The sequence below is a fragment of the Dipteris shenzhenensis genome, chromosome 29 (genome assembly GCF_047967505.1).
Source record: "Dipteris shenzhenensis isolate YYH24624 ecotype China chromosome 29, Dip_SZ_1.0, whole genome shotgun sequence".
Lineage (NCBI taxonomy): Eukaryota > Viridiplantae > Streptophyta > Polypodiopsida > Gleicheniales > Dipteridaceae > Dipteris > Dipteris shenzhenensis.
The window spans coordinates 39,291,237-39,363,325 of NC_141624.1; the positions used below are offsets into that span (position 1 = coordinate 39,291,237).

At 42.3% G+C, this 72,089-nt stretch overlaps 1 protein-coding gene and 1 pseudogene across 1 annotated transcript; both read left to right on the top strand.

Moving 5' to 3' along the window:
* Positions 1 to 7,116: 7,116 nt before the first annotated feature.
* On the top strand, positions 7,117 to 46,017 carry LOC147882818 (Rrp15p protein). The gene is made up of 8 exons (XM_087401151.1): positions 7,117 to 7,700; positions 9,769 to 9,870; positions 27,520 to 27,601; positions 27,743 to 27,762; positions 27,909 to 27,969; positions 28,210 to 28,322; positions 45,508 to 45,603; positions 45,693 to 46,017. The coding sequence occupies exons 1-8, from the start codon at positions 7,305 to 7,307 to the stop codon at positions 45,750 to 45,752; spliced, it is 930 nt and encodes a 309-aa protein (XP_087257277.1). The 5' UTR covers positions 7,117 to 7,304; the 3' UTR covers positions 45,753 to 46,017.
* Positions 46,018 to 65,159: 19,142 nt separating this feature from the next.
* Positions 65,160 to 66,509, top strand: LOC147882819 (uncharacterized; annotated as a pseudogene).
* The last annotated feature ends 5,580 nt before the right edge of the window (positions 66,510 to 72,089 follow it).

Here is a 72,089-nt window from a genome sequence, read left to right on the forward strand (position 1 = left end):
TTGCATGATTGTGTGAGGTCGATTTCGGAAGTATGGCATGTTGATTTCGAAAGTATGGCACGTTAAATTGCCAAGTTGTGGAGGTGGGGAGCCTATCCATTTCATCTTTGACAGATGTGCTAGTGTGGAAATGACTTTTTTTTAAAGGTTTTCCAAGGTATATTTTTTCTTTGTTGTGTACCCTTGAGAGCAATGTGTATATGATTCCATGTTGTGGTAGATCAGTGGGATCAAAGGATAGAGTTTCTAGTGTTTATCCCTGTGCACAATAGAACACTTTTGCTAATGCTAGTTGTATTGGGTATTGTGGTTGTGTGAATGTATAGTTGCTTTTTTTTCCTATTTGTATGTTTTGGTAGTTGAAAGTATTGTTGTCAAAGATTTATGGATGTGGCCTACTGTATCCACACAATTGTGGGTGATTCAGATTGTATTGTGGCTTTGAATTGTCCAAGGGATTCATTGACGAGTCAATCAGATATGTTGTAGGTTTTTACACATAACTCAATGACCATGTTTTCTTAAAAATCTATTTCTTTATGAAGTCTAGTAGCCTTGCTAGGGTCATTTAAAAATGACAAGGTGTTGGGGCAGTTTTTGTGCCATTTCTTTTGTGGCATGGAAATGTAAGTCTCTCCCTTTGTTTGTAGAAATGCATGCTCGTTATTTGCACGAGTTGGCTTGTTCATGCAAAATAAGTGAGGAAACGTTAGGTCTAGTGGTGTAGGTTGACATGTGGAAGTGATAGTCTTGATGTCTTTTTATTCTTTTGTGTTTGTTTGAAATTTGTCTAGGATACTGGTGAATGATAGGTCATCTTGTCACATGGTCATGGTATGTTGGTAGCATTTTATTTGTTCATTCCAAAAGTTTGCTTTTAATGGATTATGATGTTGGGAGACCCATTTGTCTCATATAGGGGTGATTGATATAAGTCTCTAGTTATTATGACATCGAGCTGCATATGGGAAGTTATGAAATATTTTTTTCCCAACTAGCAACACTTTGTATAGGATGATTATGTGAAGATCCATGTATTAATTCATGAAATTTCTTACTATATATTGGTATGGCTAATGTGGACTGGAGAGTTTGCCATCAATGTTATATGCAGCTTTGCTTCTATATGCTATTTTCAATATTCTTGTTTCCAATGGATTTCAATTGAGGCCTTGTTATACGCATGTAACCATTATTGGATTATAGTTTGTAGAAATGTAGTTTTGCCAATTTTAGCTCCTCTTGTGAGGAATAGGTAGATTGGGTCTTTGGGATTTTTTTTTTTCCATATTGTGTCATCAAATATATGTCTTTGTTCTTTTTTTAGCATTCATATTTGGGAATGGCTCGTGATGCTAGATCAACAAATGTGACTCTAATTTCAGAGAACCCATGATAGTTGAGAGCATCTAGATTCAAGATTTAGAGAATGCACAGTATGTACTTGGTAGATCAATCTTGCGGTCAGGATATCCATTGAGTATTGTCAATAACAGTGATATGAGGGTTGCATGGACTTGCATTGTTAACTATGGATCGGGGCTTCGAGCCCCCTTCATATTACACATTGTGTATAGCACTGTTAGACAGGGCATATGCAAAAGAGAAAGATCACATATACCGCAACATTTTCGAGCAACTGCATAACACCAGATACACAATTGTCTGAGACGAGTGGACAAGCATAAAATGCCATGCTTTATTGAATTTATGGTTATATTGCCGCACGTGTAGGCCTTCCACACGTCAATTAATGCCTCACATGTAAAGAAGTCCGGGACATATATAGCTGGTATATCATCCAAGATTATAAGAGAGGTAGGCCCTGAAAAGGTTCTGCAGGTTGTCATGGATAATGCCAAGAATTGTAAAAAGGTGGGTAGAATATTGCAAAGGGAGTATACCAATCTATATGCATCTACATGTTGTACGCATGCCCTAAATCTTGCATTGAAAGATTAGTATAAACAAGTGCCATGGTTAAAAGAAATTGTTTGTGAGGCTCAAGACATCTTGAGTTAGTGTAATTGAAGCAACCTCTCGAAGCAGTCTTTATGTCTTGTTATGGTTCTACCATGCTGCAATTGCTAGCAACCATGAGATTTGCCGTGTACTTCTACACTTTACAATCCTTGCTGAATAATAGGAGTTTTCTGAGACATTTCATTGTTGCGATGCATTTGAATGATGGATGTTAGAGTTGACCGATAGGGCAACAAAGGAGAAAATGCATGACCTGAAAGAAACATTGGGATCCCCTATATTATGGAAATGGTTTGAGGATGCTACTAATGTTATGAAACCTATATTATATGAGCTTAGGGATTTGGACTCAAAGGCTCCAACAATCAGAAAAGCATGGATGCACTTTTGGAGTGTTGAGCAAGCTCTTATTGCAAGGAATCCCCCTACTCGCCTAGGCCAAGAGAATGAGAGAAGACCATTTAATGCTACAAAATGCAAGGAATTGTGGCAATTGTTTAGGCCTCGATTAAATGCTAGGAGTCATGTTCAAGTTCAAGTTAGTAGCTATGCGCTAGACGACAGAAGCGCTACTCGTCGCAAATCTAGTTGGCGGCACCTGTCTTGCAAGCAGCATAATTTGAACGTGGGTCGTTGTCCTGGTGCGTTACCACTTGGGTTGTCGCTGCAATCTCCCTAGAATTAGTGTGCAACTACATCGGGCCCAACTTGGGCTGTTGTAGTGACCTCCCCAGAATTAGTATGCAAGTGCACCTGGGCCCACGAAAAACAATTTAAGCCTCTTAAGCCAACTTTTTACGTGTCATGAATCTAAGCCCTTGATTTGGTTTCATCTTATGCCCTTGATTTCGTTTGATGTAAAAGCTAAGCTTTTGACTAAAGCACTAAAAGTATTTAGGTGCTGCTCACAATCCCTTGCATACTACTGGGTACCTTTTAGACCTTGAGTTGTGGAACATGAAGCCCAAAGAGATCCCAAATCTTATGCATGATTTTCATAAGGTGGTGCTACCATATTATCCCCAAAACCATGAGTTTGCAAAGTGTTGTAACAACTTAGCCAGGTATCGATGCAAGGAGGGGTTGTTTGCATCGAGCGATGTTCAAGCATTGGCAGAGACTACATCTGCTTGAAAAATAGTGGATGAGGAATGGTGACATGTGTGAGCTTCTACACCGGATTGCAATGAGGGTTCTTTCTTAAACATGCTCAAACTCGGGCTCAGAAAGAAACTGGATTCATTATAAGTACATTCATAGTACTTTACGAAATAGACTTCTAGAGGATTAGGCTGAGAAGCTAGTGTACATATATGCCAATAATAAAATGATGGAAACATTTAGAGATGTGGGAGATATGAGGAGAAAGTTCCAAAATGGGTGTAAAATATCCCACCTGATGCTATCCAACTTGAAGTAGTCCCATCGTTGCAGATTCTATAAACCCAAGAAGAGGATGAGGAAGGGATTGATAGTGTGGCATTTAAGGAGGATAGTGATGAGGAGGATGAATCAGTTGAAGATGACAGAAATAATATACGCCTTCCACAAGGGTCTGAAGATGAGGACATTGATGATGAACATGATGAGGATAGTGACTCGTGAATTGTCACAATGATGGCAATGACGATGATAGTGGGTTTTGAATGTCTTGTTGTATTCTGAATGTGTTCTTGTTTTTTTATTGTAGGTTGTAGGTTTAGGGTGGGTTAAGAATTTTGCACTATATGGTATTGTCTTGTCGTGCATTGTAAATGTCTTGTATTTAGGGTTTGGGCTTTTGAAGATTTGATTCTTTCGTGTTGCCATCGCATAGGCCTCTGGGTGGTAATGCCAATTACGGTGCTCTGGACCACATTCATGCCAATTGGCATACCACTCACCATCATATCCAATAGAAGCCTACGTGATGACATGCGGAAGAAGCACATGTAAAGTGATATTTCTTGCCTTTGGTAACATTCTTTTTGGCTCACTTTCGAGATTAGTTTTAATTGTGACTCTCCAAGAAATTTGCACTATATGGTATTGTCTCGTCGCATGCCGATGGGTGTTAGTGTGGTATTGTCTTGTTGTGCATTGTAAATGTCTTGTGTTTATGGTTTGGGCTTTGAAGATTTGACTTTTCCTTGTCGCCATCGCATAGGCCTCTAGATGGTAATGCCAATTGCGGTGCTCTTGACCAAGTTTGTTTGCTTAATAGCAAGCCAACTGGCATACCACTCACCATCATATGCAATAAAAGCCTATAAGATGACGCGAGGAAGAAGCGTATGCAAAGTGATATTTTTTGCCTTTGGTAACATTCTTTTGGGCTCACTTTTGAGATTAGTTTTAATCGCGCAAGAGAGAGAGAGCGTGTGTGTGTGTGTGTGTGTGTGTGAGAGAGAGAGAGAGAGAGAGAGAGAGAGAGAGAGAGAGAGAGAGAGAGAGAGAGAGAGAGAGAGAGAGAGAGAGAGAGAGAGAGAGAGAGAGAGAGAGAGCTTGTTATGAAAGTGCATATCATATCCATGACTGGGTTAGCTCTTTAATTTTTATGAAAAATGTTTTATTCTTTAGTCTTAAATATATATTTCAATGGCAAATTAAAAAAAAAATTTCATTTAGGTTTTAACATTTTAAAGCAAGACGTATGGGCAATGTTTACCCCCTCCAATAACACATTTGATGGAGTGAACTTTTACTGTTGACTAGTTTTGATGAAGATATGTCACAAGTTATTGAGCACATATTGTTTTAGGATTGCTAGTTTGCCAATTTGGATGGAATGCACATGTAAGAATTTCCTTTGTTCAATAAACTTTAATTTGCAAATGCTAAATGCTTTTCCATCGAGTTACACATTTTGATTTAGAATTGCAACCTACTTTATTCTATAAATTTTAATTACTTTATTACTGTATTCATTCACAATTGCAACCATATAAACTTGAAAGAACATATAACTTGAAACAAAGTAATATATTTCCATCATAGAGAATGTATACATTGTAAAGAGGTAAAACTCATGGTCTTGGATATAGCTATGCTAAGTCCAACAACATGTACAATGCCATTGATAGTTGGGCTTTCCAAAGTGGACAAACACATCTAGTTGGCAAGTAATCTACTAGATAATAAATATGAAATTTATAGCTGCAAGGTACAACATAAAAGCTGGTTGAGTTATCAAACAAACACTGGCATAATGAGCACAAATAATTCTCTGGGCTATTAGAGGGAAGAGGTTGCCTGACATATGGTTGAGAAGATGGATGCTGACAAAATAGCTAACCACGCCTCCACGCTCGCATCTCCGATAAAAGCTACAAGTGCATTGTGGGCCTCTTGTTGTAACCGTGTGTTGAGGTCCTCTAGACTCTTTAGTTGGGCACATAGAGCTATAGTCTCATTCTGCAACTCTAGCTCGGTTTGCAGTCTTTCGATTTTGAGGCGTTGGACTTGCTCGAACTGGGCTACGTTCTCTTCATGGAGCTGTGCACTTGTTGCTCCAGTGGCCCAAATGCACCTCCAATGCCTTGGACGACTGGGTGATCATCACTTCAGTACGAGCACACGTACGCTTGTCCTTATGAGATGAGAAGTCCACCAGGATACTCTTTATGAAGTGTGCATACAAGAATTTTGCAAAGTACATTGCCACTTCATTATGATGTGGTGCCTTCCCATATACCTCGATATATATCTGCCTCACATTTTGCCGAATCCATTTGTCTTGGCAATTTGTTATCTTCAATATCTTGTGTTGGTCCCAAAGCTTGGGTTGGGGTGCTTCCACCTCCCTCTGTTGTTCTTCTATGTCTCCTCACTTGGATGCCTAAGGCTTCCTCTTCATTAGCCTCTAAGGGCCAAATTGCCAAAAGCTCTTGTTCAAGACAAGCTTGTTTACTTCTTTCCATTGCATGCCTGCAAAACCAACGCCCATGGTATTGGTTGCTAGTTTGTATGTGATAATTATTGACAAAAGACCTAAGAAACGATACATTAAGTGTGTAAAAATTAAAATATTAAACATACAGACCTCCAAGTTGAGCGTACACAGATATACATGTAATAGTGTCTGGCACATGCTTGGGCGCTGCGCTGGCAACCCTACGTAGCTGCTCGAACTGCAAGTGTTGATGCTTGGCAAGTCGAGCCTCCTCTTGCATCAATGGACGCTTGCTTGCTCTTCTAGAACCTTCTGGTTCCCTAGGCAGAGGAGGAGTAGGAGCACGTAAGGTTTCGCAAACGAACCACTCTCACTCAGTTAAAAATAATACTTACGTACGTCTTAACTACTACAATCAATTCATGAAGCGAAAAACAAAGCTTGCTCCGACACAAAACATACACCTTGAGAAACATAGACAGAAGCGATGAACGAAACACCTTACTTGGTGGAGGCCCAAAAATTAGACTGGCGCAATCTGTTTATGATGAAGCCATCCGTAAGAAAACGTGATGGTTGTACCAACAATGCCACAACACGAACCTAAAATCGAAATAGCAACATTGGCAACAAAAGCAACCCATCGCATGAGGGCAAACAAAACAACTTAAGGCAAACAAGCTATTAGAGGTGGCACCAAGTGAAAGCGCTACAAATGAACACATTACCCTTCACCAGACAAAACATGCATGGACATGAGTAGTACAACACACAACAAGCATGACCATCGAATAGTTATAGCAATAAAGTCATCACTTAAATGCAAAAGATAAAAAAAATAGAGACAAGACAACTAATCTAAGTCGAACAAACACTTACAACCAAACAAAACAACAATGAAAACAGCTGGGCGAGGCAGAAAGCAACCAGAAAAAAATCATGAATCCCAAAGCCTAGGGCAAATGACAAAATAAGAATGGAATGATTGTCCCCACCTCCTAAACACATGAAAGGATGCCATGTGTGTGGTAACCCATTCGTGTTTGCACATGGTGGGATGAATAATACATGATGGATCACATTTACAACAGGGCTCGTTTCGAAAACGTAAAGTACCGAGGTCGACTGAGATTAAATCTGAGCCATTCAATGACGACATTTTAATGTCATCTCCTCTTCTTAACGTGTCCACAATTAAGCTAACTATTCACCTCCCTCCTCTTAACTTGCCCACAATGAACTAACTCATAAACCCAAGTTGGTTTCTTCGGTCGGAAAGTCTTCAGAATCCGGCTCACGACCTCCGACCACTCGCCATATTCAGAGGACTTTCCTAATCTTCCTTCAGCCCCCGTCTTCCCAACTTCTTCACACAAGGTCCCAATGACATACTTTTTGTAGTATTTTGACGGGGGAAGACGACCAATGACACACTCTTTGTAGTATTTTGATGGGCACAGAGAGGATTTCACAACTCACCATGCGTCGCTTCAAACGAAAGATAAGCGTGGCCCGTTCCGAGGAACAGCGCACGGAGACAGAACCCATTGAAACTCGTGATCATGGAGACTACGGAGCGAGCATTCTGGCTTCAGAAATAACTCGCGACGAGAGGCGTGCTAAACGCGGCAAAAGAAGGAGAGTTTTCGATGGAGACGACGGAAAAGGAAATCAAACAGCAAGGGATAGCGGTGAAAATGGAATGGAATCAGATGATGTGGAGGAAGACGCTATTGACAGCGGTGAGCTGAAGAAAAATGGACCTGCCGGATCAACAGCTTTTGGTAGAGCTTTTCAGAAGATTATGAAGAAAAAGCTGCCGTCCTCCAATCTAAACGACGCAATGGTGAAGCGTTGATCTTCTTCCAAAACCTTAAATGCCCCATCTTATTTGACTTTTCATTTATGTTTCTCTTCTCTAGGTATCATTTAGAGGTGGTTTATTGTGTTTGAACTCCCGGGTAACTTTTAAGAGGGGAGAGTAATTATGGACCTTTAGGTCATTGGGCGTATGGAAGTGTAGGTCATTGGGCAATCTTTTCGTCACAAATATTAGCCCATGCTACTATTTTCAAGACTTCACTAGGGCTAAGTACATTTAAAGTTCATATACAGTTTTTCTATAAGCTAAAATTTGAGAATTCTAACCTTATAGGTACCTGGCTTTAGATGACTTATGCCTATGCTGATCGATTTGAGTACTTGGACGCAAAATTGAGGAAGTTATGTTAATTTTTGGGCGATTTATCAAATTTGAAGTTCTACATATTAGCCTTAAGATTGAAGAAGCTTCTAGATTCGACATTGGGCGAATATTTGCCCTTAAAATTTACCTTAAAGACACTATTCCTAGGAGGTTTGGTGATTCTGATGTGTCTACCGCCTCAAGACGTAGGTAACGTAGAGTTGACGGCTGGAGGTTTCAGTTCTAGAGAGCTTAGTGGCCGCTCCCTAATTATTCACTTCCCCGTATGACGGGAATGGCGTGGCTTTATTTTGCTTGGATTGGTCCTCGGTAGCCACTGATTTGGTGTTTTGGTATCATTACTCTCATTCTGCCCAAAAAATAATTAGCATCTTTACCTTTACTGAATGAGTGATTTGCATTGCCAAAGAGAATTTGCATGTAACTAAAGTTGAGATTGAATTTGGGAGCTGATGTCAGCGAGCAATGCGAATGGGTGCACATAAGAGAGAGGGCGGGGCAGGAAGGCATCGTCAGGATACAAAAAGCCATAATCCTTAAAAACACGACTTTGATTTTAATTTAAAAGGACCCCAAAAATTGTCAATAACCTCCCCAAAAATGAAGAATAAACTCAATAACCTCTCTCTCTTTCTCTCACATGGTTAGTAATGGGGGTGCCTATTATTTACTTAATATAAAGTTTCCTTAATTGGCCAAGGTTTTCCCCATTTGTAATTAGATCTTTTGGGTGTGTTGAAGGTGATGTTTTTTCGTAGATCAACTATACAAAGGGATGTGAAATATCCTGCTAAAGAGGTGGAGCAATGCCCCTTCAAGGGCATGCTTGCTTGCAAACTGTGATAATAAAGTTCTGTCCTGTCCTGGTTTCTTAGAAGCTCAACTATAATCATAGAAGGTCTGCCAACAGTTTTTCCATATTAATCTTTAGAAAAAGTGTCGCACAGGAAAAACCCTTTTAATCATAGAGGTCTGCCAACAGTTGTTCCATATTAATATTTGGAAACAGTGTCACACAGAAAAAGTCCTTTTAATAGAAAGAGACACGTGATCAAGAGCCTTTTGCGTATTTTAAGTGCAAGTTAAGCAGCGTCTGTCTGAAGATGTTTCTTACACATGGAAGTTAAGTAAAGAGGCTTACTAGTTCTTGTCTATGAAGTGTCGACACGGCTCTTTGATAGTAGGATGGTCTATTCTGATGGTCTGGGTTCATGGAAACTGTATAAATAGTGTGCACCTACTGATCAAAGAGAGTCTCTTCTCTTAGCGTTGCAGTTTCAAGGGGTGTGCTAAGACAACATAGTACCCTCTGATCAGTTTATATGGAGAGGCAGAAAGGATTTTATTTTCATGAGAGAGTGTCTGGTTGAACAGAATCGACAAGAGCTCTTCTCCACCCTTGGGAGGCGGCTTCTAGTCCCAGACTTAGATATGAATTCAGATGGGCTCATAATATATAACTTTTGCCGTCTGCAGGCAATGAGGGATAGTTGACTTATCTTCAGTACTTTTTTCAAACGCTTTATCTTTTGTGCCCAATAGAGGTGGTTATATTCCCAGTGTGTAATAATGCTTCATTCTTTTGGTGTGGGGTAGGATGGGTTGGAAGAATTTTTTGTGCTATTGGGGTGTATATGGTTGTGATAGGCAATATTTTAGCTGGATTTCCTTTCAGAAATTTATAGCTAAAGTGATTCCTTGGGTGCAGGGTCCAGTGCTGTGTGCTCACAAACAACTCATCACAATGAAATTGGAGGAGGCTGCCACTATTCAAAAGGCCAAGACTGAAAGCAAGAAAGAAAAACAAGCTGTGAGCCACTCATTATTCACTTTTGGATTGACTGCTACTTTTGTTCAGGAAAAAAATTGAGGACTTTTTTTCTTTAAAAATTCTGGTATTTCCTTGAGTGAATATGAAAAAGATCTAAATATAATTTGATTGACAGATTTCAAATTTTTTGTAGATACATAAATTACCATATGTTTATGTATGTGGTGTAGGTATATGCTAAGTATGTCTCTTATTTTATCCTCTTATATTGATATATATATGTTAATGTTTAATGTAAATTTCCTAGTCAAAGTTTTGTGGCCGATTGTGAGTGATGGAGATGGTGGAGCAATAAAAAACATACAGCTCTGTTGAAATGAAGTTGCAAGAATGAGACTACAAAGGACTGTCAACATGACAATACCCTAAAACTCTAGGTTAACCCAGACGGGGGTTAAAACTCACACGAACCTAAACTCAACCACTAACTGTGATTAGGGGGAAAACCTTAGAAGGAAAAAGTGCCCCTAACCCTCCTAACTTATTTATAGATTGGCCAGTGCCTTAAATATTACAATATTTCCAATACTCCCTTGCAGTGACAATGTCCTGGTGTACAAGGGGTGATCTTAATCACAAATGGGAGTAACCCAAGGCTTTGTTGAGAGCTTCAAAGCTTTCTCTGGATAGAGCCTTGGTGAAAGATAAGCAACATTCTGATATGTAGGACAGTAAGTTAATCTCTCTCGAATATAATGATAATGTATCTCTATGTGTTTCATGCATGCATGAAACATAGGAGTCCATGCCAATGCAATATTACTTCGACTGGAAGTGAATGGTAGTAGATGGCTGCAAACCACCATGAAGATATGCCATCAATCTTCTGAGCGATACATATTGAATTAGGCTGCCTTGTACTCAGCTTCACAAAATGATGTTGCCATAGTGGATTGTTTCTTGCTTAACCAAGAAATGCATGAACTGCCAATAAAGAAACCGTTTCTAGTGGTGGAATGTCTGGTATCATCCCCAATTTGAATCACTGAAAGCATACGAGTCACCCCTGCCCAGCATAGAACAGACCAAGAGATTGAGCTTCACAAAATGATGTTGCCACAGTGGATTGCTTTATGGTTCATCGTTAAGGGTTGTGGTTAGATTGGGGAAAAAGGGAAGGAGAGAGAGAGAGAGAGAGAGAAAGGGTGAATTCGCAGGAAGCAAGGTGGAGTGGAAGAGAGGCCGGGAGAAAGATCATCTGTAAGGGAAAGAGTTTTAGTGTAGATCGTTAGTTGTAGGAGTTGGCATAGGGAAGAAGTAGGAGTGAGATCGAGAAGGGAAGCTGAGAGCAAGGATGGGATGGAAGGCCGCGTGCATCCTTCAGGATGAGTATTAGGGAGCGGGTGTTGATGGCGGAAGTGATGATGGTGGTGCACAGTAGATGACACTCTCGAGGGACTGGTTTGGACACGAATCAGGCTGGGAAAGCTATGTCCAAATTGGGCTTGGAAAGCTAAAAAAAAGCAAAAGGCCTACCTAAAGTAGGGGTCTGCTTTTTTGACGTGCAGCCTACTATAAGCCTGGATTATGGTGCTCTTTTTTCAGGCGGCCATCTCTCACGCTCCAGCTCGCAGTCCATGAGTGCGCGCAGCTAACTATCCCCCTGCCATCTCCAGTCACAAACCGTTAGCTTGGGCTGGTTCATCGCAATTCTCAGTTCGGAACAGCTCCCCCTCTCATCGCCTTCCAGTTCGCCAACTTGCTGCCCCTCTGCTTCATCGTTCTCCCTCTTGACGAAATCTCGTGGCAGCTCGTTGCTTGCAGCCTGCTTTGGGATTCCGTCTTCACTGCTGTCCACTCCTTTCCTCACGATTCTCTTTCCCTTCCCTTTGGCCTTCAGAGCTCCTTCACTCCACATTCTTCATGGCCGATTCAGTAGACCCCGGGCCCGCTATGGGTGATCAAGATATGAACTACCATGCGGAGGATGACCAGGGTCTCTACGATGATTTGATTACAAAGACAGCCTTAGTGAATTCACCACGGCTCTTGATGAAAAGTTTGAGCAGGTTAACACGAATCAAACGGGGTTGACACAGCAACTCCAAGGGATTCAGACTACACTCACACTTTTGACTAGCACTGCTCAGGCGCTCACGCACGTGGATGCCATGGCTTCAGTGTTAGGTCCGAACATCACTCCAGATCCTTTTCCCAGAGATTAGAAGTCTCGTACCAAGGAGGTTGTTGACACTTGGTTGCACAAGTGGCAAGTACACTTCCAGTTTCACCCTTACCCGGATGACAAGAAGATATAGCTTGCAGTAGGGTTTATGTCAGGAAAGGCTTTATTATGGTGGAAGGAACTCCGACCCAAGCCTACAACATGGATAGAATTCGAAGGGGTCTTCAGGAAAGAGTTTCTGAAGGAGGAAGATTACAATATCGTAGGCAAGCTCAAAGCCCTCGATATGTCCAAGCTGAATCTAACTTTTGAGGTTTATCTTCAGAGGTTTCGGGATTTGCAAACCAAGGCTACAAAGATGGATTCAGTGACCTTGTTAGGTTTCTTTGTGGATGGTTTGCTTGATTCGTACAAGTTACAGATCAAGAACAACAAGTGTACCACTTTGCAAGAGGCCATGAATTACGCGTGCATCTATGATGATACCATGGCCAGTGCAAAGGGAACCACCATTGCCGACACGGGTGGGAAGAACAAGAGGAAGTTCTTCCAGTCTACCACTGGTACTGGGGAGTCGAAGTGTATAGACAACGCCTCCAAGAAACATTCTACTCAGGCGAAGAATGGTCATGCCCGTTTCTTTCGTACCTTGAAGCTAAAGAAAGAACGTTGCTTCATATGCGAGGAGCAGGGCCTACATCAGCCCAAGTAAATCACCTTGGGGAGCACCTGTTCTCTTAAAAAAGAAGAAAGATAATTCGCGGAGAATGTGTATAGATTATAAACAATTGAATAAAGTGACAATTAAGAATCGATACCCTCTTCCTCGTTCCGATGATTTCATGACTGTTTGGCCGGAGCGAAGTATTTCACTAAGATTGATTTGCGTACGGGTTATCACCAAATCCGTATCTATGCTAGACACATAGATCGAACCGCATTCCGAACTAGGTGTGGCCATTACGAGTTTCTCGTATTACCTTTTGGTTTGACCAATGCTCCTGTCACCTTCTAGCAAATGATGAACGATTTGTTCTGAGATTTTCTGGGCAAATTCGTTGTCGTGTTCTTAGATGACATCTTGGTATATAGCCGAACGCTAGAGGATCACATAGGATACCTCTGGATTGTCTTAGTTATTCTAAGACAGCATAAGCTCTATGCAAAGATGAGTAAATGTGACTTCTTTATGAAGGAGATCATTTACTTAGGACACAAGATTTCTTCAGAAGGTATTAGCATTGATCTGGATCGTATCGAGAAGGTTTTGGAATGGCCTATACCTTAGACTGTGAAACAACTTCGTTCTTTCCTAGGATTCACGGTATTTCTACGAAAGTTTGTGCGTGATTATTCACATATCACGGCTCCCCTGACAAACATATTGAAAGATCGTGGACGCAGGTCTACCCAGCCGATCTCTTGGAATGATGCATTGAACAAGGCTTCTGAAACCTTGAAGTTAACTATCAAAGAAGCACCCGTTCTTGCATTACCTGATCCTACCCGGCCTTATGTTTTAGAGGCCGATGCGAGTGATTTTGCGATTGGGGCAGCTTTATTCCAAGAGGGCAGACCTGTAGCTTTTGAGAGTAAGAAGCTAGATGACACCCAATATTGTTGGTCCACACTCTTTATGCAGTTGTGTATGCTCTAAAAGTTTGGAGACACTACTTGTATGGTTCGAAGTTTCTTGTATTGAGCGATCACCAGTCAATCAAGTATGTGTGTGATGGGTCTGAATTGAGGGGATGGAAGGCTAGATGGGTAGAGTTAATGCAAGATTTTGATTTTGAAATACGTTATCGAAAGGGTTCGTTGAATAGTGTGGCGGATGCCTTAAGTCGAGTCAAGATTGTAAATGCTATGCCATATACGGAAATATACTCAGACCTATTTCAATCCTTGAGAGGGCTTTGCGCAATTGATAGTCACTTCAATTCTCATTGGCAGAAAGTCCAGGATGGGAGCTCCATGGTTGAGCGGGACTCAGGGATTGTGCCATCTACGGTACAGGCGGCGGGAGGTCAGTGGATGATTAGGAACGGCTTGCTGTTCCGGAATGGAAAGATATGTGTGCCGGATGTTTTGGATCTTCGATCCAAGATTCTGTGGGAGTGTCATGATGCTGCTAGTGCTAGACATCTAGATATGCATCGGACTCTGTCTCTTGTAAAGCATACCTTTTATTGGCCTAAGATGCGTGCATTTATTAAAAACTATGTGGTAGATTGCCGGGTTTGTCAGGTTACTAAGGCAGAACGCCTTAGAAGGGCGGGTTTATTACAGCCATTGCAAATCCCAGGTCATAAGTGGGAAAGTATCTCCATGGATTTTATTACCGGTTTGCCTAGAACGTGCAAGGGTCATGACTCCATTTGGGTCATAGTGGACCGTCTAACAAAAATGGCTAGATTCTTACCTACTAGAACAACCATCTCAGTTGTTCAGCTGGCTCACGAGTTTGTGGACCACTTGTTTAAGCTGTATGATTTGTCCTCTAACATAGTCAGCGACAGGGACTCGAAGTTTACAAGTAACTTTTGGACACTTGTTTTTGAGAAGTTAGAAACTACTCTAAGTACTAGCTCCTCAGATCATGCGCAATCTGATGGCTGTACAGAGAAGGTCAACCAATTGGTTGAAGATATGCTTCAGGGATATGTTTCTAAGAGAGAGTCTTCATGGGAAGATTATCTACCTATGATAGAATTTGCTTATAACAGTGCAAAGCATTCGAGTACTGGTTACAATCCTTTTATGCTTATGTACGGGTTTCAACCTAAGTCACCAGTTATGGTTGGGTTAAAGGGAATCCAAAATGACGCTTCAAAGACATTCTTGCAAAACATGCAAGAAATGTTGCAGTTTGCCAAAAAGTCTTTTAGAAGTGCCCAAGATTGGGATTGATTTTATGCTAATAGACATCGTTCACCTAGAGAGTTCTCTGAAGGAACGATGGTATATTTGTGTATTCCCAAGGAATCAAAGAGCCTAAGTATTGGCTTAGTTCCGAAGTTATCCCCCAAATAGTGTCGTCCGTTCAAGGTTATTAAAAGAATTGGACCAGTTGCATATAGACTAGAATTGCCTCCTGATGTTAAAGTACATCCAGTATTTCATGTTAGCAGACTGAAAGAGTTATTGGGTGTGGATGATCAACTTGTTTCTCCTCAAGAAATAATAGAAGTTACAGATTTAACTTTTATTCCACACGAGCCTGAGAGTATTCTTAAATTTCGTGAAAGGCAGATTTGTAATCGAACTATCACGGAATACAAGATCAAGTGGAAGGATCGTGTTGAGGAGGATGCAACATGGGGGACATTAGAGAACCTTTAGAGGACATTCCTGGGTTTTTTAGCGAACTCATGAGTGAGTTCTTAGAGGAGGGGAAGTATGTCATGTGCACGGATTGGTATCCGACGTGTACTGGGTACACAAGACTAGCTCAGGTAGCCTGGGGAGGCTTAGAGCTAGGTAGGCTTGATTCTCGGGTTGAGTGGCAAGGGTATGAACCAGTTAGAGGTCTTCGCTATTTTTGGCACATGGGGCCCGAGTCTATATAAGGGGCCTAGAGGTTCAGTTCTCAGAGAGCTGATGGAAGCAAGTCTTGTTCCCAGGGGCTAGGTTTGATGTTGGATTGAGTCGCGGACGTGGCTCGAAGGGGACATCTCCTGATTCGGGATCGCATTCCGTAAATGTCATGGTTGGGTGGTGAGCAGCCTGCTGAGTTTCTTCACGTTTGGTGTGTTCTTGTGTTTGCTTGCAGGTCAAAGGTTTCAAGAGTGCTAGGGTCGTGTCAGCCTGCCATCTTGGAGGGGCTGGTTGGGCTGGTTAGAGCCAGCCAACCAAGCCTTATATAGGCAAACAGAAGGGGCTGGGACCCTGCCTTGAAAGGAGGGCTAAAGCCCTTGGAGTGTGGGCCAAAGGCTCTGGAAAAGAGAGCCCCAAAAGGGGCATTATGTGGCAGACAAGTCGGCTAGGGAGCGGCTGACTGAGTTAGCTATTTTGCCCCTCCCCTGGTCGGTTTTTGCAGCAGGCCTTGGGCCTATAAAAGGAGAGGCCCTGGGCCTCATTCATCATCCCAACTGCTTCTCATACTAGATATGGCCACTACGAGTTTCTTGTATGGCCTTTTGGCTTGACCAATGCTCCTGCTACCTTCCAGCAAATGATAAACGATTTGATCAGAGATTATTTGGGCAAATTCGTAGTTGTGTTCTTAGATGACATCTTGATATATAGCCAATCACCAGAGGCTCACATTGGACACCTTCGGATTGTCTTAATTCTTTTAAGACAGCACAAGCTATATGCCAAGATAAGTAATTGTGACTTCTTTATGAAGGAGATCATTTACTTAGGACACAAGATCTCTTCCGAAAGTATCAACATTGATCTAGATTGTATCCAAAAGGTTTTGGAATGGCCCATCCCTCAGACAGTGAAACAACTATGTTCTTTCCTAGAATTTATGGTCTTTCTATGGATTTTAGTGCGTGATTATTCTAACATCACAGCACCCTTAACCAACATGTTGAAAGGTCGCGGACGCAAGTCTACCTAGCCGATCTCTTGGAATTATGCATTAAACATGGCTTTTGAGACCTTGAAGCAAACTATCAAGGAAGCCCCTGTTCTTGCATTGCCCGATCCCACTCGGGAAGACCTGTAGCTTTTGAAAGTAAAAAGCTGGATGACACTCAATATCGTTGGCCCACACTAGAAAAAGAACTGTATGCAGTAGTGTATGCTCTAAAGCTTTGGAGACACTACTTGAATGGTTCAAAGTTTCTTGTATTGATAGATCATCAGTCAATCAAGTATGTGTATGACGGGTTAGAATTGCGAGGAAGAAAGGCTAGACGGGTAGAGTTAATGCAAGATTTTGAATTTGAAATACGTTATCGAAAGGGTTCCTTGAATAGTGTGGCAGATGCCTTAAGTCAAGTCAAGTTTGTAAATGCTATGTCATTTACGGAAATATCCTCAGACCTATTCTAATCCTTGAGAGGGCTTTGCGCAACTGATAGTTATTTTAGTTTTTGTTGGTAGAAGGTCCAGGATGGGAGCTCCATGGTTGACCAGGACTCAGGGATTGTGCCACCTGCGATATAGGTGGCGGGAGGTCAGTGGATGATTAGGAATGGCTTGCTGTTCCGGACTGGAAAGATATGTGTGCCAGATGTTTCGGATCTCCTATCCAAGATTCTCTGGGAGTGTCATGATGCTCCTAGTGCTGGACATCCAGGCATACATCGGACTGTTAGATATCAACCAACAGAGGGTACGCACAGCGGAAGACTGATAGAATAGAAGGCTGCATCCAGCTGGAGTGGAGAAGCACCAAACTCGGCCTGAATGATGTGATGTGGTACAGACGGTTTCCCCCAAGTCATCCGTGAGAGCATGAGGATCTGCAGGCGCTCCACCCGTGTCCACTCTATCTCTGACATGTCAGGCCCCCAACAAGGGTTGCCATACATACCGGCTGGTCGGACGAAGGAGTCGAAGAGAAGAGCCTTGGTCCGAGGGTCTTGGAAGTGGGAGTGGAAGCATTGTCTCTCTAGCCGAGCCAGTGAGGCGTATCCCTTACTCAGTCTGGCCTGCATCGCTGGTCTCATCGTGAAGATCGGGCCGGAGAAGATGACCCCCAAGTAAGTGTATGAGGATACGATCTCAACTGGTGACCCAGCGAAAGTGAATTGCTTCCGTTGCATGTTTGCTCGAGAGGTGTTAAAGATCATGACCTTGATCTTGCCAAGGTTGACCTCCAAATCATGGGATAAATAAGAAGCCTGCAGTGCATCCAGGTGTCGCTAGAGCCCCTCGGGTGTGGACGACAAGAGTGCCACGTCATCTGCATAAAGAAGAATCCTGATGATGATCCCGGCAAGTGAGCAACCGGTCCCTCCGAACACCCTCATGAAAGTCTCAAGCTCATCGATGTAGAGGCTAAATAGGGTTGGTGATAAAGCTCATCGATGTAGAGGCTAAATAGGGTTGGTGATAAGGGACAACCTTGTTTGACCCCTATGGTACTCAAGATCTCATCTGTCCAACCTGCGTCTGTCTGAACTCGGCCTGAGACTTTCTCATAAAGTGCCGTGACTACCCAAAGGATCTCTTGATCAAATCCTAGTGTCTACAGGCGTTGGTGAGACGAGCTCTGTAGGCCATCCTCTGGTGGTTCTAGTGATGCCCTATAGGCCATGGTATGTGCCTTGTAGGCATAAATAAAGACACTTATAGTGTTAGTGTCTTTTAGGCCACATAGGACACTTAGTCCTAGGTGTAGGTACTTGTACCTTGTATTCTTTAGTGTTGGATAATCCAAGTTTGACGTGACGGGTGTTCTTCTACGACCTTTTGCTATCTACACTCTTTCCTCTTTCGTACGCTCCATCAGTGGTATCAGAGCGAGATTTGCTTCCTGCGTCTCTTTTTTTCATACTGTCCGTACAAATGTACGGACTTCCGCACAGATACGTACGGATCACCGTACGTTTCCTCTGTTTGCTGTCCAAGGCTTCCTGAGCTGTTTTGTCGCCACCAAGCGTCTCTTTGCTGTTCCCAGACTGAGGCGACTCCTTGTAGGCTCCAGCTGCAGCATTTTCGAGGTTCTACATAGTACCATGGCCATCAGTTGTCACTTTTGTACTTCCCTTCAGTAGACGCCTAGTTCAAGCGACGCTTTAGTGGATCCAGGTGCCCAGCTTCCGTGAACCTTCAGTGACCTCTTCATAGTCGTCTGCAGGAGTCGTTCTGCTATCGCGACCTGTTCAGATCCCCACACGAGACACCTGCAGTTACGCACTTATTTCGAGGTGCCTAAGGGCAGTTCCAGTTACGCTCCAGTCGTTTTTGCATTTCAATCTGCTGCATCAGCTTCGTGGCCCGTTATACCCTATCTACTGAGGTCTTTTCAGTCTCAGCTTTATGCTCAGGGGACCAGAAGCTAATACACAAGCAATATTTGCAGTCTTTTACTGTTTTTGGACAGTATTTGACTGTCAAACCCTAATTTCCAACAAGAAAATTTAGGGCTTTTGACATCTGGACCTTCAACCTGTCAATACAATATTTTGGACAAGGTTGACAACTGAAATCTTTCCAAAATTTGAAGTTTTCAGTTAATTTCAGGTTCAGGACTGTCACATTGTGCCACGTCATCACTCAGGTCAACAAAATTTGGGGCTTTTGTGTTGGGAGCTAAATTTCAGCTGGTGTTTGGGACAGTAAATCATACTTTTTCAGTTTAAATCCTTGAGGCTATACATTGGGTCAGATTATCAGACATTGAGTCACTTTTGCAGGACATTGAGTCAGATTATCCTTCATTGGGTCACATTTGCAAAAATTTCAGCAAAATTTGGGGCTTTTCTGCATTTGCCCTCTTTTTGGCCTATTTGCCCTCATTAAATTTGGGGCTTTTGCCAGATTTGCTGTTTTTGCAGTGAACATTGCTTGTCATAGTCACATTTGGGTCAGATCTGCATTTACCCTTTGATTTGGGTCAGAAATTTGCAGATATTTGCTGTCTTTTTGGACAGTCAGCTTTTTGCAGTGATAGCCTTGAGGGTTTTGGGTTTTCAGGTCCTTTTCAGGGTATCACATTTGCTATGGCTGGGAACAATCAAGATTTATTTGGAGTTCTTCGTGAAGATGATAAGTTGGATGCACCAACTATCCGATGTGGTCTTATCTCATGAAACATATTCTTGTTGCAAAGCATTTGTGGAATATTGTTTCTGGGGCTGATTTGAGGCCAGCCAATGCTACAGTGGTTGCCTCTACTGCTGGTCCTTCTGCAGGGGGTACTTCTCCTGATGCCTCTTCCTCTAGCACTCCTGCTGCTGCTCTTCCAACTCAAGAACAATAAAGATGGGATGCAAGAGATGCAAATGCACATTCATGCATTGCTTTATCATGCAAGAGAATCATTATTCCACATATCCTGTCTTGCAGGACAGCTAAGGATGCTTGGGATAAATTGGCTTCTCTCTATCAGATTCGCAATGAAGCTCGTGCTGCATATTTGAGAAGGCAATTACAGGGAGTCAGTATGAATGAAGGTGAGTCTATGGATGCATACCTGACAAAGGCCAAGGACCTCATGGAACAGCTTGCCAACATTGATGAGGTGGTGCCAAATTCACAGCTTGTTAGTACCACATTGAATGGATTGCCAGATACATATCAAGGGTTTGCTACAACCCTTCGATTAGTGGCCATGGGTAATCCAGACCACTATTCTTTTGATCAGCTAGTTACTTTGCTTTTGCAAGAAGAGCAAAGTAGAGCTAATAGACAAGCCATTATTCCTGATCATGCATTTGCTTCACAGCAGACAGGAAGAGGCAAGGATTCCAAGCCTATGGGCAAGCCAAAATCTGCGCATAGCAGCTGCAATTCCTCCCATGCATCTAAAAATACAGCAGATAAGGCAAAGAAGAAAAGATGCAACTATTGTCGCAAGCCTGGACATGACATTTCAGAATGCAAGAAGCGCATTGCTTCAGAGAAAAAGAAAGGAGGATTGACAGTTAATGCCACATGCTATTGAATCCCATGAGCCAGAAGATGCTTCACAGCACATGCTCTTCAGGATGATTGGGCATGGGCTGTCCATTGCTCATTTGATCCATCCAAAACTGATGCATTCTTTAGTGCTAATGATGCTCAGTCCTGGTACTTTGATAGTGGTGCTTCCAAGCATGTCACATCTTGCAGACAGTTGTTTCATTCTTTAGCTGATGCACCTCGAGGGGGGGCTGTTACATGTGCTAATAATGCTTCATATGCTGTAAAAGGAGTTGGAGATGTGCAGCTCACATCCATTTCAAGCCATCTTGTCACTCTGGCAAATGTTCTTTTTGTGCCTGGCATTGAAGTCAACTTAATTTCATTTTCAGCAATTGCTACTTCAGGTTTCAGAGTGATTTTTGATGGCTACAGATGCCTAGTTTATGATCTTCGTGATGACAATGCCATAGTTCTCACTGGCACTTTACAAAAAGGGCTTTATCACCTTGATCATCATTCATCTGCACTTTCTATTGAAGCATTAGCTATTTCAAATTCACAGCTTGCTGAAACTCATCTTTGGCATGAGAGAATGGGATGATGTATCTCAGACTCACACATTTTCCAAACATGTGTGTGAGGGTTGTCTTTTGGGTACGATGCATCGATTTCCTTTTCAAAAGAATTGTCCAAAACTCTCATAAAGGAAATTGCAGCTAGTACACAGTGATGTCTGTGGCCCAATGAGGCATTGGGGGGTATAAGTATTTCATGACTCTCATTGATGATTTCACAAGATATTGCTGGGTATATCCTTTAAAGGCCAAATCTAAAGTTTTCTTATGCTTTCAGAGATGGCTGAATATGGTTGAGAATGAATCAGGATGCAAGCTTGTCACCCTCAACATAGATAGGGGGGGAGAGTATATGTCAAAGGAGTTTGATGCATTTTTGTCTTCATGGGCATTATTCACTCATGCACTACTCCTTACACTCCTCAGCAGAATCCTGTTTCTGAAAGGAAAAACTGGTCCACAATGGAGATGGCCAGATGCATGCTTAAGGCCAAGTCTTTGCCCAATAAATTTTGGCTTGATGCAGTAATGTGTGCCAACTATGTGCTGAATAGATCACCTACACGGGTATTGAAGACTATTACACCTTATGAAGCATGGAAAGGCAGGAAGCCTTCACTTTCACACATGAGAGTGTTTGGGTCTCTTGCATATGTTCATGTACCATCTCAGCTGAGACATAAGCTTGATGACAAGGCAATCAAATGCATATTTATTGGTTACAGCCAGGAGAGCAGAGGGTATCGGTTATATCAACCAAATATTGGGAAGATTATTGTCAGTAGAGATGTAATCTTTGCTGAACATTCAGCTTCTCCTCTTGTGGACTGCAAAGCAAAGCCAGATGTTGACATGTTTGATGCCTTTGAATCTTGGTTACCTCTGCCATCATCAGAAGAGGATTTTGATCTGCAACATGAGCCTCCTGCAGGCCCTCCACTAAGCAATAATCAGCCACAACCTCATGCTGATTTGCAGGTTTCTCTTCCGGCACAAAATGATCCCACTACTCATGATGCAGTCATTGAAGAAAGAGCTGTCAATAGACAGCAAAGGCAAGTTCCCAGATGGCTTCTTGATACATTGAGGGACAGCAAACAAGATCAGCCTTTTGCTGCCCGGACAAGATCAGGGAATAGACAGCATGGTCACTTTCTTGAGTTTGCACTCCTTGCTACAGCTTGCAATGAAGAGCCTCTGTGCCATAAAGATGCTTTTGAGAGCAAAGAGTGGATGGATGCAATGAGAGCTGAGTTACAATCTATTGCCAAAAATGACACATGGGAATTAGTGGATCTCCCTCCCGGCAAGCATGCCATTGGAATGTGGTGGGTCTACAAATTAAAAAGGAAATCTGATGGCAACATAGATCGATACAAAGCTCGTCTTGTTGCAAAAGGGTATGCCCAACAACAAGGCATTGACTTTGAGGAGACATTTGCTCCCACATCCAGGTTTACTACCGTTAGATGTGTCATTGCCATTGCAGCCCATCATCATTGGCAAGTGCACCAACTTGACATCAAGACTGCTTTTCTTCAAGGGGATCTGCAGGAAGAAGTCTATGTCACACAACCTCCTGGCTTTGAGGTTGTTAATTCTGAAAATAAGGTATGCCGGCTTAGAAAAGCCCTTTATGGTTTGAAGTAGGCACCCAGGGCATGGTATGCCAAAATTCATGCACACTTACTATCCCCTGGTTTTCAGAGTAGTCCCACAAAACCCACTCTTTATGTCCATAGGAGTGGATCTGATTTTTTAGTGCTAATTTTATATGTGGATGATATGCTCATCACGGGCCCAGATACTTAGCAAATTGCAGCTTTCAAGGCTGATTTGCATCCTTGATCGTTTTCAGTTTGAGGATTGCAAGCCAATCTCTACTTTAGTGGACCTTGGCTTCAAATTCTCAACTCATGATGGGAGCCCACCATGCGATATCACTCTTTATCAGCAGGCTGTTGGATGCCTTATTTATTTATGTCACTCCAGACCTGACTTGCAGTATGAAGTATCTCAGCTCAGCAGATTCATGCACATGCCCGGTTCACAGCATTGGCAGGCAGTGAAGAGAGTCTTCAGATATCTTAGAGGCACTCAGGATCTAGCCCTCTTCTATGGTGATCAGGGTTCACTTACCATGCATGCTTACACGGATAGTGATTGGGCAGGATGTTCCGACACCAGAATGTCACATACTGGCAATTGTTTTTTGCTTGGCAATTCATGTATCTCTTGGCTCAGCAAGAAGCAACCAACAACTGCCACGTCTAGCTGTGAGGCTGAGTACAGGGCAGCTTTCACCGCTACAGTAGAGTGTGTTTGGCTTCGACAGTTACTTATAGATCTTAGTATTCGCCAGACATCCTCCACTATTGTCTACACTGACAGCCATAGTGCTTTGGCCATTGCGCGTAACCCAGTGTTTCATGCGCGTACCAAGCATATTGAAGTTCACTATCATTATGTTCGGGAGCGTTGTCAGCAGGAGACATAGAGTTGTCCTATCTTCCCACTGAGGACAACATAGCAGATATGTTTTGCAAAGGCACTTCTTGTCCCAAGTTCGAAGTCTTTCGACAAGCTTTACACTTGGTTCCCTTTGTTACATGATCTGACATCCCTTGTACATTCATAGGTGGCTATATCCTTTTGGATGAACATGTGCCACCATGGCTAGAAAATACCAGGTTTTTTGAGACGTTTCCAGAGTACTTCAGCCCATCCCATGGAGGGGGGTTTGTAGGCCATCCTCTGGTGGTTCTAGTGATGCCCTATAGGCCATGGTATGTGCCTTGTAGGCATAAATACACTTATAGTGTTAGTGTCTTTTAGGCCACATAGGACACTTAGTCCTATGTGACACCTAGGACACTTAGTCCTAGGTGTAGGTATTTGTACCTTGTATTCTTTAGTGTTGGATAATCCAAGTTTGACGTGACGGGTGTTCTTCTACGACCTTTTGCTATCTACACTCTTTCCTCTTTCGTACGCTTCATCAAGCTCGAGGTACTGTGTCAAAGGCTTTGCGGAAATCCACAAAGCGGCAATATACTCTCTCCTTCCGTGATCTGGCCTCCTCAACGACACTCCTGAGTGTGAGTATGTGATCCATAGTCCCATGGTCTCGCCTGAAACCAGCCTGACCCTCTGCTCTGAGCTCTCTCATCTCTGCGAATAGGCTGACCGATGCATCCAATACAGCTGCATAGATCTTGGACATCACATGTCCAATCATGATAGTCCTATAGTTACTCGGGTCCATGGGATCCCCTGCCTTGTGGATGGGGGTGATGGTGTTGAGTGTCCAAGTGCGGGGGAAGCCAAGGCAAACAACGTCATTGAATAGCTTTGCTAGGATCGGGGCTAACGTGTCGATCCCATATGTGATAAACTTAGTGCATAGCCCCTTGTGATCCTTAGCTTCGGCCATTGTGCAGTTTCAATGTCGCGTCCTTGACTCCCCCTCTGGTGAACAACGTGCAAGTGGTGGGGCGAGGTGTGTGTATGAGATCTGGAGTGGGCTGGTGTGGGACATCATAAAGATGGTGTGCATATGTGTGCCAAACTCTCGTGTGGGTGAGGGGTGATGGAGACCTACGCTCAAGGAATCTCTGCAAAAAATCCTTAGAGTTGTTGCTGTACAAGATGCGCAGCAGCATCTCCTCATTTCGACAAAGAAATGCCTGCTACTTTCGACGTACGAGACGTCGGTACTTGCGTACCGTGTCTGGTGTGTTCATTCCGCATCGTACCAGTTGTTGCAGGGTACAGAACCAAGAGGTGGTGGTCTAGTGGACTGTGTGGTGTGGGGAAAGATTTGGAGGGCAGCCCCGTGGAGTGTGTGACTAATTAGGGCAGCACGGTCCACACTTCCTCGTACAAAAGCTTGAAGGTGGGTATGTGATCGATGTAGGTTAGGAGTCTGTTTAGGCGTCTAGAGTAGGCCAGTGAGAGGCTGTGATCAAAGTGTATGTCGTGGTAGGTGTTGTGCTTCCTATGTGGTGTGTGTGGTGTGGCTAAGCGTGGGGTGGTGATAGTGAAGAATAGGTATGTGTGATCAGCTCCTGGAGGGAGTGGTGCTACGGTGAAGTCGGTGATACATGAAGTGAAGGTAGGGGATCCCATGATGTAATCTACTACAGTAGTGCCACCCCCCCCCCCTCCCCCCCCGGTGTGGGAAGCAAGTAAAACCACTTGAGGAGGGCCATAGGTCAAGCCCGTTGTAGATGATGAGATCATGCATCCTGCCTAGATCAAGGAGCGCTATGGTGTAACAGGCCCGTGTCGGTTTGATGAGGTCCTAGTCATACCTAGGTCCATGTCTGGTAGCATGATAGAGTCGTCTCAGAAGTCCAGGAGTGGTGCCTGGCGCGTGCTCGTCCTGGCGTTGAGAGAGAGAGAGATGTGAGATGATATGATTGTATTAAAGTCCACTTGAGACCCTTTAGGATCTATGGGACTGGTTACTACTATTAAATAATACCTTCAGTGAAAAAAAACTTTCCAAAACTTGCTACGTTGTGATTACTTGCGTGATTACTTACGCTAGTACTTTGCTGGGTGTCCCAAGACTTCTTTAGGTATCTCCCTAGCTTTTTGGCTGGTTGTTCCAACAGATTTTTTTAGGGGTCTCTATTGTCATTGTATTTCTCTCTGATGTGTGCATAGGCTCGACATTGTAGGAGCACGTACTGTTCATTTTCTGCCTCCTTTGTGGGGCAGATTTTGCAGATTCTTTCCTCTCTTGGGATCCTGGCTCTTGTCCATCTTCCCTCTCCACCTCTAGGTCATGTGAGCTGGTCCCTATTTTGCAGATTAAATGCCTCTTGTATCTTCCTTGTGGTATTTTGCATTTCATAGCTGTCCATTGGAGCCCCCTTCAGGGGGGGAAGGGGGGCGGGGCGGGAAGGGGGGGCTGGCGCCCCCTCCAGGGGGAAGGGGCGCGGTGTCTACTCCCACCTTTGGGTGCTGATGATTTTGGTGGGGTGTGTCCTTGCTATGTGTAAGGATATTATGGGTTTCAACCTTGTGGGTGAATGCCATAGGGTTAAAACTGCAGTGTTTGTTTTGCTCTCAGAGGATGAGTTTGGGCATGTTCCTGGTTCATCCAGATAGATATTTTTCTTAGCAATACATCAGCCTGGATCTTGCCTTTATAAACCATAAAGCCGTGAGCTTGTATGCCATATTGATGTCATGAATCTTCTTTTAGAGTTTAATAAACTTGTTCAAGTAATCTTGAATGATTCTGCCCCCTTTTTGTAACTCATGCCACACTACTTGGGCTAATTAATCCTCCACAGCTGGCACATAGTATCATGTAAAAGAGTTTTTAATTCTTTCCAAAATTTGGGTTGCTGCCCAGTCTTTCTAAATGAGCTGTATAGCTCCTTTGTCTCGATGAAGAAATGCATGGTTGAGCCTGTTATCGTAAGAGAATGGCAGTAGAGTTGAGATTTTTGTTGATAAGTCAACAAGGAAAGGCCAAAGTCCATGTGATATAGTTTGCCAAAAAGCTGATGTTGCATCATGCATGCAAAAGCAAGATGTTCCAGGCTACAAATCTGTCAATTCTAAGAACCATTGTCTTATTTATTTTTCTTATGATCAGGCAAATTTATAGTCTGCATTGCATTTGAGTTTCGACAGGGTTAACCCTATGTCAAAACAAGGAGCTTGCACGGATTGTATGGACGTGTTTCCTAATCAATCATTCATACATGAATGGTGACTTTTGGGGTTGTTGAAAAGCAACCGTAATTTTCACAATTTTCCTCTTTTTTGGGAAAATTTTTTATTCGTTTTAATGCTGACTGTACGGACCCCCATACAAAAAGTGTGCAGTAGCTTGGGACTATGTGCTGTCTTGAATTGCTGGCTTTGAAACCAAAGTTCAACCCCTTGTACGTTCATATACACAAACAAAGTTGGCATGGCTATTGACCACCTAGCCAGCGACTAGAGGCTAGAACAGCCTGGAAGACAGCCTTCCACAGATACAATGGTTGTGGACCTAGAAAGGGTTGCTCATCCCAGTCCTAGCAGTCACAGATTCCAGAAGTGTTACATTGGTGTGGGAAATGGAGGGATAGAGTGAGAGTAATCATGGGCAGGGGCAAAGTCAGTGGGCTGCAAGTTTGAAATGTAACGATGAGAGGAGTTGCTAGCAGGGCGCAGGTTAACCGTTAATCTTTCATCTGTTTAGTAACTCTTTTGCACAAAATTTATGAATATGGTCATTCCTTTTCGAAACCTAGATTTCTAATCCTGTTTTCACATTGTGGTTTTGATGGAAGACCTCATTTCTACTACTTAATTTATTCTCTTGTCGTTGCAATAATATCTGGTGTGTGTGCATGTGCAAGCATTACATTTGGATTTGGGTGATGTTACCAGTTTCGTGAGAAAGGTCATACACTCCCAGTTCAATATCTAGATGGAAATGATAGAGAACTTATCAAGCTTGCTACAAAAGGGGGTTAGTGTTCATTATTGAGTCATTCTTTTGTCAAAGTTAAAATTTCCTGGTTGTCTCTCAATTCTTTACTTCTTTCATGTCAGTTTTGCTATATGCTTCAGTTCTGATGTTTCGCTTTTTCACATCTGACTTCAATTTCAGTGGTGAAGCTGTTCAATGCGGTGAGTTGTTAGAAGACTGACTTGCTCTGTTTATATTTCATTTAAGTTACACAACTGAATTCTTATAAAGTTGAATTGGTGCTGTACAAGGCTTATTTTCAAAACGACGTTGAGAAAGATTCAGTGTATGTGCAATCTTCTTGTAGGTAAGCAAAGCCCAGAATGTCCAAGCAGCAGCTAAAGCATTTAAGGATTCAGAACTCAAGGGTATTTTTCCATTATGCGAAGTGGAGATGTTAAAGCAGTTCTACTTAAAGATCTTTCAGCTCTGCCCTAGTAGACTCTGGTCGTGTTAGAGTTTGGGAGGGTTGACGGTTAAGAGTATATTGTGTATTTCTTGTATAGTTGAGTATGGTTTAAGGACAAATTTTACTTCTTGTGTGTGCATGTTGATAGCAATCTCTCTACTTGGGTTACTGGACTTATTTATCATACATTGTGTTGTAGAGGTGGCAAAGCAGAGTAAGTCAACCTTTCTGGCAGCACTGCAAGATGCTAATGGAATGGAGACACAGACCAGGAGCGTGCAGCACAGTGGTAGGCTGCCAAATTCAGTGAAGGTCGGTTTTTTTGGTTTCCTTTCCTGGAGGTGGGGCGGAATGACCATATTATGTATCTAGCATTGAATTTGCAAGACGAGAGTGTTTGCACTCTCCTGGTGTTGAAAGTGGTGGCCTTGTGGTTGTCTCACATAACTATTTGAACTAGTGCACAAACTAAAGTCATGATCAAGGCACCCCTTGTGGCTATTTGCTGCTTACTACTGCTCTATGATCCAACGACTTCATCACACCTGGTTGCAGCAGAATCTGCAAAGATGATGAAAGAGAGAGTCAACTGCTGATTGAGACTGTCCTGAGGTGGAGATGCCTTATAGACACGGATGTGGCCTAGAGATGCACCCTGAAGGACAAGATTCTCAACCCAAGAGAGACTTTCCTTTGGGAAGGTGCTGTCCTGTGGTAGTTGTATCATAAATCTAATAAGATCACATAACTACTATTAACTTCTTCTGAGGTTCATCAGATAAAGTGATGATCAAGGGGCTATGCAGACTGTCGCTTCTCTTTTCTAAATATATCATAACATCTTCCTCTTGCCTAGAATAAAAAATGAAAGAGAACATAGTTAGAATCTAAATTAATTGTTCTGAAGGGGGAATATTTATAAAGGCAGGATGTGAATGTTGAAAAGTAGTTTAACATGTAGTCCTAGCTGAATAAGAACGTCCAAAGAGAAGACCAAAATGTTTAATAAAGATGCACTCACTATGTGGACAGCGAGGTGTTTCCCACTCGTGTTGGAACCGAGGCCACAAACTTTGTCCTGATCTGCTGCTCACTTCTCCTGGTGTGCACCTCTGAATGAGGTCTTCACTTCCCATGGGAGGGGCCCAAACTCTCCGTTTGTCAGCACCCTTCACGAGATCAACTTCAAAACCCTTAGATCCTACTCATGATGTGCACAAATACATAGAAATGTAAATAACGCTCAGACCTGGAATAGACAGCAACATATGGCCACCAATGACTGAATAAGAATGTCCAAGGAGAGGATTTACAAAAGGCGCTCTCACAAACCACACTGCGTGAACAGAAGGGTGCTGCCCAATAGTGCGGGAATTGAGGCTACAAACTGTTGCCATAATCTGCTGCTAATATTCTGGTGCGCACCTCTCAATGAGGTGTTCGGTGGCTATTGGAGGAGCCCAAAGCTCTCCGTCTATCGGCACCCTTTCTGTCCTATGTGATCTGCTCACTGGTTGAGCTCTTCACAATGGCTAAGGGCCGCAGGATCTGCTGCTGCCTTTGCTTCACCCTGCTGGTACCCTTGGTTCCATCTTCTCTTGTACCTGGAAGAACATCTGAGGGCTGGACCAATGAATGAATTCTCTGTATGGTGCTGCTACCTAGGTCTGCTTGGTGTAGTGCCTCTGATGAGCAATCCTGAGTGGCTGAACTGCATTCTGCAAGTGTTGGATGGAATGACCATGTGCTGCCGCATGACATGCTCCCATAGACTGGCCGACCAAGTCTGTAACAGGCTGACTAGCTTGCTGTGCTGGCCGACCCAATCTGCAAACTGGCTGACCAAGGCAGTCTTGGGGGTCTGAAAAAACCCGCTCAGGCCTGTGTTGGAATAGGGTTGGTCACCTCCCCATCTGTAAGCCCCCATATGAGGATAGCAGGGGGGGGCTGAACCATAGGATGGCATGGCTGCCACATGGGCCGGAGTGGCATGCGGGCAGCATGATCACAGGAAAACAACAAAAGATGGGGCTGCCACATGGGCAGCACATGGAATGCCATGTGGGCAGCACAAAGCGCATGTACGTGGCTGAGATAAAGAGGACCTGCACAGGGCAGTTGATGTCAGCATCAATGCGGAATGACTGCGCAGGCGGGAGCAGGGTGCCCACGTGGCAGCTGATGTCAGCAGGTGTATGGAACCAGTACGGAACAGTACGCATGCATATTGCAGGCTGTACGGAGGGTTTGGAGAGGAACCACCTGGCTGGAACAGAGGGGGATCTGTAGGAGTCGATTGCACCTATTTGGAGAGGGTTTTGGGCCAGCAAATAGGCCTGAAACAGGTCCGGTTTTAGGGCTGCATAGCCTGGGCCATTGACTGGATGCCATGTGGCCTGGTGGGGCTTGAAAGGGCTGTCTCCAGTCGGATTTCCCACAGACTGGTGTATGGCTCTTTGGGTTGGCCAATAGGCCCCTACCAGGTCAGCTGACTTGGGGGCATCCAGCCCGTATAAAACGGAGGCATCATTCATAAGCAAACTCCTTGGGCCTTCATCCAGGAGGACAAAGAGGGGCAGAAGAGTTGCAGACAGAGCTTGGAAGGAAGCTGCCCACCTAGGCTGATATCAAGGGCAGCAAGGTGGAGAGATCATGGCACGGAGACTAAGTCTACAGAAGTTCAATGAGGATCATGTGGGCTGAGGGATCTAGAGGTGCCAAGGAGATAGTAGGACAACTTTTGTTAAGGATAGAGGACCACAGTTTGGTGGGACTTTGGACCTCTCTTTTGTATTGTGCCCATTTTGGGACGGAAATATACCTTTTGTTGGTGCTATATCTCTCTTGGATCATTGTCTATTTACTTAGGGCCCCCCCTGGAAGGGGGGGGGGGGGGGGGCAGCCATTATTTCTGGTCCCTAGTGTGGCGCTCTGTTCTCTCTCTCTCTCTCTCTCTCTCCCCTCCCCCCCTCCCCCTCGATTGTGATCAAAGTTCCAGCTTCGTCGTTAAGTTTTTTTTGCTGTACTGAATTTCCAGTCAGTATTGGAAGTCGTTCTTGAGGTGTTAAGTGCTCAGATTTGTTGCGAATTGAATATTGAAGCTGTGTTTTAGTTCGGGAAGCGTTTCAGTGGTATCAGAGCGTGGAATCATCATCTTCCGTTTCGATGAGTTAAGAGATTTGCTGCTGCAATCTAGAGAAAGGACCTCCTTAATGAAGTTTCAATGCTAGCATTCAGTTGCAACTCATGACTTGTACGCTGGCGGAACAGACTAGCTAAGTATTAAAAATGGCAGCGGAAGATGCAAACAAACTGAAATTATAGAGCCATACAGAGAACACTAGAGATAACAAAATGTGCCACAACTGATCTGCTGTAACTCAGCCCTTGAACCAGGGCAGCAACTGAAATACAAGATATCTTGAATAAGATAAGAAAACAGGAGCTGCAGGAGAGGCTGAACTGAAGCAGAGGAAAGAGAGCACAAGGAGGCTGCAGTAGAGGCTAAGCTGAAACAGCAGAAGGGGGGTACAAGAAAGCTGCAGCCTGAGAGCACGGAGGCAGGAAAAGCCTGAAGCGAAGAGGCAGGGGCCTGGAGTGAAGAGGCTAGAGGAGCCTGAACTGAGGAGGCAAGAGCCTAGAGAAGAGGAGGCTGAAGGAGCCTGGGTGAAGAGGCAGGAACCTTGGAACAAGGGAACTGTAGAGGCCTGGAGCGAGGAGGCAAGAGCCCTGAAGAGGCAAGATCTGCTGCGGGAGTGTGGGCAGCCAACTGAGCAGCTGAGAGGGGGCTCTGAGGGGATGGTCAGGAGCAGGCTGTGTACTTGGGCCTTGAGGAGCTGCAAGGAGTAGTGAGGGAAGTGAAGGGAAGGAGTCCCTTTTATAGGGCATGCCAGGGGGGAGTCGGCCAGATTGCCTAGACCGACCAGCCTGGTCGGTCAGCCAACTGGGCCGACCAGCTGGTCGGCCAAAGCCTGGCTGGTCGGCCAGCCTACCCCCTCTGGCCCCCCTTGCTGCGTGGGAGCTGGTCGGCCAGCCACCCCTGGAGATGCCTATTCTCAACACTAAGGAGATGTGATCAGCCCCAGTTTGTTGGCAGGATTCACCTAGGCCAAGCCGCCCAATCAGTTTTGTGTTGCTCGCCACCAAAAGCAAGAGGATTCCAAGTTGTTGCCATCCCTGAATTCTGGTGCTTTGATGTGGCAGCTATTGCTTTGTTAGTGCATCATAGTGGACTCTGCTGCCAGTACAGATGTTCTCTCTCTTAAAATGCCAAGTGGATGGTTGAGGCTTTATCCTCCGCCAGTAATCTTGCAACCTTGAGATTAGGCAAGCTACGTTTGTGATATGGAGATAGAGCGACACCATGATATTATGTCAGAGTTTTGGGGCAAGAATCCCTTTTATATCACCCACATACCGGAAAATTTAGCATGGTTCGACTCATGGAATCTAGCATTTTCGACGATGTTATGGACATTTAAGGCTAAGTATCTCTTTCATGTTTATAAAGTTTGCTTTATGTTTATATGCAACCCTTGTATAGCAATGGAAGGAGAAGATCATATTGTTTTCTTGAGTTTTTTTCAGGAAGACACTCCTTATGAATGAGAAGCTTATGGAGCCTGATATGCTAGTGTTTTACAGATACATATAGTGATCATTGGCCTAGAGTTTTTGCGATTCTATGGCTCCCTTTATTTGGGACTTGATGGTCGTCCATACTCACAATAGCCTTGGCCACTCTTATAGAGAAGAGCATCATGCTTTATGGAATACAGCTGATATGGACAAGCTGAAAGACGAATTTCAGCTAAAGAAGTTGAGGGGAAACAAAAAACCCCTAGAAGAGATAGCCAGTTTTATTCAAGAACCATTCCGTAAGGGAGATGTTAAGGCACAAGTAGAATATGCATCTTTTGGAAGTACTAATGGGTTTTCACCCTCCCAGCATAATAACATGAGGCAGGACTTATTTAAAAAGAAACAATTAACTCCACAAGAAAGAAAAAGGGGCATGGATTTGCTAAGAGGCATGAATTTGCCAAAAAGAAGGGCATGGATTTGCCAAGAAAGAACAGACTGTGTACAACACAGAGAAGAAAGAGCTCAGAGACAAGGTTATCAGCAAGTACCTTGTGAAGCTTAAGAAATACTTGGCTCTTGATGCCAAATAGGGTGGATGAGGAGTTTTTCTCGAAGTATTTACAAGAATATTTTTAGTTGAGGACAACTGATTAAAAGTCGCGGATGTCACGAAATTGTACTCTTCCAAGAAATAAAGAGTTTTGGCTTCGGTTAGAGAATGTTGACTTTGGTCAACAAGAGAAAGTTGTTTATGTGCATATTAAGGACACCCCAAAGGACTAGGATTAGTCCAAAGAATTAGAATGCATGCATTAACTAACCTTTAATAGGTTAAATTGTATTGGATATTATGGTAGGACCTTGGAGAGTGCAAAAAGGTGGGGAAAAGCACAAAAAGCAGGGTCCCACAAGAGAGAAACAGAGATGGAGCGCCCAATTTTGGGAAGGAAGCACACGGCAAGGGGTTGAGCAGCCCCACAAGGCTAAATGCAAGAAAATTGCGTATTTTGAGATGAAAGCTATTGCTTTTCAGGAAAAGTTTGCCTATTTTGGCTAAAAGTGGGTTGCAAGCCCCAACTTTTTGGGGAAAGAACAGCTTTTTGGTTGCGTGCCTAGCTTATAGATTAGAGAGCAATCTTTCTCTTTGTATGGATGGAGAATCCAAGTTGTATTAGATTCGTGCTCTCTCGTGAGTAAACTTTGTAACCATTTTTCTATTGCAATAAAGACCTTTGGGGGGGAGTGTGGCACCCTGTTCTCTCTCTCTCTCTCTCTCTCTCTCTCTCTCACATCACTGTTGGACGAGGGACACAGAGATCGTACACGACGTGACAGGTGAGCAAAGCGCACACGATCGAGGTTCGACCTATTTCAGCTCTCCTCAGGGGATATCGACCGAGGTGAGGCGTCACCCTTGACATAGCCCATCGGATCCAGAGATCGAGGAGACCACGCCCTCCACCACCACGGGAGACAGCTCGACAGATGCAGATACGTGAGCTCTTTGCATCTCATCAGAGAGCCACTATGGAGCCTGGATACGTGGAGCTGGTTCATGTACTTGGGACTCTAGCTCTGAGCACTTGATATTGTCATGCCACCCTCATGCTATTTTGCTATTCTGTAGCACTCAGCAAGGGCCTTAGTGAGCCCTTTGCCTTGGTCCACAGTGGTCTTTATGGTAATGATAAGAGATAATGCTTTCGTGTCCATCCTCATCAGGGTTAGCTTGTGTTATTACCTAACTCGCGGCATCCACTTGATCCTTGGATTTTTCTTCTTCGCCCATGGTGACCTACCAAATCTTCTTAGCCACCATGTGGCTCCTTATCTTCACCTTCTAGGCCGGGTGGTTACTCCCCTCCAATTTGCCATTTTCCTCAACTTGGGTAACGGCATCCGTGAAGCCATCGGATCCTGAAAGAAACTAAAAAGTAAATTGACGAATTGCCCACTTACGTCACCTTTTTCTTTCTTCAAGTACACCCTCTGAGTTGACTTTGTGGGTCCTTGGAGCTCATCCACGTTTCTCATCTCTTACACCTCTAAATCGTGAATTGGCTTTATACCATGTTGGAAAATATGTGCGCATGTACTTCCAGCTCGAGTCCTAGATTTTGGTGTTGAGCTGGTGAGATCGCCTGATGTAGCTCAATCCTGTATACGCTTTGTCCATGTATCTTGTAGGCCGGGGATACCTCATCAATGTGGAAGGCATGGCCCCCCTTTGTCAACTAGACCGCCATGCCCCAAGTGGAGTCCCACTAAATCCTTTGCATCCGAGCCACAATCTGTAGGGATCCCTACTAGATCCTATGAGAGCTAGGGAATCTCCATAAGCAATGCGGGATTGTCTCCGGAACGCCGTCTGTGCAACGATGGCATTGCCTATTCTTTCACATTTACTTCAGCCAAGGGCTTATGACTAAATCCCCGTGGGCAACCAACCAGAAGAAGTAAGAAATCTTTGTGGCCATAGGCTGGACCATAATCGCTAGATCTGGTCTCCTGGGGCACTTGTTGCTTAGCCCAGTGTCTCTCTCGAAGGATGCCTCCACCTAGAGCCGTGTTTGTTGAGGCTCTCTCTGTTGTGTCTATTGAGTTGGGGGGGGGGCAGAAGGGCGTCCTGTACTCTAGGACAGTCATGCGCGAGGTGTCCCATCTGTCTACACTGTAGGCTCTGTCCAGGTAACCTTGAGAACTCGATCCTCTGTGGAAGCTTGTCCCTTCAAAGGTCTCAAGGTAGATCTCTTCTGGACTTTGGACAACCAGTTAGAGTCTAGGAACCTTCATCTGCTACGACCGAGGCTACTGTGTCTGGCGGAGACTCTAGTACTGTGTCAAAGGTCCAACCAATGGAGGGAAGGATGGCCCTGTACTCCCTTGGGAGCATCGGGAATCGGAGCTTCACTGGAAAGCAAGCACGTGCTAAGTCGTGTCCATATCCTCCACCGTGAAGCGGTGGTACCAAGGAAGAGATACACTAAGTGTGGGCCAAGGAAAATAGGACTCCGCTCCACGAGTGTCAGGGTGGTGTTTGGAGAGCACAAGTGGAGAAGAAAAACACCTCCCCCATAAATAGTGACTTTTGGGATGTGTCCCCCTCTAGGGCTCGGCTTAGTTGTAACCAATCTCGTATTTGACTCCTCGAGGGCATGAGTCCAACAATTCCGCTCATGAGAGCTCCTCTTGCCAGACCAAGGGTCACCACCAAGGTTTGATTCCCAAAAGACCACACACTAGTGCTGCACTGCCAAGAAAGGAGAGGAAAAAGGGTGGCAAGGAGGGAAGCAGGAACCTCCTGAAAGGTGGGTGGAAAAATCCAGCAAAAAAGGGGGCTTGCAGCAAGGAATCGAGGGCGCTGGCCTTACACAAACCTTGAAGCCCATGCAAAAACCTCGGCCTGCTAAGAAAGCTGCAACCTGTGGGGGGCTAGACTGCAAGAGCAGCTCAAAAACGAGCTACCAAGGGGTGCCACTTAAGACCTTGAGCATGGAAATGATAGCACAAGAGGCTGAAAGGAGAGCCCTGAACAAGGCCACCATGATGTGGAAACCTTTGCTGAAAGCCTCCTTCCAAGCTGTACAACGGCTGGCACTCTTTACAAGGCAAGAGAGAGAGAGTCATGGGTTGGACACCGGATGCCCCCTACTGATTGGTCTTTACATCAAATGGATGTAAAGAATGCCTTCTTGCATGGTGATTTGCAAGAAGAGGTCTATATGGAGCAAGCAGGGCGAAAGAGAGTCAGGGGGGGGGAGGGGGGGCTAGGGGGAATGAGAGGGGGAAGAGAAGAGGAAGGGAGCAAGAGAGTGAGAGTCAGAGAGAGACACACTAGTGTGGGTGTGAAGTGAAGTGTGAGCCACACCACAAACTCACTTATGTTTTATTAGGATTAGGTTTACCCTATGACTGTCTTAAGACAGTCATAGGTGTCCTATCTTTAATTCTTTTAATTAAGGGTAGGCAATGTGCCTTTACCCCAACAACCTCCCACCTAAAGGCCAATGTGCCTAAAGGGGAGAAAAGAATAAAAATTACAGCAATATACAGTTACTGTATACTAGACCATAAAGTAAGAATGGTCTCATCCTAATCCCATGATGTGGCGGCAATGTGCAAACCGCTCTGTAGGCAAGCTCTTAGTGAGCAAATCTGCAGGATTATCATCAGTATGTACTTTCACAAGCTCAAGACGCTTGTCTTCCAGTACCTCCCTGATGAAATGATATTTCACTTCTATGTGCTTGGTCTTCTGATGAAAGACCGGATTCTTTGCCAACATGATAGCACTCTGACTATCACAATGCAAAACTGGCATGTCACCTGTAATGCCCAAATCTCCCACCAGCCGAGTAAGCCATATTGCTTCCTTGCAAGCCTCAGTGGCTGCAACATATTCAGCTTCTGTGGTTGACAGTGCAACGCATTTCTGCAACCGAGACACCCATGATATAGCACCTCCTGCAAATGTGAAAATATAACCGGTAGTAGACTTCCGGTTATCTGCATTCCCTGCATAGTCTGAATCTGTAAAACCATGCACCAATGCATCCTTCCTACCATAGCATATGCACAAGTCTTTGGTACCTTTGAGATACCTCAAGACACCTTTCACTGCTTCGCAATGCCGCTTGCCTGGATTTGCCATATACCTGCTGATGACTCCCACCGCAAAAGCAATATCCGGACGAGTGGCAACCATGGCATACATCAAAGATCCAACTGCAGATGCATACGGAACCTTGGCCATTTCAGCCTTATCATCATCTGATCTGGGGCTGTCCTTACTGCTGAGTTTTAAATGTGGAGGCAACGGGGTACTAATGGACTTCCCCCCCTCCATTTTAAACCTCTGCAGTACTTTGTCAATATACTCTTTCTGTGACAAAAACAAAAGTCCCTTGGACCTGTCACGAGTAATACGCATGCCAAGAATATGATTTGCATCACCCAAGTCTTTCATGTCAAAAGACTTATGCAGTTGTTTCTTCAAAGCACTAATCTCATGCTGAGATTTACTGGCAATAAGCATGTCATCCACATATAGAATGAGTAGCATCAAACTGCCATCCTTTGCCCGTTTGGTGTATAAGCAATGATCGGTCTCACACCGATGATACCCTTGGGACTGCATGAAGGCATCAAACTTTTTGTACCATTCTCTTGGTGCCTGCTTGAGTCCATACAAGCTCCTTTTGAGCTTACACACAAGCTGCTCTTTCCCTTTAACAGCATATCCCTCTGGCTGACTCATATAGATCTCATCATGAAGGTCTCCGTGAAGAAAAGCTGTCTTCACATCCATCTGACATAAATCCATGTCATCATGAGCAACAAGAGCTAACACTGCTCTCAAAGTAGTCATCTTGACTACAGGGGAAAAAATCTCATCAAAGTCAATGCCCTTCTCCTGCTTAAATCCCTTGGCAACCAATCTGGCCTTATACCGAGGTAAAGCATTTGAATCCACTTTGACTTTGTAAACCCACTTGCATGGCAAAACCTTTCTGCCTGCAGGTAACTGCACCAAGTCCCATGTATCATTCTGAAGTAGGGAGTCCATTTCTGAGTGCATGGCTTTCTCCCACTTCTTTTTCTCTGCTCTTCCCATAGCTTCCTTGAAGCTGGAAGGCTCACCACAATCTGTCAGCATGATAAAATCAGCCACATTATTGGCTCCTGGAACAAACCTGGCAGGAGGCCGTTGTGCACGGGAGCTCCTCCTAACAAAATGTTCCGGATTAGGCTGATGTCCAGCCTGTTCTTCATGCATGACAGGTGGCTGTACCACCATATCTGGCTGTGCTACAGCTCCATCTGCTGGCATATCCAGTGGTACATCATTGGCAAAATTATTTGGCTGATTTCCAGCCTGTATACCCTCTTGAACAGGGTGATCTGCAGCAGGCTGCTGCTGCATATAAATGGGCATTCTTTGCTGTCCAACATCATCATAAATAACCCTCCTGTATTCCACAGGTTGCACGGGTTCCTTGTGTACACTATCTTCTTTAAAGATGACATCATTGCTGCGTATAATCTTCCGTTTAACGGGATCCCATAACCTGTACCCCATTTCACCTTCGTCACCATATCCCATAAAGATGCATCTGATAGACTTTGGATCCAGTTTGGTGCGTAGATCTTTGCGTACATGAGCAAAGCACTCGCAGCCAAATACCCGTAAGTGCTTATATGAGGGTGGCTTGCCAGACCACACCTCCTTTGGCACTTTCAACTCCAAAGCCTTATTTGGTGACCTGTTAATAATGTGAACTGCTGTTTGCACGGCTTCTGCCCAAAAGCCATGGGGTAATGCAGCATAAGACAACATACATCGAACCTTCTCCTGAATAGTTCGATTCATCCGCTCACTTGCACCATTTTGAGATGCATTATGAGGGGCTGTGAGTTCCTGTTTGATGCCCTTAGCTTGGCAAAACTGCACAAAAGCATGTGACACATACTCACCCCCATTATCGGATCTGAGGCATTTCAGCCTACGACCTGTCCGATTTTCAACCTGAGCGACAAACCTCTTGAAAGCATCTAGGGCATCTCCCTTATGCTTCAAGAAATAGACCCACACCTTACGTGTGGCATCATCAATGAAAGTAATAAAATATTTGGCACCCCCTAGTGATAACTGTGGCATCTCACACAAATCAGTGTGCACTAGATCAAGTGGTGCTCTATTCTGGGGAGATCTCCTCTTATGAGGAGTCACAGAATGCTTGCCAAAAATACAGTGATCACAAGTAGGCAAATCTGAAAAAGAGAGAGGCGGCAGATAACCCAAACGTGACAGTTCTTGCATTCCTTTAACAGACATGTGTCCCAACCGGCTATGCCACAATGAAACCTTTGGCAGCTCGGTTATGGCAACAACATGATTACCCACACTGGAAACATAAAGAGGGTACAAGGTATCACTCTTAAAACCCTCAGCCACTACAGTCTGGCCATCAGTAATCACCCATTTGGAATCCCCAAATGTGGTGTGGTAACCACTGTCATCTAATAAGCCAGTGCTAATCAGATTTTTCTTGATTTGCGGCACATGGCGAACACCATCAAGCATAAATGACTGTCCATCAGGAAATACTATCTGTATACTGCCAATCCCTGCAATGTGACATGCATAGTTGTTCCCAAGATGAACAACTCCATGAGTACCTGTGTAGGAAGTAAACCACTGCCTATGAGGTGTAACATGAAAAGAAGCACCTGAATCCAAGAGCCAGGTGTGCATGTCATGGCCATCAATAACCAAAGCATGTGCTATTACAGCAGAAGAGCATAAAACATCATGTATGTCACTGTCACTGTCCTCTGCTGCAACATTCACTGCATCCAAGTCATCTGCCTTGGCCTTGCCTTTGCCTTTGCTTGCATTTCCTGCATCCTTTGTTTCAGCCTTCTTGGCTTTCTGATCCCGTATGAACTTGAAGCACTTCGACTTCACATGTCCCTTCTTGCCACAATAAAAGCATTCAATGTCCTTTTTGCCACGGGACTGACTACGGGATTTGGACTTACTAGCAGATCTCCCCTTCTGCTGAGTCCTGCCTCTGTCCTGTACCTGCAAAGCACTTGAAGACTTGCTGCCCGCATTATTCTTCCTGCTCATCTCCTCCATAAGAAGAGAGCTCTCTACATCAGCATAAATAAGAGTGGCATTTGAGTTTGACAGGGTGGTCTTGAAAGTGTCCCAACTCTCAGGAAGAGTACACAACAAGAAAGTAGCCTTGAACTCCTCATCAAGGTTCAACCCCTGTGCAATCAGCTGTGTAAAGATAGCATTGAACTCACTCAAGTGTGAGGTCATAGCTGTACCTTCCTTCATGCGAAGATCAACCAGCTTCTTCAGCCAATAAACCTTACTGGCTGAGCTCTTTTGGGCATATAATTCCTCTAGTCTTTGCCATAGACCATAAGAGGTCTTTTCAGCCTGTACATTGAACACAAGAGTGTCTGAAATAGTAAGCATGATAGCTGCCCTCGCGGACAAATCAAGCTCTTCCCAGTCATCAGCTGCCATATCAGATGGCTTGACACCCTTTACCCTTATGGGCTTAGCAATCTTCTTTAACAGAAGAACATTCAAGCACTGTTCTGCCCATAATGCATAGTTATGTGCTCCTTCCAGTTTCTTTATGTTCAGAATTGAAGAATCACCTCCTCCTGATGCCATATCAGATGAGGAAAGTACCTGACTCCCTGGAAGTAAAAAAAGACTGAATAAAAGTTCTGATTTCTCAGAAAAGCCTGCTCTATTCAAGAGCCAGAAGCACTCTCAAAGGTGCTGTTTTTACTGTCAGTAAAATCTGCAGCAAAACAGTAAATGTCCCTGCAAATACTGTACCTTCTGACAAACTGTTCTGAGCTCAAAGAGGCATAAAAAACAGTAATTTCAGACTGCTGCTGCTGCTCAACAAGAGCTTAACAGTGCATAATTATCTGACAAAACCACCAACACTGTTGTAAACACTGCTGTACTGACTGTACTGATCACTTCTCCCACCTCAGATGAGGTATGTCACTGACTCAAATTGCAGAAACCACTTGACAAACACCCCAAAAACAGGAAATGACCCTTCAGCCTGTCACAAAACCTGCAACAGTAAATGGGATAAATCCCAAGCAATCACCCTTATACCAAGGGGAGAAAATGCATCTGAAGATCTCTGTTGGTAACCCAAATGCTATCAAACAAAGTCTGGGCAAAAGCCCCTTGATCTGACCCCTGAATCAAGTGGAGAACACCTCAACACTGAGGTAGCATGCAATATGAAATCTCTCTGACACTTGTACCTGACAATGTGTAATGCATAGGCTGCCCCTGTGTACTCAGTAACAACACAACTCACAACGTACAGACACCAAGAAGAAAATCTTTTGAGCACTGTCAACGATGGGCAGTTAGGGACCGAGTAAACTCGATGCGCCCTGACCAAGCGTGGCTCAACTGAGATTTTCAAAGTGCGTACAAAGAATGTGACCTGCAACAAATGTCACCAAATGCACTGCGGAAATAAAGCAAATGTGTGCTCCCTGGCTACACACTGCCTCAAGGCATATACTGCAAACACATCCAGGCAAAAGCCCTTTGATAAGATCACCCAAAACTGAGAATTTCACTCAGTAAATGCATAGAAACTCCTGCTGTACTGCTGTCCTTCTTGCAGCACGCGCTTCCCCCCCAAAAAAAAAAATTTTGCAGCAAAAAGAAATCCTGCTGTTTCTGTACCCTGCTGGTTCGACGCCAACTTAGTGTACCTGCAGACGGACTGTAGTCCGTACCTGGCTGTGAAGGACTATCGTCCGTACCTGTGTACGGCTGTTCGTACGGCTGTACGGACAGTCCGTACAGATGATGTAGGAGCTGCTGTAAAACACAGCAGCTATGCTGCTGTACTGCAGCAGGCTGGCGAAAACCCACGCCCTCGTCAAGGACCTGCAAAAGGTGCAGTATGCGCCGAAATGCGCCCGCGACCACGCCTTGCTGCTGTTGTCCAAAATCACCCGCGACAAACTGCGCCGCCTGCGATGCACACACCCGCGACCACCGTATCCTTTTCAAAAAAACGCCGCCGTACGGCTCTGCGCCCTGGTCCGTACAGTCGTACGGACGACGTACGGCAGTACGGAACTGTCCGTACGTCCGTACGGTATGGGTGAGGTTGAGGGAGAGTGAGAGACAGCTCGATGGCTCTGATACCAGTTGAGAGGGGGAAGAGAAGAGGAAGGGAGCAAGAGAGTGAGAGTCAGAGAGAGACACACTAGTGTGGGTGTGAAGTGAAGTGTGAGCCACACCACAAACTCACTTATGTTTTATTAGGATTAGGTTTACCCTATGACTGTCTTAAGACAGTCATAGGTGTCCTATCTTTAATTCTTTTAATTAAGGGTAGGCAATGTGCCTTTACCCCAACAGGGAAAGTATAGAGGGAATGGCTAAGGCGGGTGGAGGAAGGGAGTAGCGAACAGGCTGGGATTCGCTCTAGCATGGTTTCCTTTCCATCCCACTTTTGCCTTCTCTCTCAGTCCCTTCCTTTTGCCTTTCCCCCGTCAGCCTTCACCCTTTTTTCTTTTCTTTGCTGGCAGGAGCAGCTCTTGTTTCAATTTTGGGGATTGTAACCTTGGTGGTGATCTGTTTTGGTCTGGCTTTAGGCAGTGCTTTTTTTTTTTTTTTTGGGAGACCCCCCTTGAAAAAGGGTAGCCTAAGTGGGCTATCCACTGTCCCAACCCTCGAGAAATAGTAGCCTAAAATGGGTGACCTTGCCCTAATTTTTGATGGAGAAAATTAGCCATAACTTCATAAATTGCTTGTTTTCATAAGCATATGCCATAGAGTTATTAGATGGTGCAGCAAATACAATATTCATGTAAACCATGCCTTGTTATTTAATTTGATATATAACATGACCCCAATGGGATTTGACAATCAAAAGATATTTTTCGGGAATCAATACATATTTTTCCTCTTTTTTTTTGAGTGCCATGGTTGCCCAATGTTTTGCCCCAAACACAAAGGAGTGCCTAATTTTCTAAAATTTGCCCCCCCCACCCACCCCCCCAAAAAACAAAAAAAACTAGCTAGAGGGGCTCTCAAGGTAACATGTGTCAAGATTTCTAGTGACACTACTCTCAAGGTTTCCGAATGAATATCGTCCCTTTTGTCTCCCATCGAAACTTGCTTCGGAACCGTGTTGGAGTCCTTGCCTACTACAGCCTTGGTTCTTACAGATGATAGTATTTCCTAGCTCAAGGTGATTCAGAGTTCCTAGAGTCCTTGCCCAAGCAGATTTTTCTAGAGACCGTAGATGAGGGCGAGTTTAGGCGTAGGGTCTAAGCAATTGCCTTAGGTGCAGACAGATGGATCACCTGTTGTGAGCATGTCCTTGTAGTGCAGGTCACATTTCCACCCAACCACGGCCTTGCTTAGGACAACATCAGGAGAGTTGAAAGGATAGACCTCCTCGGTCCGTCAGACAATAGCATGAGTCGTAGACCCTTGGGTTGAGCCATCCAAGGGGGTTTGGACTTGTGTGGGCCACAAGAAGTCACTCAAGAGAGCTATGAAGAACCGAAGATGTCGTGCGTGCCACAATAGCAGGTGAGCACGAGGCTCCCTCCCCACCCAACAGTAGCAGACAGAGCGGGCCTCCTCAAGACGACCTTCGACACCTGAGAGAGAGGTCTTATTTATCCCCCAATGCCTTAGGGTTCCTAAACTGAGGAGATTACCTTAGGGAGGTGGAAGAGAGGCGGCCCCTTGGTTCCCCCCATTACCATCATCCATCCGTCCCCTCCTCCACCTCCAAATCCCCCCCCCCTTCCACCCCCACTGTCCTTTGCCTAGCCACCTTTCATCTCTCCCCCCCCCAAAAAAAACAAAGCCGCCGCCGCCACCTCCCACTGCTTTAATAGTGCATCACATGATCACCCTCACCACCCGCCTCCTAGTTATCCTTTCCTCTCACCCTCCTCCCCCTCTCGTAGCTTTGACTTCCCTTTCCCCTCTCCTTGCTTCTCCCGCCTCACAACATCCATCCTTGCCTTGCCTTTGCACTTTGTGGCTAGATCGGCTTCCTTGTTACAGCCCCACCCGCCCCTTAACTCGACCAGGGTACGACTACCAAAGTGTCGGCGCAAGAGACTCCCCCGTTTTTCTCTTGGTCCATGAGGCCAAAGCCTCACATTCTATTGGAGCAGTTGGGAGCCCTTTCCGTGCTTTCTAGGGCTTTAATTTCGCAATCACAGGAGAGTAGTACTGGACACACCTTCTCTTCGAGTTAATGATGCAGGATCAGATGTTCCACAAAGGAGTGGTTGGACAAGCAGGGGAAGGTTCACCCATGGTCATACTACCTTTTTATCTTGCTTTCTCGAGAGATAGATGAGGCTTGGGCTTAGTAGTTGTTTGATCTGTGTGGGATCCAAGGAGCAGCTCCGAGAGGTCATACTCTAGCCATTGAACCATTGCCCAGCAGGCTCGGAGTGGAGACCTATTCTTCATGTAGTGGGAGGTAAGGCTGCCTCAAAAAATTGCTTTATTTGTTGTTTATAGCATTTGCTGTCTTGCTCATTTATTTCATGAGGAAGTCATCTGAAAAGGTACACGAAGGCTCTATATATAATTGTTTTATAAGATCTAATTGTTTCCGGTGAAACTTGTTGTATAGTTAGAGTAGATGCTGGTCTTTTAGATGGAAGAACCTCATTTGAAAGTTACATGTTTCTTCTTTGCACACAAGTTTCTTCAGTCATGGCGGATGTGAGGTGATTTGTCAGTGCATTGATGCTGTCCCGAACGTGTGTGCACTTTCCCACAAGACATAAGATCTATTTTTCCTTGTCGGCACACAGTATTCAAACTGCTATCGTGCAAGTTGACATAGCATTAGTAGATATATTCCTGACAGGTAACTAAGGCATAAAGCAGATAGCTCACCTGAAAACAGTTAACTTTTACTTTTAAAAATGACACTGAAAGCTGAACAAAGGCTCTCGTTGGAGTGGGTGTGGGTAGAGGGGTGTGGTGAGTGGGCAAGTTTCTCTTCTTCTGCTTCTTCTTTTTGTTTTTTTTTTGGAGAGGGGGGATATATTTTGATGCGGGTGCGTGTGGTGTCATTAGAGTCTGATTTAATTTATGGTCTGCTTGGAAAAGTTTGAGTTTTTTCCAAAAATGTAAGCAAAGAATTGTGATATCTTCAAATTGGCAATAATTATTGTTCAAGATAATGGCCTGTATGTTGAGTGTTTTTTAAAACTCCAGGACGATCTTCTAGCTTTTGTCCCGCTTGCATGATTGATGTAAAGAGTTCGATTATCCTTGTCATCAATCAGATTGCAAGCTGAGTCACAAGAAATGTCCAAATACCTAACTTTCTAGTTTTTTCTCCAGGAAGAGGTGACTGGATATCAGTTAGCAGGCTGGCCTGCTCTACAAGATACTTTCATGCTTGGCAAATCCAGGCTTAAAGACTGGGACAAGAAAGAAGTAATTGTTAATCCTGACTTGTCAAGTTGATAATTCTGATAAACTGGAGTTTTATCAGTTGCTTATATGATCATCATTCCTTGTCTCAGGATGCAGAGGCTGATTGGCAAAGTGCAGAAACCAGTGCTGATGGGAGTTTCAGTCAATAGAAACCATTTTTTGATGGAATTTATATTTCATATCGAACTGCAAAAGAGTACAAAGCTGGGTAATGTTAACGATGGCATACCTGCCTTTGAAAGTGTCTACTTATGGTCAATTCGCTAGTGGCCATGTGCAGTTATCCTTACACGTAAAGCTTTAATCGCAGAAAAATGAAAGTTCGGCCATGCTGAGCTGTGTAAACACATACTGTGTATACATAAAGAATATCTTTATGTATCATAATTACACTTTCTGTGTTTGTTATCTTCTTCCCATTGAGGTTAGACACGACTTTTAAAATCCAAAGTTACTATTGCATAGCCTAGGTGGACTGCTTTGAGTGTTGCCTGAAGCATCTCAACAATGTGAAAGCTTGTCTTCCCCATTGTCATGGCCTTTTGATGGATCCCTGAGTAGCTAGTAATTCATCAAACCAATAATTTTCCTTTCCAAAAGTGTACTGACATTTGTTAGAAATAGCGGGAAACAAAGAATTTATTTAGTATTTTGTAACATGCATTGACTTTCTTAATTCCAAAGCATGAATCTTCAACAATATTCACATATATGAGGCATCTTGAATAATCGAAGATCTACATTTGGAAGGAGAGTTGTGTTTGCAACACGAGGCTACCATACCCATGCAAGGCTCTACCATATTGTGATCGGCTCCATATGAAATTGATGTGATTTTCAGATGAGTGAGTTATGATGTGTAAGGTTCTCATGACATGACTTGCGAGGTTGGGATCGGTTTTACGAAAGGGTCAGTCTTTACAAGGTGTCACCTATTGTGGCTCTTTTGGAGCCGTTTGCCTTTTCTTTGTAGCATATCTAGTTTCAGGTGTACTCTTTTTATTACAAATAATCAAAACAATCTCATCCTTGATGTTGACTTGGATCATGTATATTACTGGGTGTACTTGTCCAATTTGGCTTGATCATCTTTGGATGTGCGATTGTGTCTAGAATATCCTGTGGCAAAGATGCTTAGATGAATGGCATATATAAAGTAGAGTTACGGGAAACGGGGAAACGGAAACGGAAACGTTTTGAGAATTTTGAGAGGGGGTGAAACGGAAAAATGCCACGTCATCAAGGGGGTTTACAAAAGGGGGTTTAGAGTAATGCATACACACATTTAGAGTGCTCTACCTTCAAAAAAAGTGCACAATAAGCTATAGCTCTACCTAGTACCATTAATATTGATTGTAACTTTGAACTTTGGAGATTCAAGTTTCATTGTTCAACCAGTTACCAATCACACAATGCAAATTTCAATTATGCAAGGTGGGGTAATTTATAAATCCCATAACAAGTTACAAAATGGAAAAATGATTCATGATTCATGATATTTAAGAAACTAATCATGATTCATAAATGGTAATTCAGCTTTCAAAGCCCAAATGTCATAGTAACAAAAAGAAAGCTAAAATCCAAAAAAGGCTACATCGAGGATGATATCATATATGATCAAATAATAAGCTCAAGCTCATCCTCATCCTAAGACTCAACCTCTGCCTTCTCCTCCTTCTCATCATCATTCTCCTCTACTAACAAATCATCATCATTAGGTGAGTGGGCATCATCCAGGCTATGAAATCCAATATATTTGTTATGCGTATACTCGTGTCTCGTCTTGTTAAGCAAACGCAAGTTTGCATTAACAAAGACAAGATCATTGGCCCGTTGTGTTCGCAAATGATTTCTCCTTTGTGTGGATATGGGCAAAGCTACTCCACAAATGCTCACAAGAAGAGGAGGTGCAAGCTTGGCTTAGAATGTGGATGGCAAGCTTTTGCAACTCGGGGGAATCAGATCCATAATCCTCCCATCATGTAACAATCCCAACTCGAAATCTGAAATTCCAAAACTCATAAATTTTAGATTTCTAATTTTGTATTAAATAACAAATTACAAGTTTCTAAAAATTGAAAATTAAAATGAGTTAATATTACCTATCATGTTGTGCATCTGGCCATCCATACATGCCTTCCTTATTGTGATAATTGGCAAGTTGGTTTTTTATCCTTTGCCGTCCATCAGGACTTGGCACCATCTTTTGAAGAGTGAGGTTCCAACCACAAACAACCTCTGCATCACTCCGTTGTGCACTTGCCTTGTGTTGAAACTTCGGGTCCAACACAAAGGCAGTTGCATGCATGGGAGAGTAATATTGATTCCATCTGCTCACAGCCTTCTCTCAATCTTTGGGGATCCTTTTCTCTTTCTCTGATATTCTTAATCATCCGATCCATCCCCTCATACACCTTACCAAGAAAAGGCATATCTCCATCAACTCGGTTAAGCAGCTTCACAATAGGCACACATAGATCAACAATGTGAGATGCATCAGCCCAAAATTCATCACTGCCTATGCACAAGTCATAACAATAAATTCCAAGAGCCTGCCTAGAAGTGGGCCATGCATCCCACTCTGGGCTTGCCACAACTTGTTTCAGTGCAGGTCTCATTTTAAGGAGCCTGTGAAGCATCAAAAAGTTGTATGCAAATCTTGTCTCTGCATACTTCAAAAGCTCCTTGTTGGCAAATTTACGGTACAAAGCAAGAGAAAAATTATGTCGTGTGATGAAGTTAACCACCTCTTTTCCATTGTCAATAACATTCTTGACCCAATCCAATTTGCCAATGTCTTTCAATAAATTATTCCAGCAATGTGCTACACAAGCACTCCACTGGATATGAGGATACTTTTGCTCCAATAATGCACCTGCTGCCTTATTGGTATTTTCCCCATCTGAAACAAGTTGCAAAACATTAGACGGCCCCACATATTCCACTGCATCTGCCCACATTTGCATCAATAGAGGTGCTGTTTTTTGTTGCACTCCACACTCTATGGAGTGTATGTAGAGTGCAGATCTCCTACAATATGCAAGGATACTCTCTAGTGAGTGACTTTGCACATCACTCCATCCATCTGCAACCAAACTTACCCCATACTTTACCCATTTCTCTTTCACAGGTTTAATAGCTTGCTTAACTGCCACCACCTCATCCTCTAGAAGCTTGCCCCTCAAAGCATCAAATGTGGGAGAGGTATATGTGGATCCAAATGTTTTGATTTCTGACACCATCTCTTTGAAGTAGGGTGATCTAGCAACATTGAAGCTAATCCCATTGGAGTAAAAAAATCGGGCCACAGCTGCATCTACTTGTGCCTTCCTTTGCGGATGCCATGATGTGTAAAGATTGCCTTGCCTATGTGAAGTAGACCGAGATGTAGCAGGAATATTACCAGGAGCTCCATGTGCACTCGCAGAAGAAGAAGCCGTAGTAGCAGAGGGAAGAGGACTCCGAAATGCAGTGGCCTGCTGAACACGTGCTGCATGAGCACCTAAAGAAGCTCCTACACCAGTGGAAGCCATTGTCTTTGCCCTTTTTGTAGTGGGCAATACTTCAACCTCTCTTTGCAACCTTTCTTTCTCTTGTGGTGAGATTACGGAGCATAGCCCCATCCCCCCATCCTTAATGCCAAGAAGATGACATTTGACCCTATCAGGATTTCCTCCTCGCTCCAATCCACACCATTTGCATCTAAACTTGCGAGCTCCTCCTTTCTTGGAGTCATACTTGCCTACCAAATCAACTTGGCTCCACCAATAATCCGATTGGGTGAACTCCTTCCCTTGCTGAGGGACAACGCTTTGTGAAGCCATATCCATGAGCAAAAAGAGCACTTGTACAAGCTACAATAGATCAATTTTAAAGGGAAAAGCCAAGAATCAATGGTTGGAGCCAAAAAACAGCAAGATGTTTGTGGCAAGAGAAGCATAGAGAAAGGAATTATGCTCACTAAAGCCACGTGTCCAAAAGAGCAGCCACTCGTAGGGCTGGGACTCGGGACTCGGGAGAGAACCAGGCGAGCAAGAAATCAGGGGGGAGAGCAGTAGGTAGAAGAGCAAAAAAACGCGACGACGCGGGTGGCATTTTTTTTGTTTTGCCCTCTTTTTAGGTCACGCCCGAAAGGGCACCAGAAACGACACATTTTGGGTCAGAAACGGCGCGTTTCGGGTTTGAAACGGCGTTTCAGATGTCGTTTTGGCGTTTTGGATCGCCATTCAACTTGCGTTTTGGGTTTCGGGGCCGTTTCGCATTGGGGGGTCTGGCACGGGGGAAACACCGTTTCAGGCCTTTGTTGCGCCGTTTCGACATTTCAGCATAACTATGATACAAAGGAACAAAAGGGGGTATGATATACTAGAGAAGAAAACTCATTGACAATACACAGTTTTCATGGGATCTTTGGTGTTGTGTGTACGGTGCTTTATGTAGTGATCGAGGCTTGGAGCCCCTTGTCTGTACGCCTTGAGGCTCTTGGGAGCCTTGGAAGATCCCTCGACCACTATACCGTTCTCAATTATAGTTTTTCCTTAGCCAATTTGGGTTGTAGGCCTGAAAAGGCCTACAAGCCCTTGAGCTTGAAGGCACCAATTGAGGTTGGCCCCTCGATGTAAATCAAGAGGGAAGCTTTTAAATACTATTTAAGCTGGAAAAGCATGAAGGAGAGTGAAGATTCTCCTTCACTCATGATTTGTGTAGTGTGGTGACTTGTTACCCTCTCTTGATTGACATAGCTTTTAGTTGTGACTCCATTTTTTGATTTTTAAAAGCTAGAATATACTTGAGGTACTCCTTTATACAGATACTACGATAAACTTGTTCAACTCGGATACGATCTTCCCTCTATGATAGTGTAGGATAACACAAGATCCAAGACAGTGATAGGTGTTATGGCCATGGTGAAGCTCCTTCATTGGAAAAGGGAGGCACTATGACTTGACAAGGAGAATCTCTATGGCTTTGATACCATATTGTGAGAAAGGGAAAGCATTTGCTCGTACACACACACACATTTTGGTGAAGGCAAGAAACTATGAAGCTATCCCCCAAAAAAGAGGGGACAAGTAGTTAAAACATCAAAAGATTTCATTATAGGCCAAAAAGATAGGATAGTTAAGATCCTATGCATGCAGGCAACCAAAGAATGATTGTCGTAGAGAAGCATGGAAGAAATGATACTTAGACAGCGAAGGGTCACCAAAGACTCTATGATTACGGTCCTTCCATAAAGTACTAAGTGCCCAATAACGAACCCAATGGCAAAAAGGATCAAATCCCTGCCTCATAGGATGAATATTTAAGATCTAGAATAGCTTGCCAAAATTAGATGTAGGAAAATGAGACGTAAGTTGCTGCTGAAGCATAAACAAGGAATTACAAGAACCAAGGCAATGCCAAAACAAAAGATGCATAGACTACCACAAGGATAGACATTGGCGACCAACAGCAAGAGCAATGTGACATCGAGCCAATATCTGTCCAAATAGAAGAACCCCAAGGAGACCTCTCCAAAAGAAAATTGCTAAGACAAAGCAGGAGTTTGCAATCCCAAATTTACCACCATCGAGGAGAATGTGTCATAGACGAAACCTGTTTTGCATGAGCTAGGAAGGTTGTAAAACCTTAAAAAGAGAGGCTAATGTAACATTTGCCAGAGGCAACGATTGACAAGCAGGATCATTTAAGTATAGGACCCAGTAGTCTCAAGTCGAGGTAAAGGCTAAAAATCATAAAGCATTTGCTACAATAAATGCCATAGCAACTTGTAATGCTGTACCAAACTATATATCTTGGCTGCTCATGGAAAGGATAAAACCATGCCTGCATCATCAAGCACATTATCCTGAAACCTTAAAGGTAATTATCTTCCACACAAATTCACCATTGAATCAATTGGAGAAGAAGAACACAATCACACCATGAAAACGACAGTAGAATGGGTACAATCTCCCCTCCCTAGATGAGTGGCTCACGCTTCCTCATCTAGAGTATTTTATGATATTTCATAAAAGCATCAAGGAGCCAAAATTATCCCTCCTCTTCCAAAATGAGGGATTTGCTTTACATAGCCATTTTAGGGCCCAAAATTGAATTATGCCCATTCCAAAATATATTGCTCAAACTTGCAATAATAAAGCAAATATAAAATTGACCCATGGCCATATATAATGCGCCGTGCGACACCTCGATCGGTACCCTTGCACTAACTCCAGTCCTCGCTATGAGTTCCATCACCTGTACTCAAGCTGCCAATTACATTAGTTATTAACAATCGATTGAACGAATCACCGAATCAACTGATCCCAACATAACCGCGTTCAAAGCACAATAATCAAGCACAACACCAATAACACTAGCGACATCAGTATTTACATGGAATCACCCCACAATCCTGACCATCTAGCATGGCAAAACACAAGCTAGTCACGCGTCCCAACTAACCACACAAAGTATCCACTAGGACCCCCGCTGCATCTGGTGCACTCCTATGAGTACTTTGCCATAGTCACACGACTAAAATAATAGTGTCCAAAGCAAGACATACCAGAAATATAATTTTTGTAACATCATCTACAAGACAAAGGACTTTGGAGCAAAGAAAATATGATATGCAGGGTTCTTGCAACGCTAAAGCCTGTGTAAACACCTTAGACCAATGAAGGTATTTAGCCCACAAAGAGTTGCCAACAAGATTATCCTTGCCATTATTGTATATGTTCCCAGTCCCAAAATAAGTCAGAGACAAAGGGACTACCCTTAGCTCTTCCAGTAAAATGCGTTGAGAGGAAGTCTCAATGAGTAAGTTGCCAATGGAGAAGACAAATGGGAGAGCAAATGCCGCATCATAAAAATCTAAGGTTGACCACTCTGCATGAACTGAAGCATCATCTTCTGCTTATGAGCTAACAGATACAAACGAATATTTAGAATATTCAATCCCCCATGCATCTTTGGATAGCAAAGGTGATCCAAAAAGGGGTTTGAGAGCTTTATGTCAATGATAAGATTGCCAAAAAAAGTTCCATGATAGAAGACATGGAAGATGAAATGTCTTACTTTGAAAACATCATCAAAGGCAGATAGAACTATATGTAGGCAACCAGAATCGATTGAACTATGCACAATCAAAACATGTAAGGGCCATGTAGCCAGCTTCCAATATTCTAATTTTTTATTCAATGTTTTAGGTACCCAATCCATATGTTGGCGTCAAGAAACTGTCCACCACCCCAAAGGATAACCAAAATGACACACTAACTTCCTGGGAAAAACAAATTCCCTCGGCCATAAAATACGATGCCAACCATTTAAATGTAGTGGAAGAAGCTTAGATTTCTAAAAATTGACTTGTAAAATGGTAGCCAACCCCATACTATCCAGATATAGCAAATAAACGAGGTTTTTCATTTTCTCCCAAATCCTAGAGATTGCATAGTTTGTGAGATCAACCTACATTAAAAGGACATCTTACTCCATCCACTTAGCATATTCAATCCCCATGTAAGCATTACCAATATTATCAGTCATATGTTTACGGGGAATGAATCCATATTGGGCACGATGTAGACCCTCATGCAAAACCCTTAAAACAGATTCACTATAATCTTAGTAGCCATCTTATAGATGACATGCATGAGTATGATGGCCTCCAATTAGCAAACATCTCATGTAACTGTTTTTTAGGGAATAATTTGATTGCACTTTTCTTCAAATTGGCCTACGTATACTGTGTTTCCCAAGCATGATTAACCATATATAGTGGTGCAAGTGAAATGGCATCCTAATATTGCATAAAGAATTCCATTGAAAGACCATCCCAAACCAGTTCTTTTCATCTACCACATGATTTGATGGCATCCTTCAACTTCTTCTCATGAAAGGAGCTTCAATCTACATGGCCTGTTGAGAAGGTAGAATTGGACATACATGTTGAAAAAGTTCCTGCTATGCAACCGTCATAGCATATGAGGAGGAAACAACATGCCAAAATTAATGAGAAAGTCAATAACACATGCTCGAGCAAGTTGTTCTCGCAAATGAGTTCAGTTACCATCCACATTTGAAACTCAATAGATATTGTCACATTGCCTTTTATATGCACGGTCTTAAATCTCTCTCTCTCTCTCTCTCTCTCTCTCTCTCTCTCCCCCTCCAAAGAAAACATATGCATATGACTAGAGGTATTGCCTCCTAGGTGAGGGGCGTTATTAAAATCCCCACCAAAAGCATTTTGCCTCCAAGGATATTGTAGCATAGTCTGCCAAATCGATGCCCTAGAGTGCGATGATTGTGGGGCATAGACAGAGGCAAATTTATTACCCTCTCCTTTTAAATCAATGTATGTGGTGTGATGATTGTAGGGCATAAACATAGGAAACTTTCTAGACCTCTCCTTTCAGAAGACATTGCAAAACAAGCCATCGACCTCAGTCATTATAAGACATAATAGGATGAAGCTCATGTGTAACTAGAAAGACCACTTCAAAAAATAATTTTCTCCCACATAAATGATATCATACCCTACAAAATGTCATATTCAATTAGAATAGCAAGGCAGATTATGCTCCTAAAGGGCCACTACATCGGGCTATAATCTTTGACATATGCCCATTCTATCTTCCATTTATGCAAGTCACAAGTCCCTATACATTGTAGGTCAAGCATTTTAATTGTGCTTGCATATTTACAGATATGTACAAACCATTTCATTGAAGAAAAAACAAGATATGCATATCAACCTCAAGACTTCATTTTTTGGAAAGAGAGTATGACTTGTAGCCCCTATAGCCCAAGTGATGGCCATACCAAAATTCTCAGCAGGGGTGTGACCACTAAATGAAGCATTAGCCCATGTACGCAGTGGAAGAGGCCTCCTAGGAGAAACTATTTTCCTTGAAATTTGCCAACCCTCATTTGAAAATTATTCCTTTGGTTTTGTCTGGGTTATAGAGGGCAATTGCATATTACCATTTCCAACAGTAGGTACTTTACCTTTCCATTTATCTTGAATGATGGAGTAGGTATAGTGTTTTTGTTTTAGAGCCCAGAGGTTCCAAAAGTATCTTTAATTTGCAAAAATGTAGGAATGGCATCTAGATGCACTTTGTATAAGCTAAGGGACATAGAGAAGCTATGCAGAAAAATTTCCCACATTCAATGTAGGCTCCTACAAATAAACTGCCTCTAAGCTTATAAAGCACACTGCCCATCAAAACATTATTGATGGTAATGGAATAGGATTCTAATGTGGGGAGATCCATGTCCCATAGGATGCAAAATCTATTGGAATTTCATGTTGTTGTGGTGGACACAGACCTTGCCCGAGGATGCTACAATTTTGGGCAAAAGTTCCTCCAAGCATTGGGGAAAATCCACAACCTCCACCCAGATAGGACAAAAATGTCTACTTAGTGATGGCTATTCACATGTGGAGACCATGGTAAACATGTCCATGGTAAAGAGGAGTGCTCAAGGATTGTCTTCTTATGTTTCCCATCGATCATGATTACCGAAAAAACCTCTTGGCTACATAATGAACAAGAAAAACAAAATGTAACAAATCTCCCACTTCAGTCCCAAAACCCTAGAAACCCTAGAAGCTATAATATTTTTAGTCAAATTGGGAGGAAAAAATGATTCATGCAAAATGTTTTGATAAACCCTTATATTTTAAACAAATTAAAAAAATTATCCTATTTGAGCAACGGGTCATGTTGCACCCAGCCTGTTGCTTAAGCAATAATTTGGTTCTTTCACCAACCTGTTGTTTGAGCAATAGGTTGGGGTACAACATAAGCTCTTGCTCAAATGAAGAGATCTTGTTGATTTAAGAAATAAGTTGTTTTTCACTCCAAGGTGTTCTTTGAGAAACAATTTGCATGCAACAGAACATAGAGACATGTTGCTTGAGCAACTGGTGGGGTGCAACATGATGGGACAAATTGATGTACTGGGGTCAATACCAAGGATTACAAGGTATGTGGTTCTGAGTGCGATCACATGAGTGAGTGTGTGAACACATGTGTGTGTGTAGGTGTGCCTAAGTCAGGTGTGACTGATGATGTGTTAGTAGCTGTGAATGAGTGAATCTAGGAGTGTGGTGGTGATCCATGGAGATGATTGTGGATCTAGATGCTCACTATTGAGCTCACATATGATGTAATGTATGGATGTACACAGTGTCTATATAATGACACTCTGTCAATGAATAAACAAGCTTCATTGTTCATCTTTGTTGCCTCTACGTTGTCACCATGATACCAAGGATTACAAAGTATGTCACCATGATACCTTATCTACCTTGTCACCATGATATCAATGTGGTTGTGAGGGTGATCACATGAGTAGTGTGCGAACATGTGTGTGTGTACATGTGCTTGAGTTAGGTGTGACTGATGATGTGTTAGTTAGTAGGTGTGAATGAGTGAATCTAGGAGTGTGGTGTGATTGAGAGATGCTGATTGGGAAATCAATGGAGAAATTAGTGGAGCTTGGCTCTCATGTATAAAGTACAAGAGTTTTTTTGGTTGTTCCACTCCCATATTTCTTCTTAGCCATGACCCAACATGTGGTATCAGAGCCACCATGTCCTCCTTAAGCCTTACATTTAGTGCCATGTTATCTTCTTCCCCAAATGAAGCTTTTTCTTCATTCTCTTCCAGGAAATTTCCTTAGGCTTGTTCTCTCCATTATCTAAGACATTTCCCATGTCCTTTCAGTTGAAGCATCTCCATGCTAGGGCAAGCCTCTAGCTAGGAGGAATTGACAAATGCTCGCTTCATCTGCTCGTGCTGACACAATACTCAGTTTGTGCCATTTTACCAATTGCGAGCTATTGGAGACAAATAGCTAATTCTTGTTAGGGGAGGCAAGGAGACCTTATGAGCTAGTTGTTGCTACTCAAGTTCAAGAACATTTGGTCCACACACGAAGAACAAATCAAAGAAAAACCAGTCAATTTTGAAGCAGTTCTCACCAGTGACCTGGCGCATATTTCTAGGCATCCTCTAGTATAGATCTTGACCACTAATAAGGGCTTATTTTTCCACCAAAATCCCCTTTGTAGCCTTTGTATTTAGGGAAAATGCCACCCTCCAGCCGATTTCTATCTTTGCAGGCAGATTTCTTCATATTTTAGTCAAAGACAGTTGACCAAGCAGTCAAGATTTGGGGCTTTTATACTTGACTGAAAGTTTTGAATATGTTTACTATGTTTCACCACAAGAACTCAATAATCATAAAGCTTATATTCACCATTATACTCTTGCTTTTTCTATGTAGATGATATGATGCTTGTGCTCTCGAAGTATATGTTCTCAAGTTCCACTTGCTTGAGTCTATTTGTCAAACCTTGTAAGACATTAGACACTGCCCATGTGGTCAGACCTTGTCTAGAAGGAAAGCTTTGCTTCATCGACACCAGGCAAGTTTATGAGTCTGATACAATGGTGGATTAGAAATGACGCCAAAAAAATATTGCCATTAAGGGGGGGAATTTACTCACATCTTGAACTTATTTGCTTGTGTGTGTGGTCAATAAGGTTTCTCTACCCAGGGATGTCCCACTTAAATTATCATTCATCTTATGTTTCAGGTTTTAACTTGTTAGACCCATGGGGATTTCCATGCATAGTCATTGTCCAATCTCCCAGTTGTAAACCAAGACCAAAGTTAAAGTGAGATCATGTTGGGGCGAAGATGACCGAGTGAGTCTACTGCTGATGCAACTAGAGTGAGTGCCAGGTTGGGATCATGAGTGTTGTCACTAGAGGTGGGCAAGCCATGAAGTTTCCCATGGAACTATTGCTAGGGTTGAGGTCATCAATTTGTGGGGGGTTGTAATGGGACAAATTGATGTACTGGGCCAATACTAAAGATTACAAGGTCTATGGTTGTGAGTGTGATCACATGAGTAAGTGTGTGAACACGTGTGTGTGTAGGTGTGCATGAGTTAGGTGTCATTGATGATATGTTAGTTAGTAGGTGTGAATGAGTGAATGTAAGAGTGTGGTGTGATTGAGAGTGAAACCAAAAGGAGATCCTTCCACACAAAATTCACCACTTAATCCATTGGAGAAGAAGAACACAAATCACACCATGAAAGTGACAACAGAATGGGTACAATCTCCCCCCCCTAGATGAGTGGCTCATGCTTCGTCATCTAGAGTATTTATGATATTTCATAAAAGCACAAGGAGCCAAAATTATCCCTCTCTTTCAAAATAAGGGATTTGCTTTACATAGCCTCTTTGGGCCCAAAATTGAATTATGTCCTCTCCAAAATATATTGCTCAAACTTGCAACATTAAAGAAATACAAAATTGGCCCATGGCCATAAAAGATGCACTGTGAGACATCTTGATTGTTGGTACCCTCGCACTAACTCCAATGCTCATTGTGAGTTCCATCACATGTACTCAAGCTGCTAATTACATTAGTTTATTAACAATTGATTGAACGAATCACCAAATCAACTGATCCCAACATAATCGTGCTCATAGTACACTAACCAAGCACAACACCAATAACACTAGTGACATCAGTATTAACATGGAATCACCCACAATACCGACCATCTAGCATGGCAAAACACAAGTTAGTTAGGCATCCCCAACTACCCACACAAAGTATCCACTAGGACCCCCGCTGCGTTCGGTGCACTCCTATGGAGTACTTTGCCATAGTCACACTTGACTAAAATAATTAATGTCCAAAGCGAGATATACCAGAAACATAATTTCCCTAACATCCCTCTTGCTTGGATTGCAACTGACCTCAGTTTCATGTTTGATTATAGGAACTGATGAGGCCTGGACAAGTTTGAAAGAACCGCTTAGGATTCCTCTGAGCATCATCTCTCAGATGATTCTTAAATTTGAGAAAATATTCAGTATAGACATTTCCTTTTTGGGTCAAGGTTTCATGATGATCAATAATGCATTTAGGTGCTAGTATTTCTTCTTCATCAACAATTAATGGAGCCTCTTCATAAACAAGATGTATAGGTAGAGGTCCTGTGAAGGGCTTTAAGAGGCTGATATGAAAAACATTATGTATTTTCCAATAATCAGGTAATTCAAGCCTATATGCTAGATCATTGATTTTTCGAATCACCATGAAAGGCCCATTAAAACGTGGGGACATTTTGATTATTGGCCATTTCTAAATGCTCTTCAATCTTCTTTTCTCAATCCAAAGAAGTACATAATCACCTTATTTAAAAAGCATGTGTTTTTTTTTCTTATTAGCTTGTTTTGTGTACTTTTGTTGAGCAATTGCAATGGCTTCTTGAACCTCTTTGAGAATATTTTGATAGTCATGGGTAAATGCATCTACTGCCTCCACTCTATGGGTCAATCATGTGATAGGAATAGGTAAAACTTTCCCATAGATGACCTCAAAGGGTGCTCTTCTAGTTGTAGAATGAGGATTATTATTATAAGCAAACTATAGAAGGTGAAGATATTGTCCCAAGTCGTTGGTTGACTTCCCACATAAGCTCTTAACATGTCGAGAATAGTACTATTTGTGACTTCAGTCTATCCATTCGATTCTGGATGAAAAGCTGATGAGAAATCTAAATAGTGCCTAGATTATGAAATAATGCAGTCCTAAAATTATTGCAAAACTTTGAATCTCGATCAGATACTATAATCTTTGGCAAGCCAAGATGAACAAAGATATGCTTGATGAATGTATGTGCAGCTTGTTGAGCTATTAAAGTCTTCTTGCATGGGATGAAATAGACTTGCTTACTAAAGAGATCTACTATTGTCCATATCATATCATTTTGATTCGCTGTAGTAGGAAAACTTGTTATGAAATCCATGAATATTTGTTCCCAGGGTTGCATAGGAATAGGGAATTAGCAATCCAGAAGTCTTTCCTTTGTAACTCTTGATCTCCTGACAAGTGATGCATTCGGCTACAAACTTAGCCACATATTTTCTTATAGTAGGGCAATGAAATTCTCTTGCTATCACTTGTTGTAAAGTGGAAGTCACTCCTCTATGTCCCATATATGGTGGTTGGTGCATTTCTTCCATTACAGTTTGTCTAAAGGGTCGAGTGATGCATAATTTCTTTTGATAAAAAAGGTATCCATCATTGCCTGAATAATCCAACATAGGATTCCAATTATTATTATCTAATTTGTTAAGAATTATTCATGCCTTCAAAAGGTTGGGTCTCTACTACAGCAGTAATTTGATTAATACTTGGCTTTTTGCTAAGAGCATCAGCAACTACATTTTCTTTTCCAGGCTGATACTGAATCATGGGCTGAAAACTCTATGTAAATGATTCCCACTTGATGTGCCTATCAGATATTAGTGGCCGAGTCAATAAATATTTGATACTTTACCTTAATTTCCCTAATTTCTTTTCCCTCAAACTCCCTTATTCTCCCCTTAATTTCTCCCCCCTTTTTTTGAAGTTTCCCTAATATTTGTCTTCTTTTATTTTTTATAATTTCTCCTATTACCTTTTTTCCTTAAAACCCCTTTATTTTTCCTTGTTTTCCTAATTATTTCTTGTTCTCCTTAATTGTCTCTTATTTTTTCCTTTTTTCCTTATTCCTTCCTTATTTTTTCTCATTTTCCTTAACTTTCCTTAAGATTTTCCTTATTTTTTCTTTGTTTTCCTTAATTTTTCCTTAAATCTCTATTTTCTCTTCCTTTTTGTTATTCTTTAAATCTTCCTTATTTCTTCATTTTTATCCTTAATGTTTTCGTAGTTTCCCCCTCATTAAACTCTTGCCCCTACCTTTTCCTCCTTTTTTGTAATTTTTCGATTTAGTCATATTTTATGCCCCCCCCCCCCTCTCTCTCTCTCTCATCGTGCGTTCACCTAAGACTTGATCTTCTTCAATAAAGTCAGGCGATTCTTGATCATCATCTTCTTCCTCAATATCGTGATCTCCATCTTCCTCCTGTATGATGTCATTATGTGCATCTTCCTCTTGGCTCATATTGTGATCATCTTCTTTGCTAGATCCATTTGGATCAATTGGATCCGACATTGGTAGTGGCATCTCTATATCTACATCTCTATCTTCAAAAATCTATTTACTTCGTGGTGCAACTTGGATCACATACCACCAAAAAGTAATTAATTTAGAAAATCTAATAAAGCTAACTTAGCATGGCTAACCTATTAAAGATAACCAATAAAAACTAACTAGTTTGTTTAATGTAATATATTTCTATAGATTTATTGAATCTTGTATTGGTGATATTGTGAATATGAGTGTTTCTCATCATGCAAATATAGTCAAAGGCAACCTAGAGGGGGGGCGAGAAAGATAAGGCAAATAGGAAGGACTCACCTTTTGTTTCCAATACCAAAGAAAATTTGAAATGGTAGATTTCCTCCACCAAGAAAGGACTTTGATGTCCATTACAAAGACTGAGGAAAGATCAATTTAAGAGGCTTAAAAGTGAGGGGGTTGAAACTTTCAAAAAGCAACAAGGATTATCATTCTTGTGAGGCTACAAGGAGGCTTGAATGGGATACATGTGCCTAAGAAAGCGATTCTAAGGTTTAGGAGAATGCCCAACATCCCAAATTGCTTTCTTGAGCATAGTCTACATATTACTCTAGATTTTCACCTAGAGTTTCAATTGAAAACTACCTTTTAGAAGCTTGAAGAGAATAGCATCACCAAAATTCCAAATGCAAAAGCAACTGAAGCTCCTACTTCAAAACAAACTACCCTTGGAACAAAATTCATACATGTGCCTAAGAAAGTGATTTTGAGTGTTGAGGGGATGCCCAAGTTCCCAAATTTCTTTGTTGAGCACACTAGAGCTATGTCTCTAGATTCTCTCAAAGTGTTGCCATTTCTAAATACATTCAAAAGACTTCAGAGAATATCCAAAAAAAACTTATGTGTAGAATTATCCATAAGAAAGAGATTTGTAGAGTTGGTAATAGGACCACCAGACGAACATAAGCATATTTCCAATATCATCTATCAAATTCCAAATAGATGTGAATTTTGTGTCCTATCTAAAGAAATTTTTGATTTGTGCTTGAGAAAGTGATTTGGAGTGTTGCAGCCTGGCCCAATAGCTTGAATTGCTTTCTTGAGCACATTTTACTGGCACATTTCCAATATAATCTACTAGATTGCAAAAACATGTGCATTTTGTGCTCTGACCAAAGACATTTTTGATTTGTGCTTAAGAAAGCGATTTGGAGTGTTGAAACCTAGAACAACATCTCAAATCACTTTCTTGAGCACACTTCACTATTTGAGTATATTACAAAAAAGGTAGAGGGAATGCATCATACCAAGCCTACATGTCAATTTCTCTACTGTGGGAGAGTGCGGTTGATGGATGTGGAGTGCATGTGATTGAACGATATAGGATCAGAGAGAGCGGATTGGAGTGGGAGTGATGGTATGAGACAATAGAGAGCTCAAAAAAGTAGACAATTGAGGTACCAGGAGACATCCACCTCCAAGAATGGTCAGGCCACCTTGGAATGCATGTACACATGTGTGCCATAAATAAAAGGACCCCCTATTTAGCCCCCAATTACATGCCATAAATAGGACTCCCTATTTAGCCCCCAAGTATGACCATCGTACAGGCATGATCACCGAGAATCATGCCCATCAATGGCTGTAGTACGGACTCTCACACACACACACACACACACACACACACACACACACACACACACACACACACACACACACACACACACACACACACACACACAAAGATAACTATGAAAGCATGTAAAGAATTCCATATATATAGAGAAAATCTAGAGAAATCAAGAAACCAACAACAACCAAAACCAATAAATTAATATCAATATATATATAAAATTCTAGCCAAGTTTGTATACCTTTATTTATTTATTTAATATCTATATGAGAATTGCCATGATACTAGTTCAGTATGAACAAGCAAGCTAGTCATTGATTTTGATGGTGATGATGCATCCATAGATGCACATTGGTTCCTCATTGGTTGTGAGGAAATGTATCCACTAGTGTGGGTTAAAGAACTATATCCTACATGCATACTAGTGGAGCAATTATATCCTACTAAGTTCAAAGTTCACAATTTTGTTCACAAAAATTATATCTCCATTTGAAAAGGTATGAGCATTATCTCCACTTTTTTACAAAATATTGACAGTTCGAGAACCAAAAAGAAACGCAAACCACATTTCATAGCCTCATTTTGAAAGAAAATTTGCATTCTATATTTCCTCTCCATCCTTGCATTTCCTCCCATATGCACCCTCTTTCCTCCTAGATCTCTTTACCCCAATTTACATCTCCACCTTTCTCCCTCTCCATCTTGTTTGGCCTCCACCAAACTTCTTCTCCAAGTTCATTAAAAGTATGTACTTCTTTCATCCTACTCTGTATTCGAAGTATTACATTTTATTTTCGGTCTCTTTGCTTAGTCTTTAAACATGTTATACTATCATTTTTGGAATTCACGAATGATTTACTAGAAACATGTGTCTTTGCTTTGCTTTGTGTAGTTCTTTTCTTTATCCTTTGCTTCTCAATAGTTTGCTTCTTAGGAAACGTGTGTGTTTCTTTCTTCTTGTGTAGACACCCATAGGCAACCTAATCTCTTTTATTCCTCTTTTCCCCCCTCTCTTGTCTCTCTTCCCCTCTCTTGTCTTTCTCCTTTTCCCCCCTCTCTTTTTCCCTCTCTCTTTTCTACCCTCTCTTTTCCTCCTCTTTTCTCTCTCATCTCCTCTTTTTTCATCGCTTTTACCCTCTCTTTTGCCCTCTCTCTTTTTTCTCTTTTCCCCTCTCTTTCTCTTCTTTTCCAGGCTAATATGGTGTATGGACACATGTACTAAGGGGACTGGTTTGACTTCTAGTATGGTGTTTTCTTCTATGAGTAATGCAAATGATATTGTAGGAGTGGTATGTGGGTATGTGGACATGTGAAAGGAGATGAAAAAGAATAGAGAGTTTGATTGGAGATACTTGAAGTCTCTCAAGGAGAGATTATGGCCGGGGTTCATGACTCCTTGCACATTTACAATCTTTTATTTTACATTGTAGTTTCTTCAGTATTTGCCAACAAGGGTGGCTAGAATCCTTAGAGATCTCTTGGAAATATATGTTGCTTATTTATGCATTTCTACCTCATCTTCAATGTAATTGGGACTACCTTGATGAGCATTCATGTGAACATATATTTCTCAAAGGGCACCTTGATGAGCATTCATGTGAACAGTATTGTTCTTTTTTTAATGAAGTAAATGAGTCTTCTTGTTGTCCTTGTAATGACATGATAGTCATTGCTATAAAAGTGTTGCATGGCATGACATGAGAATGTTTCTTGACTCAAATATTTCCCTAACTCTCAGATTGGCCAACCAGTCCGACTTTAGTCCTAGGAGGGGCACCATGTATAAACAACATATAGCATGTGCGGTTAAGGGGTATAAAAAAAAACCCCTACCTACCCCTTTTGTAAATTTTGAGGTGATTAAAGTATCTTTTATGTATAAAATTTCTGCTTTTTGAATTAAAAAACCCATTATGTATGTATATATTCTGTAACTCCATAAAAATATAAACCCCCTTCCATTGATTGCATGTGCTATCTTACACATTTCTTAAGTTACCCCCCCGGGGTTTTAGCTTGGCCTATCAACTTACGTGGGTGGATTGGCATTCACGATAAAGAGATCTTGAAATATAAGCTTTTTGGATTTAGTGCCAATCATTAGGCCTAAGCTTTCTCTATTGCTTAGGCCAAATGGAAGACCCACGCTCGCTTGATTCGCTAGATATTTGGGCGATGCGATTGAGAAGAGTATGGCACAACATGCCTTTTCACTACTTTGCAACATTATCAACAAAGGATCGGGTTAGCAAATGGAAGTCAATTTCTTTGGTGTGCCCCTTTTGTAGGGTAGCAGCATTGGAGGACTCTTTTTATTTGTTTGGAGAGCCATGCTTTCACAAGATCTATTTGGAATCACATCCATCATTGGTTGGCGAATGTGCACGTAGTCATCACCTTCAGTGTAGGTCGGCTTTATCACGTAATAAGGGTGTACTGAAGGAGAGTTTGTATGCCATATGGAGAATTGTTAGGGAAATAGTTAGGATGCTTGTTTGAAGGATTAGGAATGAGCTTGTATTTGAAGCGTTGAACGATCCCAATTATCATTTTTTAGCTTCTTCAAGAAGATATCATGCAATGCGTGCATTTCTATGAACCTTGTGTGCCGGGGTAAGGTACCGTTGTCAGTGCTTTAAAGGCGTGATGTAAGCTATGGAAAAGCGCTATTTCGTTTCTTTAATAATTTGAAGTTAAAAAAAGCAAAAGCAAAAGAGCGAAAAAGGCAAAAGCAAAAGCAAATGCAAATGCAAATGCAAAAGCGCGCGGGTATAAGAAGGGCAAGATGAGTAACACCTTGTGTCTATGTTGTTGCCTTCGACGCCAGCGATCAGCTAGCAGCTTCCCTTTGGTTGTTACCTTGTGTCTGTACTGTTGTTGCCTTCGACACCAGCGAGCGATCAGCTAGCAGATTGCCATTGGCTGGATATGGCGAGAGCTGGTGGAAACGTCCTGAGCATCCTCCGTCCCTTTGTTTCACTCATTCCCGAGGTCCACAAAGCCCCTGCCAACCTGCCATTCCAGCACAAAGCCGTCTACTCATTGCTCGCTCTCCTCATATTTCTAGTCTGCAGCGAGCTTCCCATTTACTATGGCACCCGCTCCTCTGCTGCTACCTCCGACCCCTTCTCCTGGTTGCGTCTCCTCCTTGCTTCCAGCAGAGGCTCCGTCATGGAGCTCGGGATCACCCCCATCTTTCAATCGGGCCTGGTCATGCAGCTTCTGAGGGGTCTTAAGGTCTTCGACAGTGTAGGGGAAGATCGGGCCCTCTTTAAGGTTGCTCAGAAGCTTGTTACCCTACTAGTCACCCTCTGCATGGCTGCGTCTTATGTGTTTTCCGGGACGTATGGTCATCTTAGCGATCTGGGTGCAGGGAATGCGATCCTGGTAATCGTTCAGCTATTTTTTGCTTCCATGATTACGACTTGCTTGGATGACCTTTTCCAGAAGGGCTATGGCTTGGGTGGTTCAGGCATCTCGCTATTTCTTACGACCAGTCTCTGCCAGAATATCATGTGGAAGGCTTTCAGTCCCACCACGATAGACACTGGTTTTGGTACTGAGTTCGAGGGGGCCGCCATTGCTCTCTTGCACCGATTGGTCACTCGCAGAGACAAAGTTGGGGCTCTCAGGAACACCTTCTACCGCCAGCACCTTCCCAATGTATCGAACTTACTAGCCACGGTGCTCGTCGTTCTCACCGTCGTTTACTTTCAGGGATTTCGAGTCGTTTTGCCGGTGCGCTCCAAAAATGCTCGTGGGCAGCGGGGCTCCTATCCGATTAGAATGCTTTACACTTCCAACATTCCCATTGTCCTTCATTCGGCCCTGGTATCAACCCTTTACTTCGTTGCACAGCTTCTTTCTGAATATCACCAACTCAAGCCTATTGAACGCCTCTTCTACTACGTCACCCCTCCTTCATGTTTGGCCGACATTGCAGCAAACCCATTCCGTGCGTTTTTTAATCTCTTTTTCGCGCTGACAACATGTGCACTCTTGTCGAAGACCTGGGTTGAAGTCTCTGGCTCATCAGCACGAGATGTTGCCAAACAACTAAAGGAGCAACGATTGGTTATGCCTGGACATCGCGAGTCTGACTTGGAGAAAGAACTCAACCGCTACATACCCACGGCAGCTGCATTTGGTGGCATGTGTATTGGTGGCTTGACGATGACTGCTGACTTCATGGGAGCTCTAGGTTCCGGAACAGGAATACTTCTAGGAGTCACAACCATCTATGAGTTCTTTGTGACTCTCGAGAAGGAAAGGGCGTGAAATTTCCAAAGAATTTGAGGCCGAAATAGTAGAGCTGCCCTAAAGAATATTGCACGCATTCTCATCAGCTATGTCAAGTTCTGATGCTCTATCTTATTTCTTGTTGTAAGAAAAAAAAACACGCTAGTTCTACATACAAAAATGAAAGCTGTTTTTAAAATATAATAGATTATGTATCCACGGCTCACCTTGCCAATGTATATTGATTTTCCCTTATCTATTGGCTATACAATATTCCAAATCAACTAGTACTCATGTCTCCTATGAATAGGAACCCTCCTGCCCCTCTCTTCTATATCTATTGCTAGTTTTAATATTAATCACTTGATCTACTATCATCAACAGTTAGAGTTATCATGGTCATTTGACTATCTTTGCTTGCCTACTAGTTTCCACATTTGGGTCATAACCCTCTCCCCCACCTCTTGCATCTATATCATAGAAGTTAATTAAGTTCTCATATATTCACTAATTATCTTTATTGAATTGTTAATAGCCATTACTATTGTGGTTATATTTGAGCATGATTGATCAAATGCTGCTTCTTGAAAAGGTCATTACATGATAAATTAATTCATGAAAAGAAATATATAAAGAACCCCATGAAAAGATGATCTACCTACATAGAACATACCACCATCAAAGGCTCCACACCTCTCTCTTAGAGTAGAATATCCTAGTAGGGTAGCCTACTAAGATATACTAGTAGAATATCCTCTTCCAAAGGCTCCATACCTCTCTCAAAGAGTAGAATATCATAGTAGAGTAGGCTCCACACTCCTCCACACCTTTCTCAAAGAGTAGAAAATCCTAGTAGGGTAGCCTATGCCATCTTGTCCTTGGTGATATAATGTCTCCTTACGGTAGTCTTTAGTTTCAGTTATCAAATATACAAGCATAGAGTTATGAATCCCTTCATAATAATTTTATAACACTCCTAACTAGCTACAATTTTGACAACTTCAATGTGACCCCATTTTACATCGTACGTATGATTCCATTGTATGTGAGCTATAATTCCATTATACGTAAACTTAAAACATTCAATCATTGATTCATAATGATACCAAGATGGATCCATAGACCTAATTTGGACAAAGTAATCCAAAATTCTTCTAACCTTGCGTAAGCACATGTAACAATAGAAGCTCTCAAACCAATCTCCTAGGTACATGTGTCCATAGAACATGCCCCTACAAATGTTGGAAGGTCCTTATCTACCCTCATTGGATAACCCTCCATTACCTTACAAAACCAAATTAAGACATGTGTCTTTTTACCAAGTCTCAAAATTTATAAGAAACCATTATATTATCCACAATAACTTCCAAGAGGAGAAAACAAAGTCGCTTATAGAATATTACATGAAGCTAACATATCTACATCAAAACAACATAAATTTTAAAGAAAAATAAAAATCAAGATTGGAGCTAAGTATTTGTCCTTTATTCATTCTTTCTTTCTTCATAATATTTCCTCATCTTTGTAAGTATAGAAATTTATCCATCTACATTCTCCAAAATCATTTAACCAAGGGTTACCTTTTGATCTGATTTCTCAAAGCCTATTCTTTTAATTTTGCAAAACAAGCCAACTTATGTAGCTAGGACTGGTTTTAGCTGAAGAACAAATATAGAATCAAGATTAATTAACTATTACATGTCATGGGTCATGCTCATATTTTTCATAAGTCTCATGAGGTTAAAAATATTGTAGGCTATTCTAATAGATACAATTGCTCACCAATTCTTTTTCTCATCATAAATGGTCCACAATATTGCGATATAAATTTCCTAAACCCCTTGAAATTTTTTGATGACTTTCTACATTTAAACTTAAAAAACACAATGGCATGCCTTCTTGAAGCTTGTGGTCACTCTTATGCTTCTTTGAATGTTCCTTTTGTCAATCATTTGCAACCTTAAGATGCTTGTTGATTTTAAGGGTCTCCTCTTGCATTGCATCAAGCACTTATTTTGACATTTTTACTATATTGATAGGATCACAGAGCAAGCAATGGAAGTAAATCATTCTTGATAAAATATAAGCCCTCAACAAAGTCAACTTAATGCAATCATGCAATTTATTATCATATGCAAACTCCACTAAATGTACTCTCATTAAATTGATCCCTTCTCCATGCAATACATCCTAAGCATGTACTCAATGACCTTGTCATCAATCCTTTTAGTGTGGCCATTGCTCTCAAAATGATACAAAATACTCAAGTTCAATTGAGATTTAATGGCATAAAGTAATACTCTACAACATTTGTATGTGAATTTAGGATCCCTATCAAAAATTGATTTTCTAGGCAAGGCATATTATCTAAAGGTGTTCTATATGAAGACAAGGGCATTATCTAGAGATGTGTGTATGGCCTTAATATTATAAATAAAACGTCCCATTGTTCACCTTCTTAACAATAACCTCACAATAACTAAGATATAATCATGCCCCATCACACCATGTCTAGGAGATCCTACGATGAATCCTAAATGAAGTACACTTATGTGGCCTACCTTACCCTTTTCCATGTCTCCTATAGGTCCTCCAACTTCTTCCTTAACATCACTTTATTTTAAATCAACATCATCCATGTGATCTTGCTTGATGCAAATATTTGTCAATACATACCCTCTACTCTTAGCTACTTTGTGGTACCCTAGCACACCCAACAAAAGACATATCATAGGGTGAACATTATGTACTCTAGATGATTTAGAGAGGAGCTCAAATTCACTCCACATACCAAATCATCTGGACCCATACAGCTGAGATGATGAATCGTGGCTATCACTCCCAAAAGATACTCCCATGGTATATTGTCTAATATTAAGTACTCTAAGTATTATTTCCTTTAAAAAGGAAACATGATATTCGAAAAAAGAAGTATGATTATGTGTTTATATTTATGATCCTAGATATATTTATACTCAATATTCATATTAATATTATCTTAGCCTTGTCTTTTTATTAATTACTTGTTAAATTTATCTGCATGGTTTACTTGAGTGGTTCATAATTCAATTTGCTCTATGAATTCATCTCACACTATTCAAGATGATCTCCTAAATTCATTCCCTAAGAATCATCATTGTATTAGTTTATCTCACTCTATTCAAGGGCATTTCTTAATTTCATTCCTAAGGTGTGTATTGAATATACTCACAGTTACTATTCTTACTGATGTAATAATGGCATGGTCAAATAGTTATATTTCAAAAGTGTGAATACTTTATCTCATCACATTTGTTTTAGGCATATCTATGGATTTACCCTAGACTTTAAACCCTAACCCTAGCCTTAGAGCCCAGAACCTAGATCCACACCCTAGACCCTATACCCTACACCCTACACCCTATCACCCACACCCTAGAACCTAGAACCTAGACACTAGACCCTACACCCTATACCCTACACATTAGAACCTAGAACCTAGATACTAAACCCTAAACCCTAGTGTGTAGATCCTAAAGCTTAGAAAAACCTTAAACCACAAGCAATAATTTGTTAAATATGTTGATTTGAGCAATAGGTTATGTTGCACCCCCACCTATTGCTTAAGCAATAGGTTGAGAAAAGTCTCGAATTGTTGCTTGAGGAATAGGGTGGGGTATACACAACCCATAATTGCTCAAATCCAAAAAATATGTTGTTTCTAGTAGCAATTAGTTATGTGCATCTCCAACCAGGTCCATAAGCAATAGGTTGGGGGAATATTGCTCACACAACATGTTGGGTCTATGCACATAACATATTCCTCAAATCAACATATTTTCTTTATTTGATCAACAAGTTGTGTGCACGCTAGGCATATTGCTCAAATCAAGCACCAGGTTAGAGGGTGCACCCCCAATGTATTGCTTGAGCAATAGGTTGGGGGTGCACATAACCTATTACTACAATCAACATATTTGCTTGATCTGAGCAATAGGTTATGTGTACTCCCCAACGTGTTGCTTAAGCAACATTTTGAGAGGAGGTTGAGAGGTGCATCCCCAGCCTTTTGCTCAAGCAATAGGTTGGGGATGCACAAAACCCATTACTTAAATCAATTTATACTTGCTTGACTTGAGCAATAGGTTCCATTGTACTTCAATCCAATGTATTTCTCAAATCAAGATATTTTCCAAATGATTTCTTGGATTTTAGGGTTTAAGGATTAGATACTAAGGTTTGGAGTTTAGTATCTAGGGTTCACTAAGGTTTATATTCTAGGATTCATGGCTTAAGCCCTAGGGTTTAGATTCTAGGATTTGGGGTCCAAGTTCTAGGGTCTAAGGTCAAAGATCTAGGGTTTAAGTTCTAGCATCTAATATTAAGGGCTTAGCTAGGGCTTAGGGTTTAGGATTTAAGATCCAAGATTTATGGCTTAGGATCTAGCGTCTAGGGCTGAAGACCTAGGGTTTAGGTGTAGAGTTTAGGACTTAGGAGTCAAAGTTTTTTTTTGCTCAATTTGATATAAAAACTAAGGATTTATAGGGTTAAAGATTTATTGGGCTTTTCTTTGTTATATTTGTCTTCCAAACACCTACATAATCCAAACTTTTAACATGTTTTATTAATTGATAAGTGGTTACCTAGAAAGCCTTAATTTCTACATCACCGCCAAAGGCATTGAACTCTTGGGATTCATGCTCTTGATGATATGCAATGCTAGTAGTGTTAAGGTGAAACTCCTTAGCAAGGTTGCCCCAAATTTTTAGACTCTTCATTATACATTGCTTATTTTTTTTTTTCAAATGACATGCCTAGTGGGTGACAAATAGTCATTTTCACATAGAATAACTTTGGTATATATGACATGCTGTAGGCATAGTGCAAAAGAAATAGAGAGAATGTAGATTGGACCCGCTCCATGAATTTAAGTAGTTCCTGCCTTGATCCTTCCTTGCTCACTTCCCAACATCTATAGCACCTCTAGATCAACCCCCTCCCCTTTGACAAATGTTCTTCTACAAAGTATTGACCAAACTAGTAGATGTCCTCCTTTTGGATGTACTAGTAGGTACCTCCTGTTTAATGGTAGCATTGTCTTGTGGGGTTTATTTCTCCTACAAGATATTGGCTTCTATGATCTATCATTAATACAAAACCATAACGATACCCCTCTCTAGACACTACTTTACCCACAATGGACAATCTGGTCCAAAACAATGTCCATTGATGAAGCAATAGCTGCAGTCTTTGTTCTTGCCTAAATCTACCCCTAGATGTTCCTTCCTTGGTTCTAGCAAAATCCTTTGCCTGTTCCAAATTTTTTACTATTAAGGTGCATGTGGTGCTGCATTTGTATCCACAATGATCTTGCTTGATCCTATCGCTAGAGTAGGTTGTAATTGCTCAATTTGATTCATTCAGCATCGGGGTTGTACCAACATACCATAATTTGTGACATTGTTCTTTTGATAGATCTCGCACTATAACTTTGGGCTGGATCTTGACCGTGCCCAAAATATTGAACTTTATCTCCACTAATTTTTCTACTTGAATGATGTTGACACCTTTTTGGACTTCGACTGCTCCTTTTTAGCTACTTTATCTTCAGCCTTAGATTCTTAGTCTTATTCTTCTTTT

What these genes read in the sequence shown, in the direction of transcription:
- LOC147882818 (XM_087401151.1), top strand. Translation starts at nt 7,305, where the DNA reads ATGGGCACAGAGAGGATTTCACAACTCACCATGCGTCGCTTCAAACGA. An exon ending in CCAATCTAAACGACGCAATG is followed by an intron (nt 7,701 to 9,768) that starts GTGAAGCGTTGA and finishes CCTTGGGTGCAG; the next exon opens with GGTCCAGTGCTGTGTGCTCA. An exon ending in TAAGGATTCAGAACTCAAGG is followed by an intron (nt 27,970 to 28,209) that starts GTATTTTTCCAT and finishes ATTGTGTTGTAG; the next exon opens with AGGTGGCAAAGCAGAGTAAG.